The sequence below is a fragment of the Dipteris shenzhenensis genome, chromosome 26 (assembly GCF_047967505.1).
Source record: "Dipteris shenzhenensis isolate YYH24624 ecotype China chromosome 26, Dip_SZ_1.0, whole genome shotgun sequence".
Lineage (NCBI taxonomy): Eukaryota > Viridiplantae > Streptophyta > Polypodiopsida > Gleicheniales > Dipteridaceae > Dipteris > Dipteris shenzhenensis.
In genome coordinates, this window is record NC_141621.1 from 11062544 (window position 1) to 11134632 (window position 72089).

Sequence of the window (72089 nt, forward strand, 5' to 3'; positions counted from 1 at the left end):
GAATACAACTAGTTGAATGTGATTATAGGAGTATCACCCCCGTACCACCGATGATTCAATCCTACAAACCATATTATTGTACTTTTGCCAAGTAGCATTTAAACAATTGAGCCACATCTCTGGAACCCTAACCCTTTAACATTAGTTGTGGGGTTAAAAAGAGTTTATTATGAAAAAAGATTTTGTACTGAATTTATCCATGTCATAATGCATCTTGATAAAGAGAGGTCAACATTTATCCATGAACCTAAGCATGTAACAACTGAAATTAGAATAGATTAAACAATTAGCAACCTCCTAGAACCTTTCCCCCATAACATTGAATTCGCATAAATTTAACACTCTTTTATCATGAGCTTAACATAACAAACCGTCTCAAATGATTGCATCGTGTATGAAAAAATTATAATGCGAAGCATACCGTAGTCTCACACAATGTACTCTAGTAAGTGCCCCAGCTATGATAAAATTGTAATGCAAAGCATACCTTCATATATATATTCTATGTCATACCTACAAATAATGCAACACAAAAATAATTCCCATTAATTAATTGGAAGACGTGAGATTAAAAAATATTTCATGCAACCTCCACAATGTGCCTAGCCAGAGCTAAGTCTTCATCAACTTGTGGTAAACGAGGATGGAGTTATCATTTCTTGCCTCTCCATTGAATATGTGAATAGCACCAAATTTAAACCATTAATTAATATACTTGTCACTATACATTTTGTAAGTAAGCCAAAAGAATGCATAGCCTTTGTACCAAGAACAATCAAATTCATTCCATCTATAAGCCGTTGCAAGGCTAGCATTGCGTCTTCATCTCCTTGAACCTTGTCTGCCACTAATCCATAAAGCTATGCAAAGCCATCAACTTGCAAATTCACAAACTCGCCATTGATTACCCAATTCCAACAAAGTGGCTGCAATGTCCATTAAAAAACAATGCAACTATCCATTTCCCACCAAATGGAGCCCTCCCTAAGAACATTGATTTTTTAAAACAAAACGTTTTTAAGGTAGGCAACTCATCCCACTAAGTTTGGAAAAAAGAAAACCTACAGTACACAGCTGAATCTTGCAATTTTTAAGTAGGCCATGACTCTTGCAATTGCTTAAATAGGCCAAAAGTACAAACAATGTATCTCTGAAAAAATGAAGTATTGCAAATGCATACCTTCATAGAACTTAAGAGCACATTCCATACATGCAAAACACTAGGACAAAAATAAATTCAAAACAAGAAATATTACTAGAATAAAACACCCAACTCCTGATCTCCACAATGTGCCTAATCCAACCCTTCTTCGCAATATGCAATGCAAGTAGTCCATGAATTCTAGCGGTTGCATGATTCATGCATACCACAATCAACTTTGAAAACAACGCAACTAAATTGTCCACATTATCCTTCTATCAAGGTACGTATCATTCTCATGAAAAAATATAGGGTCGCTAGAATCCCACCAAACGAAACTTGGTCACCCATCGATGCTAACTCTACAGGAAGCAGGCACCCAAATGAGGGCATCTAAGCTTGAATTCTCAATTGGGAAAACGAGTCCCCTAAAAGAAAACATGATGCTGGCCTAAACGACACCAAGAGTATATGCATGTAACTTCCAAGACCATAACCAAGTTATATTGCAACGGTTTTTAAACATTTTCCTGAAATGTTATAAACACTTCCTAAGCAAGAATTCCAAGCACATAGTGTTTTATAAAACCTCTACTATTTGAAATAACTGGTAAGGAAGAACATAGAGGTAAGGAAACACGCTTTCACGCTTATGTATTGGGGAATAGTTTCTTCACTCCTATATAACATTGTTGTGATGCAAACCTTTTATCAGCAAAACTCGCCATTTAACCAGATTTGCTAAATATTACAAACTCTAGTGAAAATAAAATGCACAAACAAAAAAAGTCAACCAAATTTCCAAAGAATGCATGAAGAACTATTGTAGATATTTAGGAATAAACAGGTAGCCCTCCAACATTGTTGAAGGTAAATTTGCACCCCTCCTCCTTCCTTAGCAGATCTTGCTGCTTGATTCAATGACTATCAGCAACATATCCCTCACAACCCATCTTATGAGAGTGCAGACCTCTAAATGAGCTCTCTTGGATTCATTCAATGCTGCTATCTTCAGGATTTTACCCTGTAGTGACCACAGAACAAGCTCCATGCAAATTGCAAGACTTCAACGCATCCCATTGGAGTTGATTTGACCAGAGAAAAATGATCAGTGTTTCAAATTTGAGGAACTGACCTCAACAAAAGTTGAATCAAGGTTGAATGCAGCCGAAAAGTACAGTGTATTGCTCATCTCCTGTGATCACCCAGTCTGTCCTAAATGTCGGAGTGCATATGGATCCCTCGCCTCCCTCAGAGCTGTAATCATATCATAATCATCGATTAGCATGGAAAGATACCTCCAATTGCTCCTGCTACTGTATCTGAAAAACTTCCCCCTCTAATGTACCCACGGCCTTCCTGTCAGCAGCTGTCATCCACATCCTTTTGTGTCCTTCCAGTCACAGAACGTAAAGAGCACACATGAACTAGCACAAGATTTTTGTAATAACGGCAATTTTCAATCCTTGACACCAACCATCCACTTGATGACAAATGCTTACTGTTCAAGATCTAAATAAGAATCACCAAACTTGCATGGCTGTCACTATCTTCCTCCACCTAACCACATCAACCCATTTTACACATGACAAATCGATACTCTTCAAGATCAACATGTACATCACAAATTGAAGGACTTGCAAAGTCCATTTTGTTCTAGAAATTTCACAGGAGAGATCATTAGTGCCCTTCAATATTAATCATACAGTTCAATTTTCAGGAGGCTACAAAAGCCCTTTTCTGCTCACTTCAAAAGCTTTCAATATAATATTTTGTCAGGCCTCTGACAATGATTTTCCAGTCAAGAAATCAAACAATACATGTCACACATTACAGTGACATGCATGGTTCACACTCCAACTCTTTTTCAAACATGACAATGTACAGATGTGAAAGTAGAACACATCAATGACATCCATACCGTTCAACAAGCAGATTACTGTACGCAATCAATGGACACCAGGAAGTGCTACACAGGGACAGAGAGAACACGACAAATGCGAGCATCTTAAATCGAAGCTTTGCCAAAACACCACCTCATTTACCAAAGATTCAAAATTGATGGAACAGGGGGCAGAAAAATGTAAGCTATATCGAAGGTGCAATGATTCTAATTTCACTCTATGCAAGCGTAAGGCTATAGCCCATATACATAGGGACTTTGGGCGCCTAGCTTTTCCAACACATTAAAATCCCTCCACAAGTCGATGTGAGGATTTGCACCCATGGAGTGTAGGCCATCTCTTGGTGGTTCTAGTGATGCCCTATAAACCATGGTATGTGCCTTGTAGGCATACATCCATCTCCTGGTGGTTCTAGTGATGCCCTATAAGCCATGGTATGTGCCTTGTAGGCATAAATATAGGCACTTGTAGTGTTAGTGCCTTTTAGGCCACATAGGACACTTAGTCCTATGTGACACCTAGGACACTTAGTCCTAGGTCTAGGTACTTGTACCTTGTACTCCTTTTTCATTATCCAAGTTGGACGTGACGGCTAAGACTTGTGCGACGCTTTGCTACCTGCACTCTCTCTCTCTCTCAATCGATCCTACAGTGGTATCAGAGCAGGGGTCTACACTTGTCTTCCAGCTCTCCTCAGCTTCCCGAGTCCTCCATTGCTCATTGGGAGTCTGCTCCTCTGTTTGTCGTCACTGCTTCAGCCTGTTTGCCGTACAGACTCGTTGGACCTGTATCTTGCCTCCGGAATTGCATCTACTACTTCATCCGTACAGTCCGTACGACTGTACGAACACCCGTACACACAGCTTGCACACAGGACGTACATCGCCGTACAGCTCCGTACCTACGCCGTCGTACAGCTCTATACCTACACCGTCGTACAGCTCTGTACCTACTTTCAGTACACTGCACCTACGCCCTACATCGAACCTGATCCGTACATCGTACTTTCGTCATACCTGATAAGTACATCGTACTTACCCCGTACCTACTCCGTACTATGCTCAGCACCTGTTCCGTACATCGTCCAACCTCCGTACAGGCATCGTCCAGCCTCCGTACAAGCATAGTACCTGTTACCGTACTGGCATCCGTACAGTTGTGTTTACTCTAGGATTTGGTACAGCATTTGGCACGTGTTAAATTTCTTGCAGTATTTTACTGTTTTTTGACAGTTTTTACTGTCAAACCCTAATTTCCAACTAAAAATTTAGGGCTTTTGACATCTGGACCTTCAACCTGTCAATACAATACTTTTGACAAGGTTGACAACTGAAATCCTTCCAAAAATTGAAGTTTTCAGTTAATTTCAGGTTCAGGACTGTCACATTGTGCCACGTCATCACTCAGGTCAACAAAATTTGGGGCTTTTGTGTTGGTGTTTGGGACAGTAACTCATATTTTTGCAGTTTCAATCCTTGAGGCTATACATTGGGTCAGAATCGCAGACATTGGGTCACATTTGCAAAAATTTCAACAAAATTTGGGGCTGCATTTGCCCTCTTTTTGGCCTATTTGCCCTCAATAAATTTGGGGCTTTTGCCAGATTTGCTGTTCTTGCAGTGAACATTGCCTGCCACAGTCACATATGGGTCAGATCTGCATTTGCGCTTTGATTTGGGTCGGAAATTTGCAGATATTTGCTGTCATTTTTGGACAACCAGCTTTTTGCAGTGATAGCCTTAAGGCTTTTGGGTTTTCAGGTCTCTTTCAAGGTATCACATTTGCTATGGCTGGGAACAATCAAGATCTATTTGGCGTTCTTCGTGAAGATGATAAGTTGGATGGCACCAACTATCCGATGTGGTCTTATCTCATGAAACATATTCTTGTTACAAAGCATTTGTGGAATATTGTTTCTGGGGTTGATCTGAGGCCAGCCAATGCTACAGTGGTTGCCTCTACTGCTGGTCCCTCTGCAAGGGGTACTCCTCCTGATGCCTCATCTTCTAGCACTCCTGCTACTACTCTTCCAACTCAGGAACAGACAAGATGGGATGCAAGAGATGCAAATGCACATTCATGTATTGCTTTATCATGCAAGAGAATCATTATTCCACACATCCGGTCTTGCAGGACAGCAAAGGATGCTTGGGATAAATTGGCTTCTCTCTATCAGATTCGCAATGAGGCACGTGTTGCATATTTGAGAAGGCAATTACAGGAAGTCAGCATGAATGAAGGTGACTCTATGGATGCATACCTCACAAAGGTCAAGGACCTCATGGAACAACTTGCCAACATTGATGAGGTGGTGCCAAATTCACAGCTTGTCAGTACCACATTGAATGGACAGCCAGATACATATCAAGGGTTTGCTACAACCCTTCGATTAGTGGCCATGGGTAATCCAAACCACTATTCTTTTGATCAGCTAGTTACTTTGCTTTTGCAAGAAGAGCAAAGTAGAGCTAATAGACAAGCCATTATTCCTGATCATGCATTCGCTTCATAGCAGACAGGAAGAGGCAAGGCTTCCAAGCCTATGGGCAAGCCAAAATCTGCACATAGCAGCTGCAATTCCTCCCATGCATCTAAAAATACAGCAGATAAGTCAAAGAAGAAAAGATGCAACTATTGTCGCAAGCCTGGACATGACATTTCAGAATGCAGGAAGCGCATTGCTTCGGAGAAAAAGAAAGCAGGATTGACAATTAATGCCTCTCATGCTATTGAATCCCATGAGCCGGAAGATGCTTCACATGCACATGCTCTTCAGGATGATTGGGCATGGGCTATCACATGTGCTAATAATGCTTCATATGCTGTAAAAGGAATTCGAGATGTGCAGCTCACATCCATTTCAAGCCATCTTGTTACTCTGACAAATGTTCTTTTTGTGCCTGGAATTAAAGTCAACTTGATTTCAATTTCAACAATTGCCACTTCAGGTTTCAGAGTTATTTTTTATGGCTACACATGCCTAGTTTATGATCTTCGTGATGACAATGCCATAGTTCTCAGTGGCACTTTGCAAAAAGGGCTTTATCGCCTTGATCATCACTCAACTGCACTTTCTATTGAAGCATTTGCTATTTCAAATTCACAGCTTGCTAAAACTCATCTTTGACATGAGAGAATGGGTCATCTCAATTATAGAGCTCTTGCAAAGCTACATTCACAACAAATGGCAAATGATGTACCTCAAACTCACACAGTTTCCAAACATGTGTGTGAGGGTTGTCTTTTGGGTAAGATGCATCGGTTTCCTTTTCAAAAGAATTGTCTAAAACTCTCACAAAGGAAATTGCAGCTGGTACACAGTGATGTCTGTGGCCCCATGAGGACAAATGCCATTGGGAGATACAAATATTTTATGACTCTCATTGATGATTTCACAAGATATTGCTGGGTATATCCTTTAAAAGCCAAAACTGAAGTTTTCTTATGCTTTCAGAGGTGGCTGAATATGAGCCTCCTCTTGTGGACTGCAAAGCTAAGCCAGATGTTGACATGTTTGATGCCTTTGAATCTTGGTTACCTTTGCCATCCTCAGAAGAGGACTTTGACCAGCAACATGAGCCTCCTGCAAGCCCTTCACCAAGCAATAATCAGCCACTACCTCATGCTGATTTGCAGGTTTCTCTTCCGGCACAAAATGATCCCACTATTCATGATGCAGCATGGTCACTTTCTTGAGTTTGCACTCCTTGCTACAGCTTGCAATGAAGAGCCTCTATGCCATAAAGATGCTTTTGAGAGCAAAGAGTGGATGGATGCAATGAGAGCTGAGTTACATTCCATTGCTAAAAATGACACATGGGAATTAGTAGATCTCCCTCCCAGCGAGCATGCCATTGGAACCCGGTGGGTCTACAAATTAAAAAGGAAATCCAATGGCAGCATAGATCGATACAAAGCCCATCTTGTTGCAAAAGGGTATGCCCAACAACAAGGCATTGACTTTGAGGAGACATTTGCTCCCACATCCAGGATTACTACCATTAGATGTGTCATTGCCATTGCAGCCCATCATCATTGGCAAGTGCACCAACTTGACATCAAGACTGCTTTTCTTCATGGGGATCTGCAAGAAGCAGCATATGTCACACAACCTCCTAGTTTTGAGGTTGTTAATTCTGAAAATAAGGTATGCCGGCTTAGAAAAGCCCTTTATGGTTTGAAGCAGGTACCCAGGGCATGGTATGCCAAAATTCATGCACACTTACTATCCCTTGGTTTTCAGAATAGTCCCACAGAACCCACTCTTTATGTCCGTGGGAGTGGATCTGATTTTTTAGTGCTGATTTTATATGTGGATGATATGCTCATCACGGGCCCAGATACTCAGCAAATTGCAGCTGTCAAGGCTGATTTGCAGCAGATTTTTGACATGTCAGACATGGGACAGCTCCATTATTATTTGGGCATTCAGTTTGCTCATGATGTTGAGGGGGGTATCATGATGTCTCAGTCCAAGTATATTGGACAGCTCCTTGATCGTTTTCAGTTTGAGGATTGCAAGCCAATCTCTACTCCAGTGGACCCTGGCTTCAAATTCTCAGCTCATGATGGGAGCCCACCATGTGATATCACTCTTTATCAGCAGGCTGTTGGATGCCTTATTTATTTATGTCACACCAAACCTGACTTACAGTATGCAGTATCTCAGCTCAGCAGATTCATGCACATGCCCAGTCCACAGCATTGGCAGGCAGTAAAGAGAGTCTTCAGATATCTCAGAGGCACTCAGGATTTAGTCCTCTTCTATGGTGATCAGGATTCACTTACCATGCATGCTTACACGGATAGTGACTGGGCAGGATGTTCTGACACCAGAGTGTCACATACTGGCAATTGTTTTTGCTTGGCACTTCATGTATCTCTTGGCTCAACAAGAAGCAACCAATAGTTGCCACATCTAGCTGTGAGGCTGAGTATAGGGCAGCTTTCACCGCTACAGTAGAGTGTATTTGGCTTCGACAGTTACTTACAGACCTGACTTACACTATGCAGTATCTCACCTCAGCAGATTCATGCACATGCCCAGTTCACAGCATTGGCAGGCAGTAAAGAGAGTCTTCAGATATCTCAGAGGCACTCAGGATTTAGCCCTCTTCTATGGTGATCAAGGTTCACTTACCATGCATGCTTACACGGATAGTGACTGGGCAGGATGTTCCGACACCAGAGTGTCACATACTGGCAATTGTTTTTTGCTTGGCACTTCATGTATCTCTTGGCTCAACAAGAAGCAACCAACAGTTGTCACATCTAGCTGTGAGGCTGAGTATAGGGCAGCTTTCACCGCTACAGTAGAGTGTGTTTGGCTTCGACAGTTACTTACAGATCTTGGTGTTCACCAAACATCCTCCACTATTATCTACACTAACAGCCAGAGTGCTTTGGCCATTGTGCGTAACCCAGTGTTTCATGCGCGTACCAAGCATATTGAAGTTCATTATCATTATGTTCGGGAGCGGTTGTCAGCAGGAGACATAGAGTTGTCCTATCTTCCCACAGAGGACAACATAGCAGATATGTTTACAAAGGCACTTCCTCGTCCCGAGTTCGAAGTCTTTCGACAGGCTTTACATTTGGTTCCCTTTGTTACATGATCTGACATTCCTTGTACATTCATAGGTGGCTATATCCTTTTGGATGAACATGTGCCACCATGACCAAAAAATACCAAGTATTCTGAGACATTTCCAGAGTACTTCAGCCCATCCCATGGATAGGGGTTTGTAGGCCATCTCCTGGTGGTTCTAGTGATGCCCTATAAACCATGGTATGTGCCTTGTAGGCATAAATATAGGCACTTGTAGTGTTAGTGCCTTTTAGGCCACATAGGACACTTAGTCCTATGTGACACCTAGGACACTTAGTCCTAGGTCTAGGTACTTGTACCTTGTACTCCTCCTTTTTCATTATCCAAGTCTGACGTGACGGCTAAGACTTGTGCGACGCTTTGCTACCTGCACTCTCTCTCTCTCAATCGATCCTACATGGAGCATGAGCAAGTGGCTATTGCTTGGATTGATACCAACCACTTGACTTCTAGAAACGTCGGCCACTCATGAAATAAACCAGCAATCATAGTTGTCTTGGGCTGGATAGCCATGCAGCTTTTGGGCTTGCATTCTCTAAGGTCATTTCTGGCTTTTGAATTCTCTTTGAAAAAGTAGAGACTAGCTATGCCTTCCCCAGCTGCATTCATGCGACTCATCACAATCGTTCCCGGATTTGGGAATGGATCTTTCGCATCTTGTTCCAAACTAACCCTAGTTGGTCTGTACCTAACCTGGGTGGCATTTCTCACCAAGCATAATAGGTCTTAGCTCTGTGTGTGTGTGTGTGTGCATGTGTGTGTGTGGAGGAGTGGCTATCCTTTTCAGATCTCACTTGTGACCAATCATATCTGTGGTACGGAGGGAGGAGCATGCATGACATATGTGCATACGAGTCCAACTACCAGATGTACGACCGCTCTTTATTGCGGTGTGCTATTTCCCAACAGATACATCATCTTATGCACGTGAGTCACCATAGAGGGACACAGTCTATACGAGATGATGCATGATGACATCACGGAGTTCTGGCATGGAGATGCTCTCCTTCTTGGTGCCTTCAATGAATGTACAGGAGACAGACAGGTGGGCTTGCTTGACTTTGGAACTGATTCCCTCATAGTACCGGAGTTAGATGCAGCAGAGCTCGGGATAGTAAGGCACTCAGCAGATGCACCACATATGATAGGGTATGGGCGACATTTACTAGACTTGCTGCAGTTCATGATCTGATCATATATAACGGTCTCCAGAGATGGTCATCATCTGGCGGGCTCACTTGTCTCCCACATGGTAGGGAGACAAGCACAGTGGACTACCTGCTTAGCCTTTGCCTCATGGATACAAAACTTTGTATGTGCAGGAAAGATGGCGGGGCATCTAGCCTTGGATCTGGCCTGGCAGGAGGTGACTGAAGAGAAGCAAGATGGTGCTGATGGATGGCGACACATGGCGGGGTGCTGCAGGAGGAAAGACGCCTACCTATGGATAGGTTTGTGGGCAGATCTATGGCCTGCAAGAGGCCTGCCAGGAGGGCAGGTCTGCAATGCACCCAAGTGGCCAAGCGGAGCAACAAAGGGGGCTGCAAGCGGGCGCAGTGCCCTGCCCTTATATAGGGCTGGGTTAGACCTAACACTAGGGAACTAGACTTGCTCCCATCGTCTTTGTGAAGACTGAACCTCTGGGCCCCCTTTACAAGCTCGGGCACAATGCGCCAAAAATAGCAAAGACCTAAATCTGGTTCGTACCCTTGCCACTCAACCCAAGAATCAAGCCTACCTAGCCCTAAGCCTCCCTACGCTACTTGAGCTAGTCTTGTGTACCCCCGTACACGTCAAATACTAATCCGTGCACATGACAACACCACATGGGTTTAGAAGAAAAATCACTGGCACTGGGCAGCATGGATGAGAAAACCAAGGGGCTATGCACAAATGGCGGGATGTACTTATCACCAAGGATGACCATGATTCAAACCATTCTTGCATTGGTAGCACATCACAAGTGGATTGCATACAAAATGGTCCACGTTCATGAATCATGACCTCTAAAAGGAGGCTCACCATTGATCAAGATCTATACTTCAGGAAATAAAGTTTGCAGACTTCATGAGCTGAAAACAAATAAATTGATAAACATTCTCAACAAAACAGGTATCTGATTTTATTTATGTATGTTCACAATTTAATCCTCATAGTGGATGAAGAGAAAATTTAATCCTCATAGTGGATGAAGAGAGAACATTCTCAACAAAACAGGTATCTGATTGTATTAAGACTGACAGAAAGTACTTACATGACTCATATGCACAAAATAAACCAACATTGGCTGAAGAGGGGATTGATGACATCATGAACATTAAAAACCACAACAAATACAAGATCTATGGTTCAATAGCATAAAAGAAATAAATGTAGGCTATCCATAGATGCCACTTACACCTTGGTATGAGCCTTGTAGGCCTAGTTATAGTCAGTTACGACTATTGGTACAGTTAGTTTATGTACCATCTAGGTTAGTTAGGACACTTAGTCCAGTTAGGCAATTAGTCCTAGGGTTTTGTTATGTTGGCTCTCCCTTGAGCCTCCACACTTCAATTTTGCATCAATCTATTACAGCATCTTGTTTTACTCCATTGTGCTTCCATTTTTGAGCTTCCATTGCTTCCAACACCTAACAGTGGTATCAGAGCAGATCGGGAATCCATTCCCTCAACCATTGACAGCTTTCCCAAGCTGTTTGGCAGCCTCTGGAGCTCTCATTCTTGCTAGTCTTGCTGGTTTTCACACTCCCACGAGTGTTTGATACCTTTCCAAGCACTTTTGTCGCGAAAAACCTCATGAGCAACTCTCGCGAAGGGAACTGTTTTTTCGGTGCATTTTCCAGCCTGCTGCAGCAAAAAAACGACCACACACGAGCATTTACAGCATCTGTACAGAAATCCTAACCTGTTTATTTTTTAAAAAAACGTACATGCGTCAAAAATTGTACGGAAATCCGTACATGCGTCAGAAATTGTACGGAAATCCATACATCTATCAGAAAATTACATACTTCTATCCGGTTTGTCAGAATTTCAGTACATTCACTGCAGTACGGGCTGCCTCAGGGTGCGTGCCAATCATTTCTCAAAATTTCCAGCATTTCGAAGCTGTCTCGAGCTGCGTGCCAGCATTTCAAAGCTGCCTCGAGCTGCGTGCCAGCATTTTGGAGCTGCCTCAAGCTGCATGCCGACATTTCGGAGTTGCCTTGGGCTGCGTGCCGGCGTTTGGGGCCATTTGGAGCTGCTGAATTGATCCGGAGACTTCACTTTGAGCCCTTCCCTCCTCATTTGGCACCCCTTTGCCTCGGGCTGCGAGCTTCTCTCCATTGGATCTCTTTCTCTCCATTTCTACATGCTCTCCTCCTCATGGGAGCACTTCTTTTGCTGTAATTCTCATTTCCAGCCCTCATTTGCTCGCTTTCCGAGCCTGTCACTGCTGTTTATCATTGGGTAAGCCGTTGTTGCATTGGTTTTTTTCCAATTTCTGCTTCATTTGCATTTTGGAAAGGCCTCGTGTTGCCTTTGGGGATTTTTCTTGCAACAGATACACCTTGGGACAACAGAGTCTTTTGCAGACATAAGCTTTGAAGCTTGGGCAGTTTTTTGGCACTTGATTCTGAGAGGTTGCCTTTCTCTCATTTGCTTTGCCAGTTGGTGCATTTGCCTTGTATTTCAGCACCATGTTTGGTGGCAAAGATGATTTGTTTGGGCTGATTGGGACCGATGACAAGCTTGATGGCACCAATTACCCCATGTGGTCATACATGATGACACATGTTTTAGTTGCCAAGAATCTATGGCATATTGTTTCCGCATATTGTTTCAGGTTCTGAGGCCAGGCCTACACGCACTGTTACTGGTGCTACACGTGCAGCCTCTGCTTCTTCAGGTGATGGTTCTACTGCTATAGCCAGGACTCTTGCACCTCTTGCTCCAAGTGCTTTGCCTCCTTCACAGGAGCAAATTTAGTGGGATGGTCGTGATGCCAAAGCACATGCCTTGATTGCTCTTTCAATGAAACGGGTTATTATCCCTCATATTCAGTCTTGCAAGACAGCTAAGCAAGCATAGGATTAGCTTGCATCTTTGTATCAGGTGCAGAATGAGGCGAGGGTTGCCTATCTCCACAAGCAATTGAAAGATTTAAAGCTTGATGAGGATGGTAACATGGATGCCTATCTCACTAATGTAAAGGATTTGAAAGAGCAATTGGCCAACATTGATGAGATTATGTCTAATTCTCAGCTGGTTTTCGATACCCTTGATGGGTTGCTTGATTCATATCAAGGCTTTGCTACTACATTGAGGTTGGTTGCAGAGGGTGATGCCAATCATTTCTCATTTAACCAGCTTGTTGCTCCTCTTCTTCAGGAGGAGCAAAGTCGTGTGAATCGCAATGCTACTATGGCTAGTGATCAAGCATTTGCTGCCCATCATAAACACAAAGGTAAAGGCAAGGTTTCGGTTGGAAGGCCCTCTCATTTCCATGTTGATCATTGACATGGTGCCTCTTCTTCAGGGGATAACAAAAAGAAGAAGAGATGTAACTATTGCAAGAAACCTGGGCATGATATTTCTGAATGCAGGAAGCGCATAGTATCTGAAAAGAAAAAGAAAGAGTCTGGTCTTGCAGTATCTGGTTCTTCTAGTGCAGAAGATCAACATGAGTCCGCTAATTTCGCACAAGACCACCATTGGGCTTTCTTAGTTACATGTCAAAATAATCCTGAAGTTCATGATGCTTGTATGGTAGTTTCAGATGTTTGTGATGCCTGGTTCTTTGATAGTGGTGCTAGCAAGCACGTCACTTCATGCAAGAAGTTATTCAGCTCATTCGAGCTTACATCTAAGGGGGGCAGTGTCACATGTGCCAATAATGCATCATATACCGTGAAAGGTATTGGGCAAGTTGCTCTAACTTCTGTCTCTGGTGATATTGTCACTCTAGAGCATGTGCTTTATGTTCCAGGCATTCGTAAGAACCTCATTTCTATTTCAACCATTGCTACATGTGGCTTTCAGGTTATTTTTTATGGTGTAATGTTACACATGCCTCTACCCTGATTTTGACTGGCACATTGTCTAGCGGTCTTTACAGACTTGATGCTTATGACAGATGTTCAGATGATGATGCTGCACTTGCCGATGCACATGCCTTTGCTATTGATTCTACCATGGCAGATACTCATTTGTGGCATGAGAGGTTTAGACACCTCAATTTTGGAGCCCTAGTGAAGCTATATAAGGAAGATATGGTTGTGGATCTTCCCAAAATGCATATGCCTACCGAACATGTTTGTGAACCATGCTTACTTGGTAAGATGCACCGTGCTGCGTTTCCCAAGGATGGGAGAGTCGGTGCTTCACGTAAGCTTTATCTCGTTCATAGTGATGTTTGTGGATCCATGAGGGTTGCAACTCTTGGAGGGTTCTACTATTTTGTTACTTTTATTGATGATTTCACCAGGTACACTTGGATTTTCGCATTGAAATCCAAGTCTAATGTTTCTTCATGCTTCAAGCACTTTATTGCCTTGGCTGAGAATGAGAGTGAGCTGCACATTGCTCACATTAATACAAACAGGGGGGGAGAATACATGTTGAAGGAGTTTGCTGTTTTTTTTGGCTTCCCGTGGCATTCATCATCGATGCACGGTGCCTTATACTCCTCAGCAATTCAAAGAGCAGGGGCTATAAGCTATATCAGCTCCGCACGGGCAAGTGTTTTGTCAATCGGGATGTTGTGTTTGATGAATCTTCCACTATGCCTTTGCTGGACTGTCAAAAACAGACCGTTGTTGATGCCCCAAACATATTTGAAAACTTGATGCCTTTGTTTCCATCTGATGCTCGAGATGATGTTCCATCTGAGGTTGTCCCTCCTCCATATGTTGGTCATTTACAGCCCCATGTGCATGCAGAAATTCAGCCTGACATGCCTATCCTTGATCAGGATCATTTGCACTGGGCTCTTGACCAAGAAAGAGCAGAAATTCAGGAGCTTAAAAAGGTACCCCGTTGGCTCCTTGACACATTAAAAGACAGCAAACAAGACACTCCTCTGCCAGCCCGTACGAGAGCAACTGTCTGGAAAGAGCATGCTAGTTTTGTTGCTTATGCTTTGGCTGCTACAGCATGCAATGAAGAGCCATTATGTCATCAAGATGCCTTTCAGAATGATTGTTGGACGAAGGCCATGGCAAGCTGAATTGGATTCTATCCATCAAAATGACACTTCGGAGTTGTGTGATTTGCCTTATGGCAAGAATGCCATTGGAACTAAGTGCGTTTACAAGATCAAATGGTTCAATGGACCGTTACAAATCCCGTCTTGTTGCTAAGGGCTACGCTCAGCAACATGGCATTGACTTTGAGGAGACTTTTGCTCCCACTTCCAGGATCACTACCATTCGCATTGTTATTGCCTTTGCTGACCACTTTCATTGGAAGATACATCAGCTTGATATTAAGACAGCTTTCCTTCATGGGCATTTGCAGGAAGAGCTCTATGTTTCCTAACCTCCTGGCTTTGAGGTTGAAGGTTCTGAAAGCAAGGTATGCCGCTGAAAAAGGCCCTCTATGGATTGAAGCAGGCACCTCGGGCTTGGTATTTGAGAATTCATTCTCATTTGCTCACACTTTGGCTTTCAGAACAGCCTTATAGAGGCTACCCTTTACATCCGCAAGCGTGGGACAGATTTGCTGATTTTAGTCCTTTATGTGGATGACATGCTTGTAACTAGGACACATGCTCAGCAAATTGCAGATTTTAAAGTTGATTTGCAACAGACATTTGCTATGTCTGATCTTGGTCTTCTGCACTACTATCTAGGCATTCAATTTGCTAGCAGTGAGGGGGGCATTTTAATGTCACAATCCAAGTACATTGGACAGCTTTTGCAGCGTTTTCAGTTTAAGGATTGCAAGCCAGTATCCACACCATTAGAGACTGGTTTTCACTTCTCTTCTGAGGATGGCAGCGGTACATGTGATGTCACTCTTTATCAACAGGCAGTTGGTTGTTTGATTTACCTATGCCATACGAGACCTGATCTACAGTATGCTATCTCACAGTTGAACAGATATATGCACAGCCCATCTATGCACCATTGGCATGCCGTGAAGCGTGTTTTAAAGGCACTCAGCATTTAGGCCTTCTTTATGGGGCTGATACTTCACTTATCATGCATGGGTTCACTGATAGTGATTGAGCTGGTTGTTCTGACACTCGTGTGTCACATAGTGGCAACTGTTTTATGCTTGGTACTTCATGTGTTTCTTGGTTCAGCAAGAAGCAGAGTACAGCTGCATCATTACAAATTGATCTGCAAAATTTTACACTTAACACAACATGCAGAATGTTGAAAATCAAATCTGAGCAAACATCACTTGAGCATGCATTCTATGCTGCTATGTGCTTGAAAGTCGCTATAAAAGAGGAACAGACCTGTTTAGTATCTTAGCCATTAGTTTCATGCAAACATCTGACTTTGTTTGTAAATGTTGAAGAAGAAAAGAACATGCATTAAGGAACGATAAAGAGACTTACCCCTGTGGACTTTTCATAGAAGAACAGACACCTGAAATCTTGTCCTCTGCATTCATTATATGCATATACCAAAGACGTACCTCCTATCGTAAAATGAACTAATGACTTTTCATAGAAGAACAGACACCTGAAAAATTGTCCTCTGCATTCATTATATGCATATACCAAAGACGTACCTCCTATCGTAAAATGAACTAATGAGCACAACAAGAAAACATACAGCTACCATGACTACACCAAAATAATGGTGGACTGGGAGCACGGAAATAATCTAACTCACCCTCCTCCAAATCTGCAGAAACAGAGTAGTCAGATCCTAATTTGTGCTCCAATATTTGCTCAGTTGTTTCCATAGTCACAGCCCCTGGAAATTGCAGAAGACCTTGAGCTCTTCTTTTAGACTCTTCCTCACTAAGAACCTGGTTGCCAAATAAAAGAGCAAAGTAAACTAAGTATAAAAATGAGGGAGGAAAACTACCATTTTAGAAATACAAGCAATGTTGAAGTAAAATAAGTATAAAAATGAGGGGGGGAAACTACCATTTTAGAAATACAAGCAATGTTGCCAGAAGCCTTGCAATTAAAAATAAATTAAAGAAGTAAACAAATTGAGAATTTCAAAGCCCATACCTCCTACAAGAAACTTTCACTCCATGCATGTTGCACTTGCCATTGAGTGGCTTCAACATCACACAAGGTAGCAGAGGAGAAGTCTAAGTCTCTAAATTTTCTTCCTGAGGAGGTTTAGCTAGGCACCTTGTTCGGGCTTACAAAAATGTATCATTTATCTAAAAGTCTCCATTAGAAACTACCGAAGTTGGCTCTAGAGTCATCCAGGTAACTAGCGGACTACAGGGGTTATCACAGCCTGTTATGCAGACGTTTCTAGATGGTTTGCTAGTCAGGGCATTTGGATGGATTGACTCCCTACCTTTTCAGTACAGCTTGGATGCCCCGCCTTCTCAGATTCCATGGGATGGGATGAACTGTATCATATGGTTCAGCTCCATACATCACGGACTTTTGTTTTTGTTTTTTTTAATGGGCAGGTCCCCACCGAGCTCCCGTTTTATCACAATCACTCCCTGAGAGTATCCGATGATGGAGTGATCTGATGATGGAGTGATCATCAGGCCCGAGTACCTAGAGATGCACATTTTCGAGACAGTCCAGTGCATGAAATGAAGCGCTGTTGTGAGGGCTCTATGAAGTCTCACCTGCAGCTGTGAGGGCTCTATGATTCACTTGCAGCCTCTCTCCTCCTGATTGAGGGGTCTCCCATCTTCGTTACATATCATGAAAGCAGCTGCAGCAACTCTCCTGTGCTGCTATTCCAGGGTGTCATCCCACTTCTACAGGTCGCTTCTTTCCATATTTGTCCTGCATTGACTTTATTTGATGGCGTCTTCAACTGTGTGCTGCTGTATTCTTCTGTATTAGCTCTCACTTGCAGCTGTGAAGGGTAGACTATTTTCTCACAAGTGCTACATTGTGTCTACCATTCTGATTTTGTGGTTGTGAGTTTCTACATTGCCTCTTGAGTCTCCAGGTTGTCATATTGCTTCATAGGCATCTCATTGTTCCTACCAGCCATTATCCTTCTACTAAAGGTTGCTATCACTCTTTCAAAGCTCTTGTAACTGATTAATAGCTATTATATTTGAGTTGCAAGATACTTTGTAAAAAAGTATAGATACTTTGGGAAAGTAGGCCCCTATGGAAGGTCCAATGGGATCCGGGAGAGTGGTTTTGGCCTTCCAAGTCAGGTCTCGCCGGGCAATTGGATGAGGTGCCTTTCTTTTCCTATACCACTCGGATTGGCGGGAAGCTTCACATGGAGCCTTCAACTTGGACCCCCTCAAGACATAGGCATTGGGTGGCCTAGAGGGTGCCCCAGGAGGTCCGTTCCAGGTTTTGGACGCGTCTATGGTCCAGTTTATGGCCGAGGAAGACCTACTTCTGACTGGCCGCCCATGGAGGCTTGCCCATAGGCATGTGGTTGGAGTAGATGTGAGTGGAGGGGAAAAGCCACTGCTGTTCGGCTGGATCTCTGGAGACGATCCCTCACTACCTTTGGAGTTGTCGTAGCGCAATAAGGATCTGGATGGGAGCCCTCAGGATCATGACCCGCATGCAGAGCCTTCAGAGGGACTACACATGGGGGATGGTGGCCTCGTTGACTGAGGGAGGTCAAGCGTTCCAGATTGATGAGGTCTCTCCATCTTACCGGATACAGGTTCAGAGCATTCAGAGGATAGAGCTCCATGAGGCGGTCCCCCCTGATATCCCGGATCCCCATTCCCCTCCAAAGGGTAGCATGTGGGAGCTAGTAGCCAGTATCACGGCATGGAACATTTGGGTTGCTCGCTGTAGTCTGATGATGAGTGAGCATCCAGTTCCACCCTCGGCTACCTTGGTCGCCATATGGCAAGATATCATCTACACCCTACGCTCCACTTGGAAGCGAGGGACCCCGATCTCTAGGGCGACCGTCGCGAGGCGCGCACGTTTCTGCAAGGCTTGGCCTGGAGGAGTTTTCCACATATTTACTCCATGAGGGATTCGTTGGTTGTATAGTCCCCCCACTTGGCTGTTAGCCCCTGTACAAAGATTCCCTAGGCAGTAAGCTAGGTTTCTCTGAAATAGGATGGTTTTTCTTATTTCAGCCTTTATCCCCAGTTTTTTCCATACTGAGCACCTTCGGGGCTGCTATTTTGTCTGAAAGTTTTTCAAGCATTAATAGAAGGTTGCTTTCTTTGCAAAAATAAAATAAAAAATTATAGATACTGGCCTTGGTTCAGTAATTAACTGGTAAGCCTACTCTCACCCTACCTTCCTCATGAAAGTCTTCAAACAAGGAGTATCTAAAAACCAAGAAGAAGAATATCAAGCTAACCAAGCCCCATTATTACAAGTATGTCCAATCAATGGGTTTTTCAGAGTTTTCAAGTAGTCACATGCAATTGTATAAGTTGTATTCTTTAAGTATTATTTGTACTACGGGATTAGACATTGCTTTGAGAACATATTCTCAAAGGTAAGACCTTCCCCTGATGGCCATTTAGTGAAACTAGAAAAGTTTGAAGGCAACTCATTTCCCACATGGCAAACAAAAGTCAAGTTCACACTAATGGAAAAGGGGTTGTGTAATATTGCCAATAGCAAAGAGAAGAAGCCCACAACTAGAGACTCGACAACAATATGGATTGGCAAAGATGAGAAGACTCTTGCCATTGTTGCCTTGGGTTCAAGTGATCCGGTTCATCCATCACATTGATGGAAAGGACACACCTTTTGAGGCATGGGAAGAGTTACAAAGACTTTTTGGAAGTTAAGCCAAGAACTCCACAATAAGCCTCCACATACAACTATGAAAGCTTGATTCTCGTGCTATTCATTTAAATCATATGAAAAGCTTAACTACTCAACTCTTAGGTGTTAAGATAAACATGGATGAAGATGTGTGCATTGCAATGCTACTAAAAAGCTTATACCTAGATGAATCCAAGAATATTCCCAAACTCATCCTCTAAAAACACAATATAGTGCAGTTTCAATCTCAAGATAGTCACTCATAAGATTGAAAACCATAAACTCCATCACGCATAGCAAGGACTAGCTACTATGACATCCCCACTGACGTCATCAGCGCCCAACACTGGGTGTAGACCATAGTATAAAAATATGCTCTCACACATACAAATCCACACACCCACACATACATGAGCATCCTTTTACACAAAGTCTTTGTACAGGACTATGGAAACATAGTTACTACTCTTAGTAATCTTCCCTCGCCAAAATTAGTTAGTTGCATCCTTATTAGAAGAGGAGAAGAAGATAAAGCAAAGGCAAGGCTAACACCACAACCAAAATGACATCTACTTCACCAAGAAAACATTCAAGGATCTTCATCACAACATTCAAAGACAAAGACAACATGAATTGTCACTTTGTGGAAAACGGTGTCACTATGAAAAGGACACCAAGAAGAGGCTTTTAGTAAACCTTATTGAAGATAGTGGAGAGGAAGAAGAAGCTGAAGATATTGTTAGAAACATGGTGGAGAGAGAGGGAGAGAATGTTAGGGTGTGAGAAAATGATGCATGAATGAGAACATAATGAAAGGCTATCTTATTCATAATCATGAGAAGTACAAGCCTTATACTCACACACTAACACCTAGTGCATATGGGATAAGTCCCATGATGACACGTAGCACTCACACATGACTCACACATAGACTAGTACTAGATCACCTAGTACTACACACCAACACACTCTTTGACTATGATATCTCCAACACCCCCCTTCAAAGCAAAGAGTGTGAGACCCAACACACAAAGAGTAGACAGATCTCCCCTCCACCGCAATACTACAAAGAGCAAGTCCAACTATCCAACACCTCCTGTGTGATAGTGACTTCTCAGTCAAACTTGCGACCGGCAAGGGAAAACCATCACTCGTCATCCCCCCTTACTCTGAACAGGGTGGTCAATACCATCAACCAAAATAAAAGACAATACATTCATTTTTGGGAGACAACCCACGGCAGAGTACCTCTTATTGACTCCAAATACATTCAATTTAGAGGGACAACTCAAGCATGAGAACCTTTTATTGACTCAACACAAAAACACATAGCATCACGGATCATCATCTACCACCTCAGAGAGGGATATATCATTTAATATGACAGACAAAGCTTGCTCCTCAGGTCCAGTAGATATAGCGAAAAGATGCTCGAGCTTGTTCAATATCTCCTTGTCTAAACTATTGAGGTCAAGATGATGAACCAGATTGTTAGCCAACCTCAAACCAATAAGTGCTAGTGCCTTGTCATTCTTCTCATCCCAAGCTGAGACTTGTGCATATTGATCTTCGCCACGAGGGCGAGGCTCCATGTGTGCAAACTGAGGTAACAAACTCGCAGCATCAGCTGAAGAACCAACAAGTATGGCGTTTGGTCTAGGACTCCAAAAATGCAATAGCAACCTCCACGTGTGTAAGACAGCTGAAGACTCAAGAGGTGCTCTTGTAGATAATTGCAACAGCTGGTCGAAGGCTTGAAGGACTTCAAAATACTCACATAGGTCCGAAATTGCAGGGCGGTTGACGTAGATGCCTAGGTGATAGCTGTAGGTGCTCCACATGCAAAGGTGGGTCTCAAAATCTGCAAAGCGGCTCAGCAAGGCACTCCAAAGTGCACAGAGATGCTGCAGCAGGTGTGTAGGTGTACCAAAGCGCAACAGCATGTCCGAAATGTATCAGGCGGCTCTCTAGAACAGCTCCGAATGCTGTAGCAGGCCAGCACAATGAGAAACGGCTGTTGTAGGTAATCTGGAAGCCAAGAAGCAGCCCCGAGATATCACTGTTGAAGGCGGCTATCCAGGGGCAGCTTAGAAACGCTCAAAAATCCCTTCAAAACCTCGAATAGGTGGTCGGCTATGCTACAATGGCCTAGGAACCCTAGATTCGGCGATGGAGAACTGCAAAACGGCCTTAGGGAACCTTACATGCAGACGCGTGCTGAAGAAAACACCGACCAGCAGGTAACATGTGCAGAAATGACCTCAATGAAGGCCAAAGGAAGAGGAGAGTAGAGGCGGTAGGCTGTGGAGGCAAAACCAGGTGCAAACGGCTAAAGGAAGAGGTAGCTAGAGGCGAAAATGAGCAGGCTACATAGGAGAGGTGGTTGAGCAGAGTTAGGGTTTAGGGTTTGTCGGAGAAGATGATGATGTCGCAAGGCAGTCTAGGGTAGGACTAACCTGGCTCTGATACCAGTTAGAAACATAGTGAAGAGAGAGGGAGAGAAGGTTAGGGTGTGAGGAAATGATACATGAATGAGAACATAATGAAAGGTTATCTTATTCATAATCATGAGAAGTACAAGCCTTATATAGGCTACTCACTAACACACTAGCACCTAGTGCATATGGGATAAGTCCCATGATGACACATGGCACTCACACATAGACTAGTACTAGATCACCTAGTACTACACACCAACACTTCACACCAACACACTCTTTGACTATGATATCTCCAACAAATATTGTGGTCTCCCATGAGGCCACCTTTGTTGATACTCACTACTAGACTTTTTAGGTTAAAGAGCTCATTTGATCTCAACTCAATTGTCATAATATTCCAATGTCATAATATTCCAGTTTATTCCACTCAATGTAAGTAAACCAAATAAACCAAATTTGGAGTGGGATTATGCTGGAACCAGAGAGCACAAATGAGTCTACTACCATACAACTAGTGTTAGTACTAGGTCGGGGTCATGTGTTGTCACTAGAGGTGGTGAAGCCATGAAGGTTCACATGGACACTGCTAGGGTTGACGTCATCAATTTGAGGGAATAATTATTGGACAAATTGGCATATATGGGCGTGAGGGATTATTAGTGTGTGCGCGCAATCTAGGTAGGTGTGATTGAGAGATTGAACCTAGAATCATGGGGTGATGGAGAGAATCAAGGAGGTTTGGTGGATCACGAGATGCTTTGCTGATCAATGCAACGATGTAATGCATGTAAACATCAGCCTTTATAAAGAGGCTTCTTCATAAATAAATGACTATGTTTTTTTTCACGTCAACACCCCACATACTCCACACACATCATTGTGTAGGAGCTGCAATTTTCTTTCAGCCCTAACAGATCTGTCCCTAGGAAAGGCATTCATGTGCATCTTTCCCAAAATGCACCCTTCATAGACATGTCTTGGAGGAGTCTCCAAAGAGGGCATATTCAGTACCATCTCTTGTCTCTGCAATAACTCTAAATTTCCGTAGTTTACATGGCCAAATCTTGCATGCCATAATTTCTACATTTTTCATTGCAAAAGTACTTGTTGCCACACATGCATTTGCCATACTAGTGTCATGTTTGTCCAGTTGATACAAATATATACCTAGATCAATCCAGGAATATTCCCAAACTCATCCTCTAAAAACACAACATAGTGCAATTTCAATCTGCATGATAGTCACTCATAAGGTTGAAAACCATAAACTCCATCACGCATAGCAGGGACTAGCTACTATGACAAACCCTGATTTACAGCACCTGTAGTAACTATTTGATCGTCCCTTTTTTTAATCCCTCACAAAGCACTTTTCATCCTCCTCTCCCAAAATAGTAAAGTGACTGTAAATTCTTATTAATTCCTAGCACATAAAGGGCATCTAGAAGACAAAAATAACTTCCATCAACTGATGGCAGCAAAATCTTCCCAACTCCCCTCACAGGGTGTGAAGAATTGCATATACAAGATAGTCTCTTGCCAACTGGAGCAGGCTCCAAATCAGCAAATAAAGTGAAGCCCTAGAAGCCCCACAGTCAAAATACCAAACTGTAATTGAATCATCACTCACACTAAGTGAAGTAATCTCATGATTGGCATAATACCTACTAACCAAGAACGGCCAATCTTCAGCCACAGTTTGCTGTACTAATTTCCTTGTTTGCATTTGATGTATTGGCATCTCAGACTGTCATTCCAGCTTCCTTCCTTTTCTTTTCTTTCTCCAGCCTCCTCTTACAGTCACTGATATAGTGTCCAGACTTCTCACAGTAATGGCAACTACCCTTCTTTTTGTGCTAACCTGCATTATCTGATATTCTCTTATATGGCTCTGTTGAATCAGTCCTGAACTGATGGCTACCAAAATGAGGCTTGCCCTTGCTTTTTGCCAGCCAGCATCATGCACATCAACAAACATGTTCTTTCTTGTGTCTTCTTCTTGAAATAACAGTCCACTAGCTCCTAAAAAGTAAGTGGAAGCTTCATGGATGGATAAGAGACAAAGAAGACTCTCGTAAAGAGACAAATAAAACTCTGGGCAAAGGGTTTTGTGTTGTGGACACAAGCTGGCTGTCACATATCACCTCGGCAATATTCAGCAACTGTACTCTAAGATCCTGGATCTTAGTCAAGTGATTTGACATTGAATCACTCTTCTACATTCTGATACTATCATGCTGTCTTGTCAAGTAAACATGCTGGCCTCGTTTCTTGCCTTGGAGGAACGGACATGAGGTATAATAAACACCTTAACAGAAAATGCAATAAGAGACATAGCCTAGGCATCCCTAGCATCCCGTCTCTCCTGTCCTGAGTAGAAGCAGCAGGTGAAAATGGTTGTTCCCAAGCTTGTTGCCTACCATGTGGATTACCTCCTTGCTGATGTGTAGCTGGAGCATGCTCTATATCTACTGGATGGACCTCATAACCTGTGACAAAACCATATAGACTCTTAGCAATTAACAAGTTCTTCACCAAGCATAATTGGTGCCACCCATTTATCCTCTTGGGCCGAAACCAAACACATCTCCCAGATTCTAGATCATCTTTAAAGATGAGATCCGACTGAAACAAAACCCCATCAAAATTCTGCAAAGTAAACTGTTGTCTCTGTGCCAACATGAACTTAGGTAGTACAGAATGTGTGTGTAGCGGCAAAGCTCCGCTTGTCCTTGCATAAGGCTAGGAATAATCCCTCTTAAAAATCCAACTTGCATGTTCTACATGCAAGTTCAAGTTCTACATACGATTCTTACATGCAACATGCGACATACGGGTTCTACATGCAACTCCTACATGCAACTTCTATATGCAAGTTCTACATGCAGAGAGAGAATGTCTTACAATTCCTACATGCAGAGAGAGAAGCTCTCCAACTTGTATAAATACCCCATAATGGAATGAAGCCCATACTCTTTGGGGCATTGTGTTGCGTTCTACTTTGGTATTCCAAGCAATTGTCTCAAGTGTCCATGCTTCCTTGCTCTCCACGTCCAAAAGCATGTCCTAACCTTGCAACTCCTCCTCCCCTCTCCTCCAACCTTGCAACCCATCCTCTCCCTCTCCTCCCTTCTCCTCCTCCTCCTCCTCCTCCCTCCTCCTCCTCCCTCCTCTCTCTTCTTTCCCCCATGCTCTTACACCTTCTTCCTCTCCCACTCCTATGCTCCCCCTAAACCTTTAGTTCATCAACCCTTAACCTCCATGAACTACGAGGAAGACAAGTTTTCCACCATGTACTCTACCCTGAACCTTGGATCCTCCTTCTAACCCTGGAAATTCTTCTAAACCTTGGAACCTCTTTCTAAACTCTTGAACCTCTTCTAAACTCTTGAATCTCCTTCTAAACCCTGGAACCTCCTTCTAAACTGGAACCATAGCACATGTCAAGCTAGTTCAACACCATCAGAGGCTGATCTTCAAGAAGTGCCGAGTACTTCAAGAATTACACAAGTGACAGTGTCCCCATAGCAATGCCAAGACCACTAAAAGAATCTGAAGTTCAAGTTGTGCTGCTAGAAACATTGGACAAAGTCCAATTCAACACAACCATAAACAAGAGCCGATTAAAGCGATACAACATCAACATGCAAGTCATTCCCGACAATAATAAAGTTTTGGAAACCCCAAGTCTTCAATAGTTTGCATTAGATTATTACACACGCACTCACTAGCATATGCACATTTTTGCACATATAGTTTGCACTAAATTGTTACACGCACACTCACTGGCATATGCATGTTTTTGCACATTTAGGAAGACCTAATCAATTTCGTATTAGGGATGACTGAGTCTTAGTTTCCCTATTAAATTCCACAAATAAGCATATAGTTAGTCCCTACCCATTTGACACGTCACGTGCACTCACACGATTTTGCATAGGCACATAATAGATTGCATCAATAATAGTATCACACACTTTCAATCCATACTCTCAAAGCATGCAATGAATTCACAAGCAGGACAAGAAGCTGTGCCAAAACTCAAGATGAATTGGCAAAAGAGTCTGCAGCCTCAACAACGAGACCCCGCCAAACATCACAGTCGTCTCCTAATTGCAAAAATATCAGACTTGCATACAAACTTATCTACAAGCTCAATGATATGGGTGCAATCGCATCCAACATGTATGCAAGATAGCAAGAAATGCCAGCCTCAACAACGAGACTCCCGCCAAACCTCTTCCCAAGAAGATTCGATGGCAGAATCCGTAGCCTCAGCAACGAGATCCCCTCTGAAATTCACAGTCATCTACCCCTTCTCAAGAGGAGATAAGCTTCCTAACTACATACCACAAATTGTATGGTGCAAAAGCATTACAGAGGAACGACTCACATGCCACAAGCTCAACAAAAATAAGCCATAACCCGAGGACGGGTAATCAAATGGATCCGGGAGTATGTTGTCTCTGTGTCAACATGGACTTAGATAGTACAGAATGTGTGTGTAGCGACAAAGCTCCGCTTGTACTTGCATAAGGCTAGGAATAATCCCTCTTAGAAATCCAACTTGCATGTTCTACATGCAAGTTCTACATACGATTCCTACATGCAACATGTGAGTTCTACATGTAACTCCTACATGCATGTTCTACATGCAACTCCTACATGCAAGTTCTACATACAACTCATACATGCGACATGCAACTTGCAACTCCTATATGCAAGTTCTACATGTAGAGAGAGAATGTCTTACAATTCCTACATGCAGAGAGCGAAGCTCTTCAACTTGTATAAATACCCCATAATGGAATGAAGCCCACACTCTTTGGGGCATTGTGTTAAGTTCTACTTTGGTATTCCAAGCAATTGTCTCAATTGTCCATGCTTCCTTGCACTCCACGTCCAAAAGCATGTCCTAACCTTGCAACTCCTCCTTCCCTCTCCTCCAACCTTGCAACCCATCCTCTCCCTCTTCTCCTCCCTTCTCCTCCTCCTCTCCCTCTCCTCCTTCTCCTCCTCCTCTCCCTCTCCTTCTCCTCCTCCTCCTCCTCCTCCTCCTCCCTCCTCTCTCTTCTTTTTCCCATACTCTTACACCTTCTTCCTCTCCCACTCCTATGCTCCCCCCTTAGTTCCTTAACCCTTAACCTCCATGATCTACGAGGGAGACGAGTTCTCCACCATGCACTCTACCCTGAACCTTGGATCCTCCTTCTAACCCTGGAATCTCCTTCTAAACCCTGGAACCTCCTTCTAACCCTTAAACTCCTCCTAAACCCTGCAACCCCCAATGAAGGCGAAAGCCTTCATTACCTCAACCATGATGATACACATTCCTTTTACACATGCTGGGGAATGCTCCAAACACAGCAACAGAAGGCAAAAATCTGCAATGCCCAAATGCCACTGAATCTGCCTGCGAAAATGGCAATGTTCTGCAAATGTCTTCCCATCTCACAAAATCTGCTTGCAACAAATCAACCCAAACTGCCAAAATCTGCATTTGAGGCAAAAGCCCTAAATTTCTCACTCAAATCTAGGTGAAAAATTAACAGAAACCAAGAAAAACATTTAGGACATCCACACTTCCAATGCAAGCAGTGCACAGGGCAGGCCTGTACTTGTAAAATGCGAGCTATTTTGAAGGGTGTCTTGCCAAAGACAGATTTCCTGACTGTCTGCAGAAACTGAAAAAAATAAGTCGCTAATAGAGCTCGCCAAGCAAGTTTTATGGATGCAAAGACTGATGCAGAAGCCTTCTTTATACGGCCAGCCCTAATCTAGCCAACCAGGTTCAGCCAATGAGGCTTAACAGCCGACCAAATACAGTGACCAGTCCCCCCCCCCTCCCCGCGGGCAGATCTCGAATCTTGAAAATCAAAGATGTGCAACAGAACACGATTTTGGGGGTTAAGTGCTGCCCAACCCCTCATAGCGCATTCTGTTGCACAAAAGCTATTTTGCATCAACGGCCCTGTAGAGGAGGTGGAAATCCATACGGGAGAGAAAAAGAGAGAGAGGGAGTGAGGGAGCCAGTGAGGGACGAAGGGAGAGAGACTTAGAGGTCTCCGTTCGAATTATTTTCAATGGACCAGGTTCATTGTACCGGACCAGGCCAACTTGATCGATGTTAGAAATGAACCAACAGAGGGTACGCACAGCGGAAGATTGATAGTAATGCCCAGGAGCTCACACAATGTGGTGTGGGATGTGGAATCACAAACTTCTTAACTTATGGGCATAGAATAGATGTGCAGACTCATTAATAGACAACGAACCAACCAGATAGAGAAACCACCAAAGTAATATATTTCCGTCCAAAGCTATGGACACAATACAAAAGAGAAAGATCCAGAGTCCCACCAATGGTGTGGTCCTCTGATCTTACCACAAGGTACTTCTCCTATCTGCTGGCTATCTCTAGACTCGAGCCCGCGTGCTCCACCTTGAGCGTCTGGAAACCAGCCTAGGTGGGCTGCCACTCAAGCTCAGTCTACAGCTCCTTCAGGGTCACCTTCACCTCCTGTGGATAGGCCCAAGGCTTGCCTTCTTGCTGCTCCTGTCTGCTGTCAGAGGGCTGCTCCAGAGAATATGACGATCACAACACCTTGCTGCCCTAGAAGACAGCCAAGGTCCAGCCTCTAGGGAACTCAGTCTGCAGCACACCTTCCACTCTCCTTCACCCCCAGTGTGAGGCCGAAGGGAGTGGCTCTGGCTGCTCCTGTATGCTCCTTTTCTTGCTGGATAGTTGGATATGAAATGAGGCCCAGTGCCTCTCCTTTTATAGGGCTCAAGGCCCCCTTGAACCAACCGACCAGCCAGCCCTAAATGGGCCGACTGGCTGGTCTGTTTGGGCTGACCAGTCTGCCCCCCCCCCAATCTGTAAAACCGACCTGGTTGGGGCTTTTCTTCAGACCCTATATAAGGGCCCTAGCCAGGCCCTTTTGGGCTGCTGCTAGGCTGCCCTTTTGTTGCTGCTGGAGACGCTCTTGCAAGCTTCATACCTGCCCACAGACCCCCGCCATGCAGCCGTACAAGTCGGCGCACCCTGCTGATGTCATCGCGCCTCCAAGGATCTGCACAGTCCCGTACAGCCACGCGTCATCACCCGTACTTAGAGATGCTGCTGTCCCGTACTGTTCCTTCAGGGATCCTCCTCTATTGGCTGTGAGGTTTTTCCATGTGGCAGCCCCCTCCCTCTCTCTTCTCTAGGCATCTTCTGCCCTAGGTCTCCCTCCCCCACGCTCTCCTCATATGGGGGCTTACAGATGGGGAGGTGACCATTCCAACAATCGACTTGTTTGACCCAACCATGGGGGCTGTACCAACCAACACGGTGGCTGACTGGACTGACAATTAACTAAGCATAGTTCTGGGCGCCTTGAGAAGCCCTCATCCCCGCACAAAAATGCGTCCATGTGCAGCCCCCAAGTGTCAGTATTCTGACTCCAATATAGGCTACTGCACCTGCCAAAACATCCTACTCTCTCCCAACCCTGATCTATTGTCTCGCGTCCTCCTCATATGGGAGCTCAAATGTGGGGTCTCTCACTGACAAACCCCCATGCGTTGAATGAGGTGCTCCATCTGCTCACAAGAAAGAGCTTAAGTGAACAGGTCTATTTTCTTTTGTTGAAAAATAGGTAAGCTCAATCAATTAGTCCATTGTCAGCTCTCTAATGAAGAGGTAGAGAACCTCGAAGCGTTTCTTCCACACACGAAACACTGGTTCTTTGCAAAATCACTATGCAAATTTGATGGTCATAGATGATCTCCATCGCTTATTCTTGTAGAACTTCCAAGTCTTCAAATATCCACCTAAGCCTAAGGACTCGCATGATGCCATGCACGCCACTCTGTACTAGCCTTTGTGAATGAAAGAGCGACCATTCGTTGCTTCTTATTAATCCAGAAAATGATCCCTAAACCCAATAGCAAATGGTTAATCGTTGGAACACCAAGTGTCCCCGTGACGCCCAATTAGAATCACAGTACCCAAAGAAGTCAATCCTTGTTCGGTACATGATCCCATATCCTATGGTACCCTTTAAGTACAGTAACACACGCAAGCAAGCTTTCCAATGATACTCCCCGAGCTTTGATGCACATTAGCCAACTAAGAATGTCATGTCAAGACTGGTGTTGGTGAGGTGGAGTAGACTTCCCACCAGTTGTCGATACTTTGTTATATCCACCAGCTCAAATGTGCCTCTTTACTGAATTTGTTCCCAACTTCCATAGGCGTGACAACTGCTTTGCATTCCTCCATCTAGAACCATTTTAGAATTTCCTCACAATATACCTCCTGAGAGATGAAATTCTTTTCTCCCTCCTACCATATCTAAATCCCCCAAAAATAATGCAAAAGACCAAGGTCAATCATGTCAAACTCTTCATGCAACAAAGTTTTAACCTTCCTTATCTATTTGTTGAGATCCCCAGTCAAGATGAGATCATCCACATACAAAATCACTATCATTCTCATGTCCCCTCTGAAGGGAGGTACATGTTTGCATCTAACAAACTTCGAGAAAGCCCAATCTATGAGAAGTAATTGTCGGTGCATTGGTAATAAACTCAAGGGGCCTATTTCAGCCTATAGAGCACCTTCTTGGTCTACACACCATAGTTCTCTTGGTTTGAAAGCCCTATAGCAGCTCCGGATCAACTTCCTCATCCAAGTGACCATTGAGAAAAGCAAGTTTATAGATGAACCACGTATCATGGTCAACCATTGCAATCACAATCTAAATTTTCTCCATGCGAGCTATGGATGTGAAAGTCTCACCATAATCAAGCACTTCTGCCTGCAAATATCATTTGGCGACCTATCTTGCTTTGTACTTGTCGAGAGTACCATCTCACTTGTACTTACCTAGTAGACTCACGTGGTTCCAATAACCTCTTGCTTGACCAACTTCGGCCAGATCCCACATGCGGCTCTTTTCAATGGCAACCATCTCAGTCTCCATGCTTCCCGCCACACATCCTTCGCTCCAAGAAGAGGTGTACTCATCTACTAGGAATAATCATTCAAAAATCTCCTTTGGACGACGTGATATTGCTTCTTCAAATATTGGTCCTAGCACATAGGTGATAGAAGCATACCTTCAACAGCAATTGCCCCAGCTCAAAAACCCAATCTTCAATTCCTTAGCACTAGCCTTGGAAGTGACCAACACCAGGCCATCCCGATATCTTGGCATAGAGTTTAAATAAAGGTGGGGCAGTCCATTAAAATGGGCTTCTTGATTTTGTAATTAGCTAACCCCCCCCCTCTCTCTCTCTCCCCGCCTTACAAAAGCAAGCTCTTTAATTTACAAGCCACAATATAGCAACCTATCTCTTCTTTCCTCCCTCCCTCTAATGGATTGAAAACATACAAAACCACATGTCTAGATAAATCTAAGAACATGCCCAATTCATCCTCTAGAATTAGGAAAAATAGTGCAATTCCACCCTCATGACCGTCACCCACAAGTTTTCAACCATAAACTCCATAACGCATAGCAAGGACTAGCTACTATGACATCCAACACCGACCTCAGCAGTGACTGACGATGGGTGTGGACCACAGTACAAACATATGCTCTCACATAAACATATCCACTCACCCACACACTTGAGCATCCATTTTATACAAACATCTTCATGCTGAGTTTCTGTCAACACTCTAGAGGTGAAGGGCAGACCAACTGTGAAAGGCGGCTAGCACTAAAGAAGACAAAAAAAAGCAGTTCACATTCTCTTCATTCAATCTACAACTGCATGTAAAGACTAGAGTGGTCTCCCCAAAAGAAGCTTTTCTACAACCCAAAAAATATATAAAAGATACTGATAGGGAACCAGCTGCTAACTAGAAGAAATTTAGCAAGCTGCGACATGAATGAAAACTGCATTGCATGTCCACTGATATGGCAGAAACATATATCTAAATACTTTGCATGCTCACAAAACAAGCTAGACAAGAGAGCTAATTGTAACAGTGGCCCCGGCTAAAATAACAAATACAGAAAAGAACTGCACGCCACCATCCCTAGCAGGAAGACAATCAATAAATAAAACCCCCACCAGCGCTGACATCAGCAAGCCGCATCAGCCACCCCAGGGTGGCATGCTGATGTGGCAGGTCAGCTGTCAGCAGGTCGGTCTAGTCCCTGGCAGATCTGACCACAGACCCAGTCACCCAGTAGCCTGCCCTTAAAACTTACATAAGGGGTCTTTGGGGTCTTTCCTCTCCTCATTGGGCACCAGATTTTGGGCCCAGGGTTCCACAGCTCCAGCCCTCGGCCAGCAACAGTTCCAGCCCCAGGTAGGCAGCCAGTGCCCTGCACAGCAGCAGGAAGAGAGGTGGTTCTGCCTTTCTCCATTTCCCACCCACAGGAAGGAGCAGTTCTATCCAGCCTTTGACAAACAGTTATTCTTTAAGCCTCTTTGGCAACAGTTATAACTCAGCCTTTTGGCAAGACATGAATACAGAAAATACTCTCTTGGGAGGGAGGGGGCTATTGTAGCCCAATCCTGCCTTCATTCACGCACACAATCGCAGCAAATAGCACCTGTGTTGTGCTATTTGCTGCGATTATGTGCGCGAATGAAGGCACGTGCGCGTGCGTGAGAGAGAGAGAGAGCTTAACCTCCTTGCCCATTACGATATTACTTGAAAGACATATGTAAGAAAGAAAAGAACAAAGAACGAAAGAGAGTGTCACAAGGGCGTGAACTTTAGCACATGCATGTTGGCTTGCATGTGGGTTAGACCCTGAGAAACCAACCGGGCAAGGCCTTGGGTTGCGAAGTGTGCAAGATTCTCCCTAGGGAATTGTGCCTTGGTGGTAATTGAGAGGTCTAGGCCAAGAGGAGCCAAAGGACCTTAAAGATTTAGGTTGGTCATTAGTTTCAATTTAAAAAGTGCCCCATCAGGGGCAAAATGAAACGTAGGTGCCACATGGCACCTACTAAAAAAAAGGGCCAAGGCTTTGTGCATGCCACCGGGGCTGGCTCGAAGCACCTGGAGATAACATACGTGGAAAGTCGGGAGCTGAAAGGAGAGAGCAGCTTCACACAAGGAAAGGAGATCATAGACAGAGAGCGAAGGCACGGGTTGGTCGTCACGCAGAGAAGGAGAGGGCGCTGTGGTATGGACTGCCAGTATGGGCAGTTAGCAGGCAGAACACCGTAAGGGACTGTACGGAACAGTCCGTACAAGCGCGCGGGACTGTACGTAACAGTCCGTACAGGTGTACGGATGCAGGAATCGCAGTTGGTACAGTCTGGTCACGCACTCTATTCCACGCTGACGTAGCCTTGTATGGCTGAGTACGGTTGCAGTCAGCTGCTATGTACAGATGACGTACATTTGTGTACGGGACAGGAAGTTGTACGGAAGAGACCGGCCTTTAAGGCCGGGCCTCCTACTACGGGCTGTACAGAGAAGTCCAGCTATTGTGTACGGGCTGTACGGAAGGTACGGGCAGCTTGATGGCCATGGGCTACAAGGTGTTGGCCTTGAGGTTGTATGGGCTGTACGACAGCCATTCATTTGCTTTTGATTATGAGCTCCTAGCTGGTAAAGGGCGCACTCATGCCTTCGAGTGATTGCCCATGAGCATTGGGCTGTGTTTTTGGAGACTTGCTCGGCAGGATGGTTCTCAATAAATGTTTGCAGAGTAAGTCCGTGCTTCGAGCATTATGGGCAGACCAGTTATGCTTTCACCCATTGTTTGGGTATTCCATTGAGTCACTGGACACTTGTGGTTGGCTCAGGAGTGTATGGTCCTACAAGGGCTGCTAGCAACAGCTCCCAAGTTCCAATGCAGGTGTTTGCACTGAAAATGGATGCCTATGGTCAAATGGGTGTGAAAGCAGAGCCCTGCAGGGCTAATGTTTTGGAATTCTGATGCCTCACTGAGAGTGGGAAGAGCACTGAATGCAAGTGGGATTGCATTCACTGTGTATCCTATTTGCTGGCTTTGGCAGGTAACATGTTCCATGCGGGAATATGTTTTTGGTTTCTTAAGGAGATGGGTCACATGCAAGTAGTGGTTGCTAGGCAGATGGCACATCTTGAGTACAGCCTCATTGCTGAGTAGGCAGGGGTTGGGAAATCCATGCTTGGAATGGGAAGAGTATCCCTGGAACCCCAAGAGGGATGGTACAAGTATGACTGCCATAGTGTTTGCTGTGTTGTGACGCTACTTCTCTAATGGGAAACAAGTTGAAGTATCAGGATATTTGCTGGCCATAAAATGAGAAACTATAGGTAGTGGCAGTCCCGGACAGTTGAGACAGCGTATGTATGCTTTCTTTCTCTGCATTGAGCAGATGGATGACTAATTGGGTACTAGTGACAGCTGTGGGGAACTGAGTGGCTGACTGGGTTGCTAGTAACAGTTCCAGGCTGAGTGCAATCAATCTAGAATAGAGATGGATGCCCATTGCCAGGTTTAGTGAGAGCAGTGAACAGTCAAGGCTATGCAGGGTATGTGGATGCCCACTGGGATGTGGAATGCCCCAGTTGAATGTATCCTTTATGTAGGCTGGATTTCAGGGCCTCTCACTTAATTAAAGAAATACCGGAAGGGGCGCCAAGGTTTGGGGCCAATCTGTGTCTTTGTCTTGGTGCAGGGGCACTCTAGCTCCCAGTCTGCTGGTAATACTTTTGCTGAATAATTTTTGTAACGGTGTGACTGGTTATTCGTAGTTTACTGCCCTTCGATTTATTGAAGGCCGGTTTCAGACACACATACACACAGAGAAGAGAGGGGGGGGTGTAGGTGGGAGGCTCAACAAACAATGAGAACTTCGCATCAAGCAAGCCAATAAAACCAGCAACTACGAATTTCAATGAACCAAGAAAAATTCCAAAACAAGGAAATTTCTTTCCAACCTGCTTTAGCATCTGAACAAGCTGGTGTTTTGTTTCTTGCAGTGCTTTTAGTTTTGCCTCAAGCTCAGCTTTTCTATTTGCCTTCCAGCTTTCAAACGCAATCTCAACTGGCAATGAGCCATCCAACCTTGTTGGGGCCTGCATAGAGCGAGTGCAGAGACCAATTAGATCAATTTTATGAGATGGCTGATACACCATTCAAGGGAGGGGGGAAATGCACGCATCCCAACATAAAACTGAAGCATGTCACAAAGAGCAATATTCTATACCCAAGCTGCTGTGCTGTTTTAGGCAATGACAGATGTTTATTAACTCAGTTTCTTATGATAGGATAGCTGCTGAGAAACCAATAAACTTACTCGCTTTACCGATTTCACACAATCCTCATCCGGGGTACGTGGTGCTTCAAGTTTCTCCATTTGTTTGCCTTTACCGACTTCCTCTGTTGCAAGACCATCCTCAAGCTGCACGGAAAAGTTGGCTTCTTCAGCCTCCCCCATCCAAAGGTTGCTCTTAACCTTAGCCGTTGCGTTAGCGTCCTGATCACAGTCCATTTCATCACATTTTTCATCTTCATCTATGGACATGTCTTTTGGAATCCCCGAGTCTGTGTCAGATTCTATCCTTGCGTTCCTGTCCCTAGCCCTGGACAAATCCTCCTCGCTGTTGATATCAGTTCCATCTGTCTCCATCTTAGAAAATTCGAAATGATCCCTCTTCCTTTTTCCACAGTCCCTAGATTTGGAACCTTCTTCATCTTTTACATCTGGCTTGTCTCCTACGCCACCTCCATCATCTACTGTCTTAAGCTCCTTATTTACGAGGGTATCCACACAATTCTTCGCCGCGCTGGTGTCGTCACCTCCTTCGCAAATCAGTTTTCCAGCCGGTTCTTCAAGAACAGCGGTACCGGCCTCCTTTTCGGATGCTGAGGAAGTAGAACATTCTACATTCTGGCCGAGACGTATCAAAGCTTCTTCTCGTTTCACAAGGGCTTTCTGGAACAGTTGCAACGATATAGAAGGCTTGGACAAAGTCCATCGCCTTGGTACATCGGGAACCTTATGAAGGTTCCCTCTGTACAAATAAAAATTCATCTTCTTTACCAACACATCCGATGCAGAAGAAAGCTCGGCAAATCCGGGGCAAACTGGTAGAGTGGTAAGGTTTTTTCAGCAGAGAACATCAAGCGAAGAAGGAACTCCTTGCAGCAGAAATTCATGAAGATTGTAGGCAACAAATCTTGAGCGGGATCGTAAAAGGGGGGTAAACGACATCCAAAGGAAGGGAATGTCTCAGGCCTGAAGTTTGGGGAAACGACATCCAAAGAAAGGGAATGTCTCAGGTTCTGTATCAATTTCAAGGGCAAACTACAAGGAAAATTCAGAGGCAGGACGAAAACCATTCAAGTCTTCCAAGAAGATGAAACGTGAGGCTTCCAAGAAGATGAATCGTGAGCTTTCTAGCGGTGCAAACTTGAAAGAAAGGGAAGGAAAGAGGAGCTTGTACTGCTATGGCGACGCTCTTGAATCAGTCGGAGACTCTGCTCGCTCCTTCCACCCGTTTGCTGAATAGAAGTGCAGAAACACCTCCTCCATTTTTTCCTATTGGTCTCTGCTTTAAATAATGAGGTGGGATGAAAGGATGCTCATCAGGCTCCTTTACACCAACACGTCCCTTAATTTTCCCCCTCCAAGGGTCAAAGCAATTTTATCAATCTCATCCGGACAACTTAACACGAGAGACGGTGCACGAAAAAGGGGCAAATTGAAAGTATAGAGAGAGAGAGAGAAGAAGAAGAAGAAGAAGAAGAAGGGGGGGCGGGGGGAGAGAAGGAGCGAGGGGGAGAGAGAGAAGAGAGAGATACAATCAAAAAGTGGGAAAGGGGGAGAAAAAGATGGGGATACAAAAGAGGAGAGAGAGAGAGAGAGAGAGGAAAGAAGAAGCAGAAGATGAAGAAGAAGAGAGAGAGAGAGAGAGAGAGAGAAGGAAGAAGAAGAAGAAGAAGCAGGAGAGAGAGAGAGAGAGAGAGGAAAGAAGAAGCAGAAGATGAAGAAGAAGAGAGAGAGAGAAGGAAGGAAGAAGAAGAAGAAGGAGAGAGAGAGAGAGAGAGATGCAATCATGAACAAGGTGAATCATATTCACTTGGCCTGCCCTTACAATTTTAAACTAGGGTGCGGTAGGCCGCCTAAGGTGAAAGAGAGCAAAGTATAAAATGTTGACTATAAATTAACGATGAAGAAAGGATTTTTTGAAATAACGAAAAATTTTATTAAAGTAGAATTAGAAATTGTTAATGCATAAATCGTAATGTTAGTTATAGAATAAATGAACACTGTAAAGTGGAATTTGAAACTCTAGATTTACGAATATGTGATGTAATTTCATGTATATGAGTGCGTATACAAATTAAAACAATGAATAAAGAAGAAGAAGAATGATATGAATTATATTCTGAATGTTTGGAAATGAAGTCAGACAAATGACATTGTTGTTCAAATCAAATTGTTGCACTTTAAGTAGTAATATTTTTTCGTGCACGTAGGGTGTTCTTTTATATTATTGTAACCCTTTGAGCCTGATGTTGTGTCCATTCGTGCAATGTATTGACGTTCTAAGTTATTCGCTTCCACTGTATTCAGAGTTGATGCCAAGACCTCCACGTTGAAGTGTTTTTCAAATGGTTTGTACCTGTGGACATCATCGATCATTTTAGATGGTGGGTTAGTTTTGTGTCATTTCAGACATGTTTCAATGTTTGTAGTTTGTCCAATATATTTTTTGACATTCCGTAGACAAGTGATGTAATAGATAAATTTTGCTACCGATGTGGTATTGTTGTTTGACATGGCTGGTTCCTTATTTGTGTCTCTTGTTCATAAAATTGAATAAAGTATGAGTGAAAATTAGATCTATTATATGGAAAAAAAAATACTTCGAAAGGATGTTCTATATTGTGGGTAGGGTTTTACCTTGAGTAGGCTACTTCTTAGGTTCTGGGAAGATTGCTGCTAATGGCCCATATTTTTTCTCTAAAATTCTGGGTCAATTTTGTATGCTATCTTGCCAATGGTTACTGCCCATTCGCCCTGCTGTAGATTGTACACATCCTTGAACTATTGTAATACGTTGTCAGCTGCTTGGTTGTTAAGATCAATAAGCTCTTCAAGTTCGACATTGAACGCAAAGTGTAGAATTGTAATGCAAAAGATTAATATTCCCTTGGTATCTTTATCAAGTATCACTTGTGCTTTTGTGCACGGCAACAACTCATCCATGGTCTCCTGTGTGAAGATAGTGGGAGAGAAGGAAGGAGTCTCACTTGCGGCTTTCTCACATACACAATGGGGGAATACACACAAAGGTGGAGGCTAAAAACAGTTTTCCTCTTCTTAGTTGTGAAAGCCAAAAGAACTCAAGTACAAAGAAATAGAAGAACCCTATATGTGGGTCTCAAACCAAACTCAGCTAACTAAGGTGGCATACTAACTGAGCCACGACCTAGAGTACATAAGGATAGCTGTCATCCAACTATTATTCATGGGCGGTGTACCAACCGCATCTGCAGTTAACAAGTCGGTGACATAAATGCACAACGGTCACCTTGGCATATCATGAGTGGAGCTCGATATCTCAACACTCCCCCTCGAGCTCCATCCCAATTCCTGCACACCAAGCAGGTCTCTGAACTTGTGCAGCTTCTCTACGCCCAATGCCTTCGTGAATATGTCAGCTACCTGATCCTCTGTGCTGACATAGACTAGATCAATAAGACCTAGTAAAACCTTCTCCCGCACATAGTGATAATGCACCTCAATGTGCTTTGTTCTAGCATGATAGAATGGGTTATTTGCCAAGTGTATACTGCTCATGTTGTCACAATAAATGACAACTGGCCCATCTGTAGACTGATGCATATCATAAAGTAGCTTGTGCAACCAAGCTACCTCACATGCAGCCATTGCTGCACCCCTGTACTCAGCCTCTGTGCTCGACAAGGCAACTGTAGGGTGTTTCTTCATGCTCCAAGTGACTGCAGCACTCCCAAAAGAGAACACATATCCATTGTAGATCATCTATCTGAAATACTACCAGCCCAATCAGCATCAGTGTATCCATGCAACTGTATCTGAACCCTAGCCTCATAAAATAGTCCATACTACAATGTGGACTTCACATACCTGAGTATGCGTCTAGCCGCATCCAAATGCGGTTTCCTTGGAGCCTGCATAAACTGACTTACCAATACAACAGCATAGCTCAAATTTGGCCTGATAATAGTCATATAAATCAAACTTCCTACTATGCGCCTATACATAGTAGGGTCTTCCACAAGCTCACTTGCATCTGTGCTCAGCTTCACATTCTGCTCCAAAGGAACTGAAATAGGCTTATAGCCTGTCATCCCATATTTGGACAGCATGTCCAATCCATACTGCCTCTGCAAGAGCCGTATCCCACTTGGTGATCTAATCACCTCAATGCCCAAGAAATAACGCAGCTCTCCCAAATCCTTCATCTCAAACTTCTGCTTCAATAACATTTTCACATGAAGGATATCTTCATCACTATCACCTGTGATGATCAAATCATGAACATAAATGACAAGCAGCATAATACCTTTCTCTGTTTTTCTTACATAAAGTGAGAAATCTGCCTTGGAAATCTGAAAGCCAATAGTGACAAGATACTGTCCTATCTTGTCAGACCATGCTCTAGGTGCTTGCTTCAAGCCATACAAGGCTTTCTTCAACTTGCAAACAAACTCAGGATGAACAGCATGAACATAACCTCGTGGCTGCTCCATAAAGACCTCTTCTTGTAAATCACCACGCAAGAAGGCATTCTTTACATCCATCTGATGTAAAGACCATCCCTTTGATGCAGCCATAGCAATGATTGCTCTTACGGTTGCCATCCTTGCAACCGAACTGAATGTTTCTTCATAATCAATGCCACATGCCTGTGCATACCCCTTGACGACTAATCTTGCCTTGTATCTGTTCACAGAACCATCTACATTGTGCTTCACCTTATAAACCCACTTACAGCCAATTGCATTCTTGTCTTTAGGCAAAGGCAGTAATTCCCATGTAGCATTTGCTTCCAAGGCATCCATTTCTTCATCCATGGCTTTCTCCCATTTTTCTTTTCCCATGGCTTGCTCAAAAGAAGTGGGTTCTGGTTTCTGTATCACTTTGACCATATAGGCATAGTGAATGGCTGTAAATCCATCATATTTCAGCCTATCCACAGCATACCTAGCTCTAGTAGACCTGCGCAAAATAGGCTCACTTCCAGGTGCTCTCAAAACATCCCTGGTCTTCTGTACTCTAGGTGTAACAATAGAAGGAATACCCAACTCATCATCAATGTTTTGTTTTGAGCCACTAGATTCACCATCCACATAAGAGTGATGTGCATTCACATCAAACATGGGCTGATCTACCTTCTCTTTTCCTTTTTGTGATACCTGCATACCACTATCTGCATTGCTTTAAGGAGATTCTCCTGATCTCAATCTACCTATCCATGGCGAAGTATGTGAACCACTGCTAGAGGACACTGCAGGTCCACTAACATTTTGTGATTGCTGCTGTGAATTCTGTGCAGCATTACCATTTTGTGCATCTACATCATCAATCACATTTACTGGTTTATACCAGCTGCTCATCTCATAAAAAACAACATCTCTGCTCACTGTAAACTTACGAGTAGGAGGGTTATAGCATCTATACCCTTTCTGCTGTAGAGAATAACCAATAAAGATGCACTTCTCAACTTTTGGATCCAACTTGGACCTCAACTCATCTGGCACATGAACATAGGCAATGCAACCCAAAATTTTCAAATGAGAAATATCTGGTTTCATGTGGTAGTCATTGATGCTCATATTTTCTCTCTGCACATTGTGCAACTCCTACTTGAGTTGCATTTTTCTGGCTTGCGTATTTGTGCTGTACATTTTTGCCAAAGTATCCCATGCCTCCTTTGGCGTACTAATAGACAGCCAGTATATAACTTTTCTGGCTCTCTCATGCCATCCTTTAAATGCCTGCATTTTCTGTTGATTGGGAACATTAGGAAGGACTGGTTCTTCTTCATTTCCTGTAATGATCTCCCAATAGCCTTTTCCCATAAGGAAATTCGTCATTCTAAACTTCCATGCTTGGAAGTTGTTCTTGTCAAGCTTTTCAGTGACAATCTATGAAAGAGAATCAGATGCCATTACAGAACACTGCAAAATATTCTGTCACTGCAAAAAAACACAGCTTCTGCCTCACACGGGCAAATCTGCAAAACTAACGAAAGTGGTATTTGACCACACAGTCACTTCCTAGTGACGATTTTGCATCAACAGGCAATAAGGATGATTTTGTAACTCCCAGTATCTCTGCGCACAGGCATACGATGCAATTTCTGTGGCAACTTTTCACCGACCTGCAGAGCAGTGGTCGCACAGCAAAAACAAGGCCTTTTTCTCAGTTTGCCCTTTCCCGCAGCATATATTGCCCTCTTGCCATACCGCGAAGGGCGTCTCAATCTGAGACAATGCACTCTTGCACTTTTCGGCTGTGCTACTTGCAAAGATTTGCTCCCAAACAAAGGAAAGCAACACTGGTCCTCTTACCAGGACACCGCGAACTTGGTTTGCTTTCTTGAGCTCCTTACCACGAACCAGGCTCTAATACCATGTGAAGATAGTGGGAGAGAAGGAAGGAGTCTCACTTGCGACTTTCTCACATACACAATGGGGGAATACACACAAAGGTGGAGGCTGAAAACAGTTTTTCTCTTCTTAGTTGTGAAAGCCAAAAGAACTCAAGTACAAAGAAATAGAAGAACCCTATATGTGGGTCTCAAACCAAACTCGGCTAACTAAGGTGGCATACTAACTGAGCCACGAACTAGAGTACATAAAGATAGCTGTCATCCAGCTATTATTCATGGGCAGTGTACCAACTGCATATGTAGCTAACAAGTCGGTGACATAAATGCACAACGGTCACCCTGGCATATCACGAGTGGAGCTCGATATCTTAACATCCTGGCCATTGGATAGCTTTTGTACAATGTGTTTTATCAATCCATCTACGAGCTCGTTGCTCCCCCTAGGTCTATCTTGCAGAATCTGCATTACTTTTGCCATCAAGGGATGGTATTTCTCGTATGAATCAAATCCAAAGATATATTCTTGTGGTTGAATGCCTGCCATGTTTGCTCTTCTCATCTATTTATCGTTGAAGAAAATCTTGCTTTCTTTTTTCTGTTTTTTTAAGATGCGCTCTTCATCTTCCTTTTTTTCTATAGCTTTTCATTTGAATAGTTGGAAAAGTTGAAAAATGAGAATGATTGTATGAATACAAATGTAGATTGATGTTAAATAGAATAGTTTTCTCAAAGAAAATAGTTACAGATGCATACGTATCTCTTTCGTAGTAGCCATTTTATTTTTTGAGAAAAAAATAGGCGTCTCTTTTGTACGATCTACCAAAATAAATAGTGATTGAGTTATACGATGAAGGAATGTAGAATGTTTGATTGGCTTCAAAGCACAGGTCTGAGATTATATGCTGAACTGAATATTTAGCCTTTCCGTTATTAATTAATAAAAATGTCATATTGATTAATGGATGGTGAATGGATATTACCTTTTTTAATTAGATAGTGGGTATACTATATGAGACATGGGCACGAAGTCGAAAGGTTTTATGCTACGCAAGATACGAAGATGTCATTGACTCGTGACTCGAGACAGCATAACGTACATCAATCCTGGAGCAAACGATTCACGTATGACGATTAATGTCTTTCCATGTAGTATCAAGCCTTGTGACTTGTATCCGGTTTTTGCATATGTGAGCATGATTGAAATGTTGTCTTGTGATACCAAGTCCCGTTCAGGACCTTTCGTCTGTGCTTCGAGCGTCTGAGTGTAATAGGCTCGCATGTGGAAGAGATGATGGCATGAATCTTTGTCAACATGCCTGTTGTTTCATGCCACTCCAATTTACGAATAGTTGCTATTGCCCCATTGGTAGCTCCTATTGTCAAATTAATATTTTCTGTAAGCATGATCCTAGCACCAATCGCTACGTGCTGAAGCTCGTGGAAATTCGGATCGATTATCCAATCTTGTAATTTTGGAATGTTATCTGCATTTGATACAGCCTGTACTCGCATGATGTCAGTTATTGGAAATTGAGGTCTCAGGATATTATTGTTATATCGTTGTGCATCCTCTCTATGCATGCACAAAACAGTGGTCTCTGTGTCGATGAAGCTTTGTGCCTCCTCGTTTGTGATGATTGTCCCAGCGAGATATTGCTCGATCTGATCTTCTGTTGGGCAGTGCGAATGATGTTTAAGAAGTTGTTGAAATTTGGATCTTCTAAGTGCCAGATTGAGGCATGCATATGGTGAAATGTACCCATTCTCCAAAAAGGTGAGTTGCTGATGTGACACTTATGAAAATATTCCTTAGGAGCAACTCTGCATTTGCATATTGGCAGGAGCTGCTGCATGTCACAAAAAAGAATTAGCTTTTTGGAGTGGAATGGATCTAGAGTATTGCTGTTGCAAATCTCACACAGCTGTCGGACTAACATGTCATCATGGATATCTCATCGATGATGATAGTGTCTGTAGCGAGCAACGCAGAATAGCAATCGTCTGATTTGGAAAGTGTGCTACGAAACATCTCATTCTTCTTTGGAACTGCGAATTGATGATGGACTGTTGTCACAAGGCGGCTCAAGCATAGTGCTGCAGCACCAGTCGTCACTGACAAGACTATGGACTTCCCATGTAGGACATGATGATAAGTTATGTACTTGATCATGAATGTCTTTCCTGATCTAGGTGTGCCACAAACAATATGCAACCTCGCTGCTGTCTCAAAAATATTATTGTAAATAGCTCTTTGATCTTCGGTCAAGGTCTCCATCTCCTTGAACTGGTCTAGTAGTTGCAGGATTCTTATGCGGCTGATTTCTAGTGTGTTGTCACTTGCATCTTTGCAAATGCTGAGTATCGTCGAGCACTCATAAAGGACTCTTCTGCAATATCATGTTAGTCAATTGTTGTCATTTTTCATCAACTAGAATATGAATATGAGAAAGTACGATCCTATTTGATTGGATGGAGAGAGCAGTTCATGTTCATTTCTTTAATGGATCCTTTTAAGTAGCTCATTGAAGAAGAAGCCCTCAAAGTGGTGAGCTGGATGGTAGTCAGTGAAGCAGACGAGCCGTGCGCTTGGATATACATAGTTGTTGAATGAGTCTATCATTGTACCCTGTGTTGTATTGTGCCTTTGTTCTTTTTGGGGTGTGAATGACTTCCAATATTCATAAAACGTGAGCTGCTCTAGTACGCTTGGACGCCCACAATATGTATCGATAGGATAGATTGTTGTGACACAGTAGTTTCACAAGTACCTTTGTCGAAGCTCGGGCGGTGAGGAGTCGATCGAGTATATAGCCTCACTGTGATGAATAGTGGGTACTTGTAAACACATCAATGTTGCCTCGGTTGGTGATGTTGGCTTGGATAGCACATATGCAGCAATCATCTTCAACTTTAATGGATCAAGTGTCTCAAGGCTGAATCATTTTGCATCTTCAATATTCAAGTTTAGATTTCCTATAGGATCCATCTTCATGGCGTACTTTAGCAAGTAGTATGAGAGGCCGGTGTTTGTGATTCTCTGAATGTTCATGTGCCCTTGCCATAATAGCAATACTGCAGCATGGTATAGGACCACATTTCGGTGTTGTTGGTTGGGTCGGTAGTACATCCATCGATGTGTTTGCGGATCTACAGATGCCTTCGTCTCTGGATGGTTGTCGAAAGGAAAACCATACTTGCACTTGGCAGATGGTCGTGGATCAGTCTTACAAGCATTGTTGCATCTATGCATCTGCTTTCTTTGGACAAGCCTGTGCAACTTCATTTCTAATGAATGGTGTGGAAGCTATGAAGCCTTGTCTTCTTCGAATGGGACATGAGCATCTATTTCATTCGTTACTCGCTCAACGTCATCGTCATGTAACCATATCATAATGTGCACATGGAGCGATCTGTGGCTCTTCACTTCATATCTGACTAAGTAATGCTTTACTCTTCCCAATTAGCCGTTGTCACTTAAGATGTATTGCTGTAAAAACTTTTGAAGTCTCGAAAATCATTGCACACTTGACGGGATAGTCTTGCCAGGTGAATTGTGGATTATATTGCTTGACGAGTTCTTCAAGGTCATCAAACTCTAACCATCGTGTGTTCGTAACCTCATCAGCTGTCAATGTTAAGAATATGTGAGGTAGGCCCCACTCATTAACCATTGTCATTAGATCCTTCAAGTTCCTGCGATGCCAAGAGGGCGAGCTTGGGATTGTTGCCGGGATTTCAAACTTTAAAACGTCTCTCATTAACTCATCGTTTGTCACGTTTGGTCTTTCGCGGTGCTTCCGATCGATATCTCTTTGTAAAATAGCAATCTGTGTCCCATGCGCTATTGCGAATGCTTGGCAGACTTGGTACATGAGCAACAAATATGGTTTATATAGTGTGAATAGCGAGAAGAATGTTGAAATTCTCATTTTTAAGTACTCATGAAAGAAGAGTCAGCCATCGTGTGCACCATGACCAAAAGGGAATAGGAATGGAAAAAGCGTGTTCTCAGGTGTCAGCTCTTTGCATTGTATCATGGCATTTTGCATTGCAATCACTTCTCATTCAATCAAATTTCCCTCTGTATGTATCATGATAGTTTTGACTTTTCTTATCTCGCTGGCCTGGAAAATTGAGACTTATTTGGAACATGGTCAATTCACTCTATAGACTGACAAATAGTTCCTGTCATGAGCACTACCCATTGCCTCAAATGGAGAATCACTAGAATGTTTTTCTATTATTTTTGTGATAACATCTGCTATGACAACACTGATTCCTAGCCTTGGATGAGGCCTCTCAAGCATCATCTTGTATCGTTGTAACAATGGGTTTGAGACGAGATTTAGAGATAGGATGTCTTTAGTATTTGATAATAAATCTTCAGTTCTTTCCAACGTGGTGCACTTATAGCAATTAGCCGGACTAGGACACTATGTTTAACTTGCATTGTTGATTCCTTCATGAAAACTAGACTCCCTTTTCTTTGCATTGCCTTTAAAACTCTTGGCTACATAATAAGCAATCGGACTGATGCCTGATGCTCCTTTGATTCTTGCTAGGAAAAGTTGCCCTTCAGACCCAGCATTGATTTTTTAATCCTTACATATTTCATATGCATGATCTTGTAGCCAGGTAGTATAGGTTGCTGTAGGAAAAGTCGTAGCAGTACTATCCACTTCTTGTGTAGAAGCATTGTCTGATGTATTTTATTCTGGCATGTGCATTTTCCTCGGTTGGATTTGGACCAATCTTCTTCTTAGCTAGCGCATACAAATTTGCTCGTATACCACGGGCTTTCCTTTGTTCCACATACTATGCCAAGCAAAACAATTCTCATTCGAAGATCGTGATTCAAGATCGCAATTCATCTACATATTGTGCATGATATGTGATGTTTCCTATGAGGGTTGTCACACGCTTTCCCAATTCCTCTGACCAAGCTACATCTTTGAATATGTCTTTTACTTGATCTCATATCTTTGACACCTCTTTGATTTTATATAGCCTTTGCATCACATGTTGTTTGAATACATCTAATAGAGTGTCATCGTCCCCGATTTTTCCAATCATTGTCTTGTCCATGTGTGCGACAAGTTAGAGTACTTCTCTTTGAATTTAGGCAAAAAGCCTCTTCAATTCTTTGGAATGTTCCATGATTGCCATGTCAATATGTTCAGCACGTCCTAAATGAAAGCAATATACAAAGTTAACAGATAGAAAATTTAAAATTATGCGACAATATTACAATTGCAAAGTCAAGATCATGCCAATATACCATATGAGTAGATCCTTGCGGAAATACCCCAAGGTACAAAGTTGATATTGTATAGTGAACTCAACAAATATTTAAAAAATTTTAAGTTGGAAACATGGTCAAACAATATACCATTTGAGCAATCCTTACGGAAATACTCCAAAGTACAAAGTTGACAGCATGTGTAAAAACATTATCATGCATCTATAATCTTTTTTATTCTGGATTTTAAGGTAATTAAGACAAGATCAAGCAATATACCATATGAGCAGATCCTTGTAGAAATACCCCAAGGTAAAAAGTTGATATTGTACAATGAATTTGATAAATTCAACAATTTTATCATGTAAAAAAAAAACATGGCCAATCAATATACCATACAAGCAAAACCTAACGGAAATACTCCAAGGCACAAAGTTGACAGCAAGTGTTAAAACATTTTCGTTCAGACCATACATCTTTACTCTTTGGTTTTTGGGTTTCAAGTAAATAGTTAATATTTATTAAAAGCAAGAATTATCTACATTGTTTACCATAGGATGATAGGAGAGGAGGGTTGGTATTGGGGAAGCCCTAGCGCATGCACACACACACATAAGTCTCGGGAGTTCTACTAAATAGGAATTTGAGTGCAGTCTAGCTGAAGTTATATCTTTGATTTCCTCTCAAACCAACGTGTGAACGTCTAAAATTTTGTTCGTCATTTCCACACTAATACTTATGATTCCCTTTTGCTTAGGACATGGGGCATCCTTGCTATTCTAGTGGATTATATACGGAAACTTTTTACATGTTTTTGTACTCGCAATCGGAAGAGGGTTATTGAGATGCAGGATTAAAGCATTATGGAGTGTCCAGGCATTGAGTTTTCGCTACCTAGTAATGGCTTAAGTGAGTTGGTCTGAAGGAATATCTTTGACCAAGGCTCATACTAGAAATTTGGCTATTTATTAGCACACATGACTATAGGAGGATCCATCCTACGTGCTCAAAGGAGTCAACCATGAGTCCTCCATAGGAGATGACTTTGCCAACATTGGAGAATTTAAGCATCATATTGACACCAGCGTCCGTGAGCAACCCAATAAACAAAATCATCAAGAGACCAGGAACCAATCCCATGGTCTTGACAGCCGAAGGAAGGCCCATAATTCTGGCACCAATGATGCTGGTAGTCAAATTGAAAATAGTGCTACTGAAAGAAGCATCAGTGTACTTGTCATGAACGTGATCGAGGTGGGCTTTGGTGGGATGGAGGGGAGATTTCTAGAGGGGGGAGGAAGGTTTGAGGCGGGGTCCTGTGTAGTCTCCGTTCATATTCTTTCCCACTGATTTGCCTCTAGTTTTCTCTTTCCTTAGCCTTGAGCTCGTTTCCTTCCTTTTCTCAATGGAATTCCTAATCATGAGAAGAGGAGCAAGCTACCTCTCTCTCAGAGCCAGGTTTGCAGTGAAGCAATACATCAACTGGAATACATGAGGTGCGTGATCGATTATTGATGCACACGGTGGAGTATCTGCCTTGGTCAAAATCTGTCAAAGTGGAACTCCTGCTGCAGAAGCGACAGTTGCTGGTGCTGTCACGAACCTCGCAAGCATCCCAGAAGTCAGGCAAATGCTGGCCAAAGAGGGTGCAATTCTTGTGCTGATTGGACTCATCACCTCTGGAACCCCACTGGCCCAAGAGCATGCGTGTGACAGTCTCTAGAACTTATCCTCCTTTGAGAAGCATCTCAGGCAGGCAGTGGCAAGAGAAGGTGGAATCCACGCTCTACTCATGTACTTCAATACTACAATCTTCATCAATGGGAGATGCCTTGTGCCTTGCGTAGTTTTTGATAGCACGACTTAGTGTTCTGAATGCTCCCACCTAGACTTTTTGAACTGTGTACTAGATATTAGCTCCATCTTTGTGAGCTTTGTCGTTAGAGATTTACCTCCCCTTTTGAACATGCCAGACATAGTTGAACTAAGGAAGACGGAGGTTTTAAACATCTGTTCAGACTATGCATACCTCTCTTTAGGCATGGGCGTGGCGAAGTGCAGAGGGCTATCTACAAATTAGTGGAAAAAAGCACAGACTATACACTCACAGCACTGAGAGTTCTCTCCTTGAAGAAAAAAACACTAACTCACACATGGTCAAGGATCTTGCATGGGTGATGAAACATCTCCCGCATCCAACTTGGCATCCTAGCTAATGAAGAGAAGGTCACAAAGGAAGATTCGAGAAAGAATAGAAAAAGCAATGGAAACGACAGAAAAGAGACATACCTGGGCAGATGTGTTCCGACAAAGCCTTTGGTCTTGGAATTTCTGAGCAATGAGAGTTTGGAGTGACACTTTCTCCCACAAATTCTTCTTATGGTATTCTTCACAAGAGCTTCACAATGCATCAATCACAATGAGTTGCACAAAGTTGGAACCTTTATATAGATTTATCATCAAAAGCGTGTGTATGCTTTTTGTGTTTCATATGGTTTTACCCAAGAGTTTTTAAAGCAGAAAGCAAAGCGCTCCTCATACACTCAATTAAATAAAAAAAAGCAAAGCTTTCCCAATCCACACCATTAGATCTTGAGAAAATCAACGTATGAAATTGAGACAAGTGGCTTCATGAGAGCTCTTGAAAGCCAAACATCCCTTTAGATTGCCTACCGTAATGAATTTATATTCAAATGGTTGTGTAATTAATGGAGTGATCAGACCAACATACAAAGTTTGTCCTCAAGATTAAATTCTGTTTGTCCAAATGTGGTCTATAGTGGATCCATATATAGTTGTCGGGGCAATTTTATTTTTGGTTCATATGTTTTTGCCACATGAATTGTTGAAGAGATATTAGTTGGCTTGTTTTGGTTTGAAAGTCCATGTTGTAGTCCCCGATAATGTATGTAGTTGTGTTTGTATTTTTTATATCATATATTTCCTGTAAGCATTGTAGAAGCTTCTGTGGTATTGTTCTCAGCGGTTTAAACACAATGGCAATTTTTTTGCTTTTTTTTGTCATAAAGATTTGTAAGTAGGCACTCAGCTTTGTCTTTGATTGCATAATGATCTTCTTGTAGTTCCATTTCTTTTGTGTAGTACATTGCTATTGTCTTCCTTGTGAATGTTTTCAAATCCATTTAGTTGTAGCATGGTGTTGTCTGTTGTATGTGTTTCTTGAAAGCATATTATGTTTGCTACCATGAGGCTATTGCTAGCCAATATGATGATGTGTTCAATGATTGAATGTTGAGGACGTTTTGTTGGAAGGTTTTCCACTCCATTTGGTTGAAATGCCATTTGGATTGGCATCGCAGTCTTTCTATTCCTTGTAGTACATGTGCATGGACTTTGATTTGTTTTGATTTGGGTGTCGAATTTTCGAAGTGTCGTGTACACTAGACCATGTGATCGTACACATTGGTTGGATCGAATGCCAAACAATCCAAGGATAGGCCCTATGAGTGGTGATGTATTGTTCTACCAGATGTAGGTTGGATTGGAAATTATAGTTGTTAATTGGTTTTTTCCCACTTGGAACTCCCTTTGTATTTGCATAATTGGTGTCCATGTTGGGTTCATGTCTTTGTTGTAAAGGTATTTGTTTTTATAGCATGTGTTTTTCCCAGTTTTTTTGTCACGAAATAGTATCCACACAAATGGTTGGTATTTTGTGGTGTTGGAGCCTGGTCATGAAATAGTACCCACATGAATAATTGGTATTTTGTGGTGTTGGAGCCCATGAATAATCCATCTGCACCATTTACGAGTCCATCTAATATGTCTAAGTTGCCAGAGCAAATTTTGATGATCATTCCTTCTTTGAGGTGTAGTTGTGACTGTAGGCCTGTAGTGCACTTAGGATCATCTGGTATTTTTAATGACTTCCTACATGGGTGTGTTTCTTGTCTACCGCATTTAGCAAATGTGGCTTCCCTTCGAGAATATCAAAAATTTCATCGTTGTGCCTATCTTTTAGTGTGTTTGTATAGAATAGATGTGGAATGTGTTGTTTGCTTATAGGTTGTCGATGATATTTGTTGTTTAGAGTTTTTATGTCTTCTACGGATTCTGTCCCCACTCATATTTTGCTCAAGATTTTAAGGAATTCTTTGTTTTATTGTCTCATGGGCTACAGGACTTCATAATATTTGATGTGGTCTCCCCACATGGAATTTGCACCTGTCAGGTCTCCTGGTCTCTTTGAGGAAATCCAGTTGTCTTTAGTTTGGCTATCTCGGGAAAGGTCTCCACATAGTATGATGTCAATGCCTTCAAATGGCTCGGAGTTATTATGTTTTATTTCACATATGCACATGCCTATCACTGTGAATGTGTTTTGACCGACTAATGATTTCTCGTCTCGATAACCAACAGTTCTAATTCATCATACATTGTTGACAGTGGTTGAAGTTTTTCTGGAGATAAAGCTGTGTATTTTGTTACCAACAGTGGCAAGTGTAGTGTAGAATGTATCGTACATCTACCAATGTTGTATGCAGCTTTTCTTTATATGCTAGTAGCAGGGCTCTTGATTTGTTAATGTCCTTAGTTTGCTTGTGTGAGTAGTGCCTAAGTAGCACTTGCACTCGTAGTAGCAGTGCGTATGTTTTACCTGTTCCCACATTCCTTGAAAGAAATATTTTGATTTGTTCTTGAGGGTTGTTTCTTTTCTTAAGGGCAGTGTCCTCAACAAGTAATCGTTGTCATTGTTTCTTGTTCAGCTTCCTAAAGAGTTCTCAATACTCATGATTTGGCATTATTTCTTATGTTTTACACACTCTTGTTGATGTTGTATCTCACTTTCGAGGAACGTTTATGTCCAATCCCAGATCCTATTGTTATAGTTGCTGTTGCTGCTGCCACTTCCTCTATTTTGGAACTTTGTCACGGAGAAGTAGTCCAACAAATCTCAAATGGTGTTGTTGTTTTTTTGCGGTAGTTGCTTTAGTGCCTCAAAGTGGTGGACATAGTACTATGCTGAGGTGAGGGTCAGAACGCATTTCTGTGAGGCTCACGGGACATTGAATCGGTGTGGTTGGGCTTCGTAAGTGTTTAAGGCATTGGACTAGTGGATCCCACAACCTTTCTATTGCTAATAGCATCATGAAAAAAGTTGGTGCACCCAATTGACATAGCATTGCAAAGATATTTTCTTTAGTTTGTTTTTGTAATCCATCAAAGTTCGAAGGCACACAAAATCTTTGTATCCAATGTTTGATTGTAGGAGCTTCTCGATATTTGTGTCAACTATTGCATCTTTGACATGTAGCGTTCTTCCTTTCAACTGTCCTTTTCTCATTCTCACCCATGTGAAGGAGAGGACTTGTTTTGTCATTATTTTTCATTGTTTTGAAGAACAAGTTCTCAATTGATAGTGCAAACCTTCAATCTTTTATTTTTCAATCCCACTGTGATATGCTCTCGTATGATGTAGTTGTTGGGATTGTGTATAATCTTGGATGTCCGTAGAACAAAGTCGAGAATGCAAGTTCCTCACAGTGCTTGTCCTTAAAGAAGGCCAGTGGTGGTGAGAAACCATCACAACATGCAACATTGATCACTTTATCCTCAAAATCGATTACTTGCTGGTTGATGTAGATTCCATGTACGAGAGTGTCTATGTCTACGTCATCATTGGTTTGGTTACCAATGTTTGAGATGTTGCAAGTGTTGTTATCATCAACATGCATTTGTAGTTTACTGATATGGTCCAACCAAATTGAATTTAGCTTTATGTGGTCCTGCTTGTATAACAATGATCTTAGAAGCTCTTTCAATGCTCATGTTGTTAAAAAGGGGCAAACAAGACCACATAGGTAGCTATGATTATACTGTAATCTCTACTTTATAGACACCATGACCCTGGTGCTGTCATCAATGAAATGGGGCATGACATTTTGTGCTTTGTCCAAATCTACAAACACATTCACTATGCTTCCTCACATTCCATACTGTCCCTCATAGGATAACTCCCGTATTTGTGAGAATGCAATTCTGATTGAAATAAGGCAGGCTTTAATATTGTTTAGTAATGATGTGCAATATGTTGGTTCTGTCAGAGCCATATTTATATTACTGAAGATTGGAACCTTTTGTCATTTATTTGATTTGCACACAATCCACACAAGCAATGCTTACTAAATGTGCATTCCATGGAGATGATATGATGTGATTGTAAAAATTCCCTCTTGCGTTTTGTTAACACTATCAATTTTCTTTGAAATGTTAGTGTTCCACAACAGACACATTCGTATTGAGGGGAATCTGTAACTTTCATATTGTAAAGTTCAGTTTTGCAGGTTGTTGTTTTACTCCTCTTTCAACTTCTCGTTGATTGTTCAATTCAAGCAAAGGACATCATCAACATGTGAACCTCTAATCTAAACTAAAACATCGAAGCCATCTTGCATATAAGAATTCTACCCTTCAATGATGGTGTAGATATAACTCCATGTGGTGCATCACATGTGAAACAAAAAGGTCTAGTTGGGTCTCTGCTAACACGATTTCCAAAACAGACAGAGAAAATGTAATTTAGCAGCTGACCATTCAACCTAGTGAAGTGTAGAATACCATAAACCTACATGAATTATAATATTGGTTAGCTTGTGCACCACTTACGACTACGACATTTGAACCAGTGTTCCCATGCTCACCTTTTATCCATATCCCAAGCCGAAGACTTGATTGATGAAGATCTGCTTCAGTTCCTCCCTCTGAGGACCCTCGCATCTCCAAGGATTGTGAATTCAAACACACATAGCGAATTGCGTGCACGCATATAGGAAACATTTCTAAGATTGTGCATGACTATGCCATTATCATGAAACTCTCGGATCGACTGTGCTTGCACACTCTTGCGTTCATTCACAAAGGTCAACTATTCACGAACGAAATGCTTTCGTTGCTTTCATGAAATGAAGAGCGCAAACTATAATCCTTCTGTTGCTCTAAAAAAATGAACCTAGTTCAGTGAACTTACAATTGTGGTCCTCATTGCAAGGCCCATTGGAAATGATTATTTGGTCATTTAACCCACCCTTTGAGCTGACTTTGATCACAACAAAGGCAATCATCCCAGCCAAAGTAGATTTGTTCCCCAAAGTGGACAAACTATGAAGAGGGGAGAGGAGAAGAGTGGAGATGAGGAGAGAGGGAACAACTAAAGAGCACACCACAAATGATTAACTATACACTAGATTTAGTCGAAATTGTAGAATATATGCAAACCCTTTTAGGCTTAGGGTTAGGGCATCTAACCCTTTCCTTTATAGCACTCTATGTGTTAGTGTTATGCACAATATCAAACACATGATACTGAGATGGTTTCTCAACACCTGCCCTCAAGATCAACATCATGAAATAGGTCTTCACTCAAGATAATGATTCTAGGGAATTAAAGAAGGACTGAGCATTATATTCCATCACACCCCTTTAATGGGGATGTCCTTCCTCTGATTCAAACCAAGAGCTTGCCTATGCTTCCCGAATAGCTCTTTGCCAAGTGGTTTGGCAAAGATGTTTGCAACATTCTCTTTGCTATCACAATGTTGCAGTGTGATGTCATCGAGTAACACTCTTTCTCTAATGAAGTGCTCTCTGACATCAATGTGCTTTGTCTTGGAGTGATTTACTAGATTATTGGCCAAATGCTTGAGCTGATTGATTATCACAGTATATTGTTGCTGGCTTTGATTCATCAAAGTAATCTATTCTGACAATAGTCTTCTGAGTCATATAGCCTCACATGCACATGTAGTGAGTGCCCTATATTTTGCTTCTATTTGAAGACAAAGAAACAGTCGGTTGTTTGTTTGACAACCATGATATAGCAACTTGACCAAGGAAAAATGCATATCCTTGTGTGGATCACCTGGTCTCATGATCTCCGACATAGTTAATATCATAGTATCTGTGCAACCTTGGATGACTTCCTCTGTATTTTATTCCAAATTGTCTTGTACCTCTGATGTATCTCAAGACTCTTTTGGATGCATTCTGGTGAGACTATTTTGGATTTTCCATAAACTGTGCAAGTGAAATTACTACATAAAAAATATATGGCAGTGTGATAGTTAGATATATAAGAGATCCGATGAGCTGCTAATAGTACCCATCATTGACTATAAGCTTTTTCGAATCTTTTGTAAGTTTCAAACTTTGTTCCATGGGAGTGGCTACAATCTTGCAACCTGCCATATGAAACTTCTTCAAGAGACTGTCAACATATTTTAGGTGACACATGAAGGTGTTGTCTTTCTCTCCACCAGAACTCAATACCAAGACAATTGTGCATAAGTCCAAGATCTTTCATATCGAACTCTATAGATAAGTCTTGTTTCAACTTTTTTATGAAGCTATCATTACTTGTCACAATCAGATCACCTATGTACAAAAGTGCAATAGTAATGTATTCCCCTTAAACTTTGTAGTAGAGAGTATGATTTGCATTGAATTTCATGTATCCTAGATTACCAAAGTACTTGTCGATTCTGCTGCCCAACTTCTGGGCACTTGCTTTAAGCCATAGAGACTTTTCTTGAGATGGCAAACCTGATTCTCTTTTTCTAGTTCAACATAACCTACTGGTTGTTGCATGTAGACTTCCTCATCTAGGTAATCATTGAGAAAAGCATTCTTAACATCTAGTTGGTACATAGTCGAAATGCTGAGTGTCGCTAGTGATATCAAGAACCATATGGAATCCATCTTTGCTACCACCTAGAGCATAAGTCTCATCATAATCTTGACCATACTATTGTGCAAATCCTTTTGCAACTATTCTAGCTTTGCATCTTTCAATGCTTCCATCTAGATTGTACTTCACTTTGTAAACCCATTTGTTTTCTATGGTCTTCTTTCCTGGTGGAAGGTCGCATAATTCCCAAGTATTGTTTTTGTACAAAGCTTCCATTTCTTCATTCATAGCAGTTTGCCATTCTGGCTTGTCAACTGCATCTTCAAAGCACATTGGCTCTTCTGTAGCCATGATGATAGTCATAAGAGCATAATTGGTGGTTTCAACCTAAATTGCTTTGCCTTTTTGAGCATATGTCAATTTGGTTGGTGGTTTGCTTTTCCTTGTAGACCGTCTGAGTTGCCTGTGTCTCTTCTCGAGGTGCTTCTAGCAATTCTTGCTCTTCTTCATCAACCTTTTCTGTTGGTAATGAAATAATCAGTGTGTCTATCTCCTGTGTATTTGAGGTTTTCCATTCTTATTCCTCATCAAAGATTACATCTTTAAAGATAATGACCTTTCGATTGATGGGATCACATAACTTGTATGCTTTGATGTATTCGCTATAGCCAACCATGATGCATTTACGTGACTTCACATCCAATTTTCTGCGATGGTCGTCATGTATGTGGGCATATGCTATGCAACCAAATATGCAAAGATGCCCAATGCGTGGCTTGTGTCTAATAAATGCTTCATCATATCCTAAATTGGCTTGGTTAGATGATTAAGCAAGTAGTTTGTAGTGGTAATTGCTTCTACCCAATATTGATTCAGAAGATGCTTCTCACTGAGCATTGCTCTAGCATTGTCTGCCCATTCTTCCTTTCAGCTCTTGCATTCTACTAAGGAGTATCTACACAATTGAATTATCTTTGAATGCCATTAATTCTGCAAAAGTTCATGAATGCTAAAGACATGTATTCACCTCCTTTGTCTGATCTCATGGCTTTGATCTTTTTGCCTATTTTGTTTTCTACCATGGCTTTGAATTCTTGAAATCTGGAAAGACTTCAAATTTCTCATTCAGAAAGTAGAACCAACAATACCTGTTGTAGTCATCGATGAAAGTCAAGTAGCAAAGTGAACCATTGATGCTACGGGTCTAGCATAACCCCATACATTTGTATGTATCAAAATCAAGAATACCTCATGCTTGAGAGGTGCTTCTGCCAAAATTGGTTTGCTTTTGTTTACCAAAGCTACATGCTTTGCAAACTTTTCCAAGAAACTGAAGTTTTGGAACTCTAATTGCCATATTTTGATTTTTGAGCTCTATCAAGCTTTTGAAATTGACATGTCCATATCTCTTGTGCCATATTGCGGAAAGTGGCATTTGGTGCAGTTGAGCTGACATGGCATGCAAATCCGGTATTGAAGCTAGCATTCTGAACAGTCGTCCTTTCTTGACTAGTTTTCCTACTAGCTGATATCCTCCAAATTTGTCTTTGATAGTGCATTCATCTCCATCAAAGACGACTTGATAGTTGTGTTTTGTCATTTGCCCAACTGACAAGAGGTCCTTGCTGAGCTTTGGAACATAGAGTACATCTTTCACCAATCCTTTCGTACCAGTGAAATTGTTCATAGGGACAATGCCTTTCTTTTGAACTGGATTCAGTGTGTTATCTGTAGTGTAGATAACGTTCTTCTGTCCTTCTAATGGTTTCATATATGTGAACCATTCCTAATGCTTTGTCATATGAGATGATGTGCCGTTGTGAATGTACCAAGGATTGTGATCTACTTGATCAACTTGATAGCTACATTCGGCTTTCAAATTGCAATCAATGTCAAGATATATTGTATTAGTCTTCTGCATATCCTCACTTACAAGAAACATATTCTCAAGTTCATTGGCATTATGACAATGACTTGAATGTCCATCGGGATGATTTCCTCTTCTGTGAAAATTCCCTCGATTACTACTAGATTGACCGTCTTGGTCAGACTGTGTCTTGTAGCAATCTCTTTCATAGTGTCCAAACTTATGACATTAATTGCACTGACAGTTTGACACATTGGTGGATGCATTCCCTCATCCTTGGAATCTTCCTCTGTTGGAATGATTTCCTCTTTGCAGATGCTGATGTTCCTGATGCTGACTTTGTCGTTGATGATGACCACTTCACTGGAATGATCTACCTCTACCTCTGCTTCTATCTGAAGCTGTGAATGCTTGATCATTGGAATGACCTTTGCGTATGTGAATGGCTTGAGTCCTGATTTCTTCACCAAATTAAACTAATTGTAGCTCTTCAAGTGTTGAAATTTGCCATTGAATGGCAATATTTTGGACTACATTCTTGTATCCCACTCCTAGTCCATTTAGGATAACTTGAACCATTTCAACTGGATTCATGGTCTCTCCTATAGTTGCGACTTGATTGTTGTAATCCTTGATCCTGAGTACATAAGCATGAACGGTTTCATTGTTGTTGCAAAAACTCTGGTTTATTTGGTTTCTCAGTGTGAGAATCCTGGAAGTGTTCTTGGACTCATAGAGAGCTGTGAACATATCCCATGCTTTTTTTGATGTTTTGGCAGCGTTGAGCTGTCCTAGCATGACATGTTGCACATTCTTCTTGATCAAATGATATGCATATTTGTCTTTCTTGTCCCATTCTACTTGTGCTTCAGGCAATGGTAGGATGCTATAGATGCGATCACTATTGGTGCAGATGTAGATCCCACTGCTAATGCTACAGTAACAGGGGTGGAGTAGAGCTACTGCTAGTGGCTAGATCATCCAATGGTCTAGGTGTAGACCCATCAACACACTCCAAAGCAAAATCTAGTTGCAGAAAAGATGCACTGCACCATTCAGGAAAGGTTGCAATGTATGCTTTCCAATCCAAGTCTTTCTAGTGGTTTTTGGGCTGAGGTAATGAAGATTATAGTGCATGTGATCAATACCTAGTAAGAGTTTGGATGGTGGTATTCTTGAAGAGGCATGGAGTGGCAAGAATCCCTCTTACTCTCATTTGCATATATTTGGGTGTGAGGCATATGCAAATGTGCCAAAAGCTAGATCCTAAGTATAGTAAATGCATCTTTCTGGGTTATGGTGAAAGTGGAGGGATAGGCTATCATCTCTGGGATCCAGAAGCAAAGAAGGTCATACAAAGACATGATGTGGTCTTTTATGAGAAGAAGATGCATGACACCCATGAGATGTGGAAATGAGGAGAATCACTTTCCAGGATGCGAATCCACTTGCATATGTTGATAGACAGCAAGTTGTCCATGCATCAAATGTGCAAGAATAGTGCCACTAGGTACTCCCATAGGTACACAATCAAGAGCAGATGATGGATCATCTATTGGTGGAAATAATGAGCCCGATTAGGATGATATGCAGGTGGGACAACAAGCTGAAATGCCCTTGAGAAGATTAGCTAGAGTATCTAGACCGCCTGAGAGATTTGTTCCAGGGGTAGACTATGTGATGCTTATTGATTGCGGGGAGCCTTCTTACTACCTCGGGGGGGTCACTATGTATAAACCCTCTATACCACATGCGTTCAAGGCATATTTCTAAAATCCCTTATCTGTAAATTTTTCATTAATAAAATGTACCCCTTTTCTATACAAATCTGTAAATTTTTTCCAAAACTATTTTAAATAGTCCCTTATGTATATTTATTTTTGTAAATTTTAGAAATAAAAAATATCCTTCTGTTGAACTCATGTGATAGGGTTACATATCATGAGTGACCCCCCCGAGCTTACTACAAAGAGGCTATAATGCACGAGGATCAGCACAAGTGGGAGTATGCTATGCAATCATAGATGAGTTCATTCATGAAGAATAAGACTTAGGACTTGGTTTCTTTGCCACATGGAAAGAAAGCATTGCCATGTAAATGGGTCTACAAGATGGTCACAGGTGACGATGTGCCTAAAAGGTTCAAGCAAGAAAAGGGTGTGGAATTTGATGAGATCTTCTCTCCAGTTGTGAAGATGACCACACTTAGATGCATACTTGGACTTGTGGCAGCAGAGGATATGGAGCTTATGCAAATGGATGTCAAGACAACTTTCTTGCATGGGGATCTGGATGAGGAAATTTACATGGTACAACCAAAAGGATTTGAAGAAAAGGGCAAAGAGCATTTGGTTTGCAAGTTGAGAAAGAGTCTCTATGGCCTTAATCAAGCGCCTAGAGAATGGTATTAGAAGTTTGATGCTTTCATTCGGTCCCAGGGTTTCAGAAGAAGTGAGATTGATCATTGCCTCTACACTAAAAGGGTTAAGGATAATAGCCTTATACTGCTGGCACTTGATGTGGATGATATGCTAGTGGCTAGCAAGAACACTTAGGAGCTAGATGCATTGAAGGCCAAGCTGCATGAGGCCTTTGATATGAAGGATTTGTGACCTCTATAGGTCATACTCTTGGTATGCGCATCACGCATGACCAGAGTAGGAAACTCCTTTGGCTTTCACAAAAGGAGTATGCTACGAAAGTGTTGCAACATTTCAATATGGAGGGGAGGAAGGCAATAAGTACTTCATTGCCTCCATATGTGAAACTGAGTTAGGAAGATAGTCCCAATCAAATGAGGAGAGGGCCATGATGGCCAAGGTTCCTTATGCATCAATGGTTGGAAGTCTTATGTATGCTATGATAGCTACTAGACCAGACATTGCATTTGTAGTGGGAGTTGTTAGCCAATATATGGCTAATCCAAGAAAGAGGCATTAGGGGACAATTAAGTGCATCATGAGGTACATGAAGGGTGCCAAGGAGATGTGTATCTACTTTGGTAGAGGAGAGATGCATGTACTTGGGCACACAGCTTCAGACTATGCAGCGCATGTGGATAGTAGGAGATCCACATCTAGTTATGTGTTTACCTTTACAGGTGGTACAATGTTGTGGATGCCTCACACACAAAAGTGCATTGTTTTGTCTCTACCACGGAGGCCAAGTATGTTGCAACTACTAGAGTAGGAAACTCCTTTTTCTTTCATAGAAGGAGTATGTTATGAAAGTTTTACAACGTTTCAATATGGAGGGGGGGAAGGCAGTAAGTACTCCATCGACTCCATATGTGAAATTGAGTATGGAAGATAGTCCCAAATTAGATGAGGAGAGGTCCATGATGGTCAAGGTTCCTTATGCATTAGCAGATGGGAGTCTTATGTATGCTATGATAGCTACTAGACTAGACACTGCATTTGTAGTGGGAGTTGTTAGTCGGTACATGGCTAATCGAGGAAAGAGGCATTGGGAGGCAGTTAAGTGCATTATGAGGTGTGAAGAGAGTGGGAGAGAGGTAAGGAGTCTCACTTGCAACTTTCTCACATACACAATGGGGGAGTACACACAAAGGTGGAGGTTGAAAATAGTTTTTCTCTTCTTAGTTGTAAAAGCCAAAAGAATCTCTCTCTACGTACAAAAGGAATAGATGAACCCTATATGTGGGTCTCAAACCAAACTCAGCTAACCTAGGTGGCATACTAACTGAGCCACTAACTAGAGCACATAAAGATAGCTGTCATCCAGCTATTATTCATGGGTGGTGTACCAACTGCATCTATAGCTAACAGGTCAGTGACATGAATGCACAACGGTCACCCTGGCATATCACGAGTGGAGCTCGATATCTCAACACTCCCCCTCGAGCTCAATCCCAATTCTTGTACACCAAGCACGTCTCTGAACTTGCGTAGCTTCTCTGTGCCCAATGCCTTCGTGAATATGTCAGCTACCTGATCCTCTGTGCTGACATAAACTAGATCAATAAAACCTACTAGAACCTTCTCCCACACATAGTGATAATGCACCTCAATGTGCTTTGTTCTAGCATGATAGACTAGGTTATTTGCCAAGTGTATACTGCTCATGTTGTCACAATAAATGACAATTGGCCCATCTATAGACTGATGCATATCATAAAGTAGCTTATGCAACCAAGCTGCCTCACATGTAGCCATTGCTGCACCCCTATACTTAGCCTCTATGCTCGACAAGGCAATTGTAGGCTGTTTCTTGCTACTCCAAGTGACTGCAGCACTCCCAAAAGAGAACACATATACACTGGTAGATTGTCTATCAGAAATACTACCAGCCCAATTAGCATCAGTGTATCCATGCAATTGTATCTGAACCCCAGTCTCATAAAATAGTCCATACTGCAATGTGGTGTTCACATACCTCAGTATGCATCTAGCCGCATCCAAATGCGATTTCCTTGGAGTCTACATAAACTGACTTACCAACCCAACAGCATAGCTCAAATCTGGCCTGGCAATAGTCATATAAATCAAACTTCCTACTATGCGTCTGTACATAGTAGGGTCTTCTAGAAGCTCACCTGCATCTACGCTCAACTTCACATTCTGCTCCAAAGGAACTGAAATAGGCTTACAACATATCATCCCATATTTGGATAGCATGTCCAATCCATATTGCCTAATCACCTCAATGCCCAAGAAATAACATAGCTCTCCCAAATACTTCATCTCAAACTTCTGCTTTAATAGCATTTTCACATGAAGGATATCTTCATCACTATCACCTGTGATGATCAAATCATCAACATAAATGACAAGAAGCATAATGCCTTTCTCTGTTTTTCTCAAATAAAGTGAGAAATCTGCCTTGGAAATGTGAAAGGCAATAGTGATGAGATACTGTGCTATCTTGTCAGACCATGCTCTGGGTGCTTGTTGCTTCAAGCCATACAAGGCCTTCTTCAACCTGCAAACAAACTCAAGATAAACAGCATGAACATAACCTGGTGGCTGCTCCATATAGAACTCTTCTTGCATATCACCATGCAAGAAGGCATTCTTTACATCCATCTGATGTAAAGACCATCCCTTTGATGCAGCCATAGCAATGACTGGCTCTTACAATTGCCATCCTTGCAATCGGACTGAATGTTTCTTCATAATCAATGCCATATGTATGTGCATACCCCTTGACAACTAATCTTGCCTTGTATCTGCTCACAGAATCATCTGCATTGTGGTTCACCTTATAAACCCACTTGCAGGTAATTGCATTCTTGTCTTTAGGCAAAGGCACCAATTCCCATGTAGCATTTGCTTCCAAGGCATCCATTTCTTCATCCATGACTTTCTCCCATTTTTCTTTTCCCATGGCTTTTTCAAAAGATGTGGGTTCTAGTTCATGTATCACTTTGACCATATAGGCATAGTGAATGGCTGTAAATCCATCATATTTCAGCCTATCCATAGGATACCTGGCTCTGGTAGACCTGTGCAAAATAGGGTCACTATCACGTGCTCTCAAAACATCCCTTGTCTTCCTTACTCCAGGTGTAACAACAGAAGGAATACCCAACTCATCATCAAGGCTCTGTTCTGAGCCATTGGATTCACCATCCACATAAGAGTGACCTGCATTCACATCAACCATGGGCTGATCTACTTTCCCTTTTCCCTTTCGTGATACTTGCATACCACTATCTACATTGCTTTGAGGAGATTCTCCTAATCTCAATCTACCTATCCATGGCGAAGTATGTGAACCACTGCTAGAGGACACTACATGTCCACTAATATTTTGTGATTGCTACTGTGAATTCTATGTAGCATTACCATTTTGTGCATCTACATCATCAATCACGTTTACTGGTTTATACCAGTTGCTCATCTCATCAAAAACATCTCTGCTCACTATAAACTTACGAGTAAAAGGGTTATAGCATCTATACCCTTTCTGCTATAGAGAATAACCAATAAAGATGCACTTCTCAGCTTTTGGATTCAACTTGGATCTCAACTCACCTGGCACATGAACATAGGCAATGCAACCAAAAACTTTCAAATGAGAAATATCTAGTTTCCTACCAGTATACCTCTCCTCTCGCATCATGCCATGTATTGCTGCAGTGGGAGTCCTGTTCATTATGTAGACTACTGTAGCAACTGCTTCCGCCCAATAATAATCTGGCAGGCCTTTTTCATTGAGCATGGCACGAGATACCTCTCCAATATGCCTGTTTTTCCTTTTTGCAAGTCCATTTTGCTATGGGGTATGGCTGTATGAATATTGCTGCTTTATGCCATGCTCCTATAGGAACCTTGCAAACTCATTTGAGAGGTACTCTCCCCCTCCATTTGACCTTAGGCATTTTATTTGCAGGTTTGTTTCTTTTTCAACCATAGCTTTAAAAGCTTTGAAATGCCCAAACACTTCACTTTTCTTTTTCATAAAATACACCCAAACTTTTCTGCTGTAGTCATCAATAAAAGTGACAAAATAATGATAGCCTCCAATGGATGCAGCTTTAGTAGTCCACACATCAGAGTGAATTAATTCCAATGGCCTCTTACTCTCTTGAACATGTCTAGGAAATGGTTTCCTTGCCTGTTTTTTAAATTGACAGGCTTCACATACCTTATGCATTTCTGCAACCTTGAACTTAGGCAATCCTGCAACAATATTTTGGGCCTGCATTAATTTAAGTCACTATACATTAACATGATCAATACGTTTATGCCAGATATCAATATCTGCAACTACACCGGTCCCATGTGGAAACATTGCTGCACTCAATTCAGGCATGTCCGCATCCAACGTAAACATCTTGCCCTTCTTCTTCCCTTTTGCTATCAAGTGACCTTTATTTTTCATATCCTCAACAAAGCATCCATGAGGATTAAATCTGACCTACAAGCCCTGCTCAACCATTTGACCAACAGAAACCAGGTTCTTGGTGATATTCAGGACATAAAATACATCACATAGGTATTTCTTTTTCCCATCCTGCATAGACAAAGGAATTTTACCAATCTGCACAATAGGATGTGCAGTATCATCACCAGTCTCCACAAATCTTGGTCTTTCCATTTTCCTTGCATCCTACATCCATTCTGCATGACTTGTTATGTGGTTTGATGCACTTGAGTCAACATACCACACATCATTGCTTTCTTCTACACTTGTCACAGAATTTGTCATGTGCTGCACCATAAACAAATGCTCATTTTTGTCATCACCCTATCTACTGGAGGATGCATAATTGCCTTGCTGCAATTTTCCATTCATGATGTCATTCTGCTTTTTGTAGCAGTTTTTAGCCATATGACCCATTTTACCACAGTAGTAGCATTCAACATTGTTGCTTGCATTTTGGCCTCTTTGCCATCCACCACGACCTCTTTGGCTCCCCCTGCCTGTAAAGTTACCACGTCCTCCTCCAGAGGACTGGTTTTCTTGAATTTGCTACATATTTTGATTTTTGCCACTTGAAAGAAAAGCAACTTTTGCAAGCCAAAATGCAAGATTTCTTGAGGGGTGAGTTTTACCACACAAAACAACTTCAAAATTCATCATTTTTGGTTGTTTTTTGTGTGTTTAGACATCATACACTTCTTAGCAATCTTAGAAACTATCTCCCTACCAACTCAAAGCACTAAAAAACATAAAAAACAAGCTTCAACTGATAAAAAAAGTCTCTCCAATAGAAAATGATAGCTTTCCTAACTTTTCCATCCAAAACTCTCACTTCTTCACCCTTTCCTCTCCTACAACTCCACTAAGAAAGCTCCAAGTTAAGCTTGAAGCCTTGTGCAATGGGTAGATAATAAAAGAAGACTAGTGCAATGCAAAAGCATACCTCCATTCCTTGGCAACGGTGCCAAAAATGTGTGGTCTCGATGGTGACTCACGTGTCGTGGGGATAATGAAGAGATGTTGATGGAGCATCCACTCCAAGCTACTGTTTGTGAGAGCAATGCAAGGCATGAGCCATCTGCATGTGTCACTCAAGCGGCCTCTAGATTGTTGCAATGTGTTTCCATGAGAGAAAGAGTGAAGGTAGAGAGGGGAGAAGAGAGGGGAGAAGGGAGGGAGAAGGAGAAGGGAAGAGGAGAGTGAAGGGGGATGGAGTGGCAAACACAAGGGCACTCCAATGGAAACAAGAGAACACCCACAACACTCTTGGAAGAGAAGAGGGATCTTGTATTCAAACTTGTGCAAACAACAATGAAGACCAAAGTCAACCCTTTGGCCTTTTATACATGTCACCTTTTGAAGGGAGGGCCAACACTTTTCCTTTTAGCACTCTCCCTCTCTTTACAATAAAAGGCTCTTGGGCCCGTAGGGCACCAAGGCATATTGCTATTCTTTCCATCTCTCCCTACTAGCAGAAATAGTGCTTGTGTTAACCATATAAGAGGGCTTGGGACAAATGTGGCATTAGGAGGTGTTCCTACTAACCGGCTCCCAAATAGGGCTTGTGTTAGCCTCATGCCTCTAAGCCTTAAGCTATTTGTGGCTCAAACCCCCTATACAAGGCTCAAAACCTGGAGTGGCAAGGCATAACTCATGCGAGACACTTAACCGTAGCTTTTAGCACTTGGAACATACATCTTGTAAGCTAGAACTTGCAACTTGTGCACGTTGCATGCAATCTTTGGCCTTGGGGTATTTGGGCTCAAACTCCTTGATCTTGTACTGTAATCCTTCCATGGTTGTATTTGTTGAAGTAAATCATGAAGCCTAATCACCTCTAATCACTGATTACCCTACATTCGATGACTGTACTCTATGGATGTTAACACCCATCCACCTCCAACCCCCCAAAAAGAGTCCAACCCCAAAGGGAGCAGAAGGCCAACCGCAGTTGCAATCCGGTGCCATTGCCCATTTCACTGCCATTGCCATCCTCCACTCAGGAAAGCTGTGAACAACAAGTACATGAGGCTATTCTTTGTGCTCAATGCTACTTCAACCAGAATCGACGACCAGAGGGGGGCCAAGCAGCACATGATTCCCTAATTGTTCTGGAGACATCTCTACCGAAAGCATCCAGCAAAGAAGAGGGACACGCTACCATCCCATGCTTTGGACTCCAGGCTGCAATCCACCTCCTCAATTGTAGGATCCGTCCAATCACTAGGTCTGCACCAAGCCCTTGGAAGACCGAGGCAAGCAGGTCGTCTAGGTGCCGAAGTTTAATTTACAAATCGTGAAGGTTTCGAAGGTAGCAACATAAGAACCTATGTCGACCCGAGATGTAGAAACACAAGAACCTAACAACGGGCCAACTGCAGTAGTCTAGCCCTAGAATCCTAAATGTGCTCTATTACCATGAATTGTCCAACTCAATAAAAAAATCGCCCAAGGCCACAAAGGAGCATCACAAGGACCGACCCCTACAATGCAGGGTGTTACATGGAAGCATGGCTCCAAGAGTTAGATACATGCGCCATTCACTCTCGCTTCGCCTATGAGGGTCATGACTATGCCCTATATCGGGGACCTATTAAAGCAACGAGTTAGCTTTAGCAATAGCATAGCAAACTGGCTTTAATAAAGTAGCTGAATAGCATTAGCAAGGGAATATAGCAGCCACTCAGCATTAATAAAGTAGCGGAGGGGCATTATTATAGTAGCACAATTGGATTTGTTGAGATAGCACATTACAACATTAGAGGCGAGGGCTTTATCCTTAAAGTAGCAGCTAGTGTTAATTATCGCAGCAAGTGGCATTATTTTTAGCACAATGAGTTAGAAGTCGCTGTGTTACCTATATAGTAGTGATTGAGTCTCATCGTATTATTAGTCCTATGGTAAGGTTATAAAAGTGAGCAAACAGAACTCAACTTTTGAGGGCCCTAATGATGATTTTTACTATCTCGCTGACTTGGCTAGACTTCCCCTTAATGTGTGCAAGTACATATGCATGCTGTAGACAATGTGGCATGGACAAAAGTGAAAGTATTACAGCATGAATCTGCTGGTGGTTTGTAAGTGCGTGAATGACTTAGTGAGTGAAGTTTGAGTGGACACATGAAGCATGGTCACTTATCACTTAATTGAGATGGAATGAATTGTTACTCAGTAGAGGATGGAACTATGAATGATCACAAAGGCTCACGTAACCTTGCTCTATTCTCACCTAAGATGTTGACTTGCTCTTTTCACCTAGGATGTAGACTTGCTATTTTCACCTAGCCCTGGTGCATGGTCAATGGACTAGAAGTGTTAGGTCTAGGACCTAGAATCTCTCTAGCCAGCATATTTTCTCAGTGAACCGATGAAGAGTGTGCATGAAACTTGTAAAAGTGGCATTGCACATTCACTGGAACTGTCTTAACCTAGTTGGATCACCACTTGGACTTTGGCATAGACATGAGGAATCCATTGATTTTTAGGGGCCTCGGCGAGAGCATTGTTGTTGGCCTCAGATTTTAGTGTTATAGAACCAGTAGCGGTAGGTTTTGCCCTCGCTCTAGAGATAGGTTCTTGTGGGTCTACCACATTTGTTGCCATTGTAGAAGTTGATGATGGAGTTAAGTGTGGTGAAGGGTACTTTGAAACCCATCGAGTTTTGAATACACTATTAAAAAATTTGGACTTTCTCACTTCGTTTGGAATTTTTTTTTGAACTAGTCAGCTCCACTCAATATCACTTCGTTGCATAATACTTGGTGAAAAATGAGGTTTATGGCGAGTTCAACCATCTAAACCATATCCAATGGGAACTATTATTTGCATGCACCTCATTTTAAATGGTACTAATGTACATGAAAAGTATCATGCCCATCAAGTATGTGCGCTTATGAATAACACACCTCAGAGCGTGTGTTTTGACGGTTGTGCATAATAGGGTGAAAAATAGGATTTGTGGTGACTTTGACCATCCAGAGCACATCTAGTGGGCTTAATAATTTGCACATGACTCAATGCAGGTAGGGTTGGCATGCATGCAAAAAATCATGGCCATCGGGTATGTACATGTTCAAATAACATGTGTTTTATGTCCATCCAGTATGAGTGTATTCAAATAACACACCTTAGCTACTATTTTTTTAATGGTTGTGCATAACTATTGGTGAAAAATAGGGTTTGTGGCAACTTCAACCATCCAAAGCATATTCGATGGGAACGATACTTTTGAAACAACTTAAAAAATATGGTGTTCATGTGCATGAAAAGTATCATGCCCATTGGATATGTACACATTTGACTGACACACTTAAGAGCATATTTTTTTGTGGTTGGTCATAACACTTGGTGAAAAATAGGGTATATGGCAATTTTGCATATCTGATGGGCACAATACTTTTCTTGCACCTTGCCATAGGTGGGATTGATGTGCATGCAAAGTATAATGCTCATCGGGCTTGTGCACATATAAATAACACACCTCTGAGCATATTTTTGATAGTTGTGCATAACACTTAGTGGAAAATGGATTTGTGGCGACTTCCACAATCCAAAGCATACCTGATGGGCATGACAATTTGAACGTGCCTCATAGTCGGTGGGATTGACATACGTGAAAACTATTTTTCCCATCGGGTATGTACGCATATGAATAACACATCTCAAAGTATGTTTTTTGATGGTGTCCATAACACGTGCTGCAAAACGAGATTTATGGTGACTTCCAGCAGCTAGAGCATATCCAAAGCACATGATACTTTGCATGGACCCCAAAAAAGGTGGGATTGATGTGCATGAATAGTATCGTGCCCACCATGTATGAGCGCATTCGAATAACACACCTTAGATACTAATTTTTGATGGTAGTGCATAACACTTGGTGAAAAATGGGGTGTTGAGATATTGAGCTCCACTCGTGATATGCCAGGGTGACCGTTGTGCATTTATGTCACCGACTTGTTAGCTGCAGATGCGGTTGGTACACCACCCATGAATAATAATTGGATGACAGCTATATTTATGTACTCTAGTTAGTGGCTCAGTTAGTATGCCACCTTAGTTAGCTGAGTTTGGTTTGAGACCCACATATAGGGTTCACCTATTCTTTTGTACTTAGAGTTCTTTTGGCTTTCACAACTAAGAAGAGGAAAACTATTTTCAGCCTCCAACTTTGTGTATATTTCCCCATTGTGTATGTGAGAAAGCTACAAGTGAGACTCCTTCCTTCTCTCCCACTCTCTTCACATGGTATCAGAGCTCAGTTCATGGTAAGGAGCTCAAGAAAGTAAACCAAGTTTGCGGTGTCCTAGTAAGAGGATCAGTGTTGCTTTCCTTTTTTTTTGAGTTTGGGAGCAAATCTCTATAGGTAGCACAATCAGAAAGTGCAAGAGTGCACTGAGATTGGGATGCCCTTCACAATGTGGTGAGAGGGCAGTATATGCTATAGGCATGGGCGAAGCCCTCGGTGAAATTATTTTTTTGGAAAACAGGCAAGGAAACTATTTCCTAGACATGTTCAAGAGAGTAAGAGGCCATTGGAATGAATCCACTCTGATATATGGACTACAAAAGTTGCATCTATTGGAGGCTGTCATTATTTTGTCACTTTTATTGATGACTACAGCAGAAAATTTTGAGTGTATTTTATGAAAAAGAAAAGTGGTGTTTGGGCATTTCAAAGCTTTTAAAGCTATGGTTGAAAAAGAAACAGGCCTGCAAATAAAATGCCTAAGGTCAGATGGAGGGGGACAATACCTCTCAAATGGGTCTGCAAGTTTCCTATAGGAGCATGGAATAAAGCAACAATATTCATGCAGTCATACCCCATAGCAAAATGGACTTCCAAAAAGGAAAAACATGCATATTGGAAAGGTATCTCGTGCCATGCCCAATGAAAAAGACCTGCCAGATTATTATTGGGCTGAAGTAGTTGCTACAGCAATCTACATAATGAACAGGACTCCCACTATAGCAATACATGGCATGACGCCAAAGGAGAGGTATATTGGTAGGAAACCAGATATTTCTCATTTGAAAGTTTTTGGTTGCATTGCCTATGTTCATGTGCCAGATGAGTTGAGATCCAAGTTGGATCCAAAAGCTGAGAAGTGCATCTTTATTGGTCATTCTCTACAGAAGAAAGGGTATAGATGTTATAACCCTTCTACTCATAAGTTTACAGTGAGCAGAGATGTTGTTTTTGATGAGATGAGCAGTTGGTATAAACCAGTAAATGTGATTGATGATGTAGATGCACAAAATGGTAATGCTGCACAGAATTCACAGCAGCAATCAAAAAATATTAGTGGAGCTATAGTGTCCTCTAGCAGTGGTTCACATACTTTGCCATGGACATAGGCAGATTGAGATCAGGAGGATCTCCTCAAAGCAACGCATATAGTGGTATGCAAGTATCACGAAAAGGAAAAGAGAAAGTACATCAGCCCATGGTTGATGTGAATGTAGGTCACTCTTATGTGGATGGTGAATCTAGTGGCTTAGAATAGAGCCTTGATGATGAGTTGGGTATTCCTTCTATTGTTACACTTGGAGTAAGGAAGACAAGGGATGTTTTGAGAGCACCTGGTAGTGAGCCTATTTTGTGCAGGTCTACCAGAGCTAGGTATCCTATGGTTAGGCTGAAATATGATGGATTTATAGCCATTCAGTATGCCTATATGGTCAAAGTGATACATGAACTAGAACCCACTTCTTTTGAGCAAGCCATGGGAAAAGAAAAATGGGAGAAAGCCATGGATGAAGAAATGGATGCCTTGGAAGAAAATGCTACATGGGAATTGGTGCCTTTGCCTAAATACAAGAATGCAATTGGCTGCAAGTGGGTTTATAATGTGAAGCACAATGCAGATGGTTCTGTGAACAGATACAAGGCAAGATTAGTTGTCAAGGGGTATGCATAGACATATGGCATTGATTATGAAGAAACATTCAGTCCGGTTGCAAGGATGGCAACTGTAAGAGTAGTCATTGCTATGGCTGCATCAAAGGGATGGCCTTTACATCAGATGGATGTAAAGAATGCTTTCTTGCATGGTGATTTGCAAGAAGAGGTCTATATGGAGCAACCACCAGGTTATGTTCACGCTGTTCATCCTAAGTTTGTTTGCAGGTTGAAGAAAGCCTTGTATGGCTTGAAGCAAGCACCCAGAGCATGGTCTAACAAGATAGGATAGTATCTTGTCACTATTGGCTTTCAGATTTCCAAGGCAGATTTCTCACTTTATGTGAGAAAAACAGAGAAAGGCATTATGCTGCTTGTCATTTATGTTGATGATTTGATCATCACAAGTGATAGTGATGAAGATATCCTTCATGTGAAAATGCTATTGAAGTAGAAGCTTGAGATGAAGGATTTGGGAGAGCTGTGTTACTTCTTGGGCATTGAGGTGATTAGATCCACAAGTGGGATATGGCTCTTGCAGAGGCAGTATGGATTGGACATGCCGTCCAAATATGGGATGACAGGCTGTAAGCCTATTTCAGTTCCTTTGGAGTAGAATGTGAAGTTGAGCACAGATGCAGGTGAGCTTCTAGAAGACCCTACTATGTACAGACGCATAGTAGGAAGTTTGATTTATATGACTATTATCAGGCCAGATTTGAGCTATGCTATTGGGTTGGTAAGTCAGTTTATGCAAGCTCCAAGGAAACCACATTTGGATGCGTCTAGATGCATACTAAGGTATGTGAAGTCCACACTGCAGTATGGACTATTTTATGAGATTGGGGTCCAGATACAATTGCATGGATACACTGATGATGATTGGGCTGGTAGTATTTTTGATAGACGATTTACAAGTGGATATATATTCTTTTTTGGGAGTGCTATAGTCACTTGGAGCAGCAAGAAATAGCCTACAGTTGCCTTGTCGAGCACAAGGGCTGAGTACAGGGGTGTAGCAATGGCTGCATGTGA

General features: G+C 42.2%; 1 protein-coding gene across 1 annotated transcript; it reads right to left on the reverse strand.

Annotated features, from left to right (window-relative positions):
- Nucleotides 1–1807: 1807 nt before the first annotated feature.
- On the reverse strand, nucleotides 1808–36440 carry LOC147884664 (tRNA (Ile)-lysidine synthase). The gene is made up of 4 exons (XM_087397950.1): nucleotides 35203–36440; nucleotides 34844–34981; nucleotides 16485–16623; nucleotides 1808–2398 (listed from the first exon to the last, which is right to left on the reverse strand). Exons 1-4 carry the CDS (start codon nucleotides 35938–35940, stop codon nucleotides 2343–2345), a joined length of 1071 nt encoding a protein of 356 aa, XP_087254076.1. The 5' UTR covers nucleotides 35941–36440; the 3' UTR covers nucleotides 1808–2342.
- Nucleotides 36441–72089: the final 35649 nt, after the last annotated feature.

Coding starts and splice junctions, on each gene's coding strand:
- LOC147884664 (XM_087397950.1), bottom strand. CDS start 35,940: ATGAATTTTTATTTGTACAGAGGGAACCTTCATAAGGTTCCCGATGTA. Junction 16,624..34,843: donor TTGTTCAGATGCTAAAGCAG/GTTGGAAAGAAA, acceptor TTTGGCAACCAG/GTTCTTAGTGAGGAAGAGTC. Junction 2,399..16,484: donor TTCTGCAGATTTGGAGGAGG/GTGAGTTAGATT, acceptor ATATGATTACAG/CTCTGAGGGAGGCGAGGGAT.